Below are 72089 nucleotides of genomic sequence, written 5' to 3'. Positions count from 1 at the left end.
CTCATCTCTAAAACAGGCCATGAGAATGGAACCGTTCCCCAAAAAGGGCCTGAAAAATGGGAAGCCCCAGAAAGGGTTTGTGTTGTAATGCTGCCATCTTGTATAGGCTGTTGTGCACATTGCATGCCCCTAGAGGAGTAAGGTGACATGGAATGGCAGGTCATCAGATGCAGCACTGTGTCCTGTCCTAGCATCTGACATCAGTAATGTTAGGTTTCTGGCTGAAGCTCTGCACCACAATGCAGGGCAGGGTTTGGGGCACAAAAGGGGAAGGATGTGGTTAGACCACATGAGTTGTCTGAATAGCCTTTTATTGTGCTGTGTAATTATTAGACCTGTGGACGGTGACCAGTGGGCTTGTGCATCATGAGAGTCGGTAGGCTGAGGCATGAAAGAAGAGCTATGAGAAGCCTGAATAACTGTTATTTAGTGGATGACCTAAAATGCTTTTGGGGACCCATAGGAGAGGGGTGCCACTGTGGTATCACCTACAGAGACCGAGAGAAGATCACAAGGGAGTAGACAGTGAGCTGATGGAGGCAACCATTGATGTGTTAGAGTAGTGGGTTTGGAGAACCTTCAACAGTCAATAGGGACTTGTGGTGTTTTGTGTACACCCTGTCATTAAGGACCTGGGTGTAGTGTAATTCCATGAAAGAGTCAGTGGAGGAGCTGTGAGGAAAGTCAGCCTATGGTGTAGACAATGTGGTTTGGATTAGTAGAGACTTCAACCCTGGAGACAGTTACCACTAGGCAAAAAACAAGGATGTCAGGGTGGACTGGTGACCAATTGGTTGCAGAAGATTGGTGCTCAAAGGCCTCTAATGGGGTCTGAAGGAGTTAGTCCTGTTACCAGTTGACCAAACAGGATTTGTGAGAGTGGTTGACTAAAGAGGTGCTCTCAGGGACAAGATTTAAGAGAACCTCTCTGTGACAATGTATGACCTCCATCTTACTGGAGTCATGTATTCTACAGCCATTCAGGGGTAAGGGGTTTTGGGTGAGTTACTGGGGGCTTCAATAAATAAACATTGGACAGACAGTCCGGAGACAGGACCCCTTAGAATGTGGAGGGGGGAAGGCATGGGCTCTTCACCTTTTCATATGATTCTTCTATAAGGTTCTGGACTGATCAGCTGAGGGGAGGTTGGGGGCTGGTAATTATTCACACCCCTTGCCTGCCCTAGGCTGATCAGCCAGGAGGTTAGGGGTTGTAGTGTACAGGGAGCTTTGGATAGACCAGGACCTGATTCTGAGGCCAGGACCTGGTGCCACATGAAGAGAGTAGAAACTGGGGATCGTCTGCCATCCACTCTTGGCTGATGGGAGCTATCCTTCAAGTAACAGAGTACCCATGAAGATTGGGGATTGAATTGCTGGCGTCGGAGTACCGGGTGGTGCCCCCAGATTTATTCATTATTGTTTCAGAGTAAGACGTATGAGTTGGTGCTCAGCCGTGTTCTGTGGAGTGATCTCACATTCTCCATCCCGGTGTTCTCTCTAATACCCACTCCATGACAAACTGGATGGCAGCGACGGGATAAGAGCACAGGGAATAGAGAACAACACAGCAACAAATGGGGCCTCATCCTCCGGATACAGGAATTGGACTGCATTGAGTTTACAAGAAAAGGTCTGTGAATCAGGAATCAATTACAAAGGATTGTCCAAGGCTTAACTGATTGAGGTGCCGGAAGAAATCCATCTTCAAGAAGATACTGAAGGAAGCTACCCGAAGCGACCACAGGTAAATACCCAGAGAAGTCAGGGGGTTGTCGATTTTGGGGATAAAAGAGTAGTAATACAACATTGTCGCAAGCAGGATGCAGCTAAAAGCAATGCTCAAGCATCAAATCCGACAAACATTGGGAGGGAGCGCTGAGAGTGTCCTGTAAAGACTTGAGGCCTTTCCATGAAGCTGATGGGGACATTGAGGGATTCTTTCAGGACTTTGAACATCAATGTCAATTAACAGAAGCCCCAGAAACAGATTGGGTCAAGCACCTAGTGGGGCGTCTACAAGGTGTAGCTGCAGGAGAGTATAGAACCATCGACCCCAGGTGCAACCGAGAGTACGAGACTGTAAGGCAAATTATATTAGAGCATTACACAGTCACTCAGGAGACCTACAGAATTCAGTTCTGCTCTTTATCATGACGAAAGTTTGTTCAAAATGCATTCGCACACAAGATCAAGCAATTGTGTCTTCGGTGGCTGGAGGGAGAGGGAGCAACCACTGAGGATGAAGTCATACAAGTCATCTTAAAAGAACAGCTGTTTTCTAAATGTCCTCCTGAAAACCGGGAAGGGGTGCAAGAGAGGAAACTCGTGGCTGTAGAGAGAGCTGCTAGTTTGGCTGATGAGGTCCTCAACATCAAACCAACCATAGTGGAGAGGGCTTTCTGGATATGGGCAGAGGAGTAGCAGTGCCCAACAACCACAAGTTCGCTATCCTTCAGCCCCCAGAGTTCATCCTCAAACTCAACCCCCACCTCATCTACCTGCACAGGTGTACAAGCCTCCAGTTACGCGTGCCTTCTTCCCCAGAGTGTGGCTGAGAGGAACAGTGAAAGAGCGCAGATGTGGATGTGGGTAGCCCGGACATCTGCAAGCCAGCTGCCCAGCTCTTCGACGTTGGTATCACCCTGCACCATACTGTCTAGTATCTGGAAACATCTCCAGTGTGGGAAGACCTAATATTGCTCCCAGACTTGCTAAATGACTCTAACTAGACTGTGTCACCTCCAGGTGTGTATGGGGTCCACATCCACACATCCCCCTGATCTTTATAGTAAGCAGTTGAAGGAGGTTGTGCTGAATGGACGAAGAGTTGTTGGCTTTCGTGACTCCGGGGCACTTCTCTCCATAGCTGACCAGAGACTCTACAATGGGAACTTGAAATCCCCATTGAATTAGCTGGGGGCACACAGAGGAATATCCCAGGAGCCAGTGTGGAGATGGACTATGGTTTTGGAGCATAGCAATGCATGATCGGCGTGATGAGCGGCCTGCCGGCGGATATTCTCCTAGTGAATAATGTAGGAGATCTATAATGCCACTTTGTGGGTGCAGTAACCCAAAATCAAGCCCGAGGGGAGAAGAACCTGAAGAGCCCTTTGCCAGATGAAAGCAGCAAAGAATTAACTCCACAACTGGTGAGCGACTCTTCCACTGGGGATGATATTAGTGTCACTAAGGATAAGGCCCAGTCCAAGAAAGAGACTGATCTTACACTAGCCAGCTTCAGAGCCAGGGCGGAGGTTGGGTAGATAGGGATCGGTGTGGAGCGGATTATCTAAGAAAATGGGCTCCTGTACCAGTGAACGCTCACTTCTCCTGCACAGATCAGTACAGTATTGTCTGCAGTCCGTACAGCGAGAGATAACTTCTCCCCCACAGATTCGTACAGTATTGTATGCAGTCCGCACAGTGAGCGCTCACTTCTCCCCCACAGATCAGTACAGTATTGTCTGCAGTCCGCACAGTGAGCACTCACTTCTCCCGCACAGATCAGTACAGTATTGTCTGCAGTCCACACAGTGAGCACTCACTTCTCCTGCACAGATCAGTACAGTATTGTATGTGTAACGGACCGTTTCAGCAGACAAGGGGTTAAAATCTGTTTAGGCGATATGCCCCTTTCTGAGAGACAGGCACAGCTACTGCAGAACACCAACCTCCCGAACTGGATACAAAATAGCACTCCAAACTGGAACCTCGCGAATAGCTGCCGGCAGACGAACAGGAAAAGCGTACAGTCAGCTTACACTCCTGGCAATCAGTCTCTAACAGCATACAGGGAATCCCCCCAATAACGAGACAAGGCTCCGTCTTGAGGGTCAGCAGTGGTCTGATGTTCTGGCACACCCAGCCTGGTTTTTATTACAGTTTTGCAAATACAGAACAGATAAAACACATCCCCACAATGCATCATGGTTTCCTCCTCTCTGTCCCAGAGACAACCGAAGGCAATCCAATTATCTCTCAGGACAAAGGGAGATCACCAATACACATGTGGAGACAACAGGACAGACATCACCATTTAAACACACAATGGTACACCCCCACAGCAAACACAGACATTTAACATATCCCCAGATAGCTCAAGTCTGAGTGCATATCATTAGGTGAATGGCACTCAGACCACACGAATACAATAATATTAGCTATCTGGGTGCCCTCACATAACATACAATTTAACCGAACGCATAATAACTGTGGCGAAACCAACCTCGCCACTGGGTTTTGGAGGAGGCTGTTTAAAAGCCTCTTGCCTCAGGATTATGGCCCATAGTAACTTTAAAGGAGAAGACAGACCGGCCGCACAGCTTAAATCTGTCTGTGGAATTGTATTTTATGTTATTATGCGTTCGGTTAAATTGTATGTTATGTGAGGGCACCCAGATAGCTAATAGTATTGTATTCGTGTATTCTGAGTGCCATTCACCTAATGATATGCACTCAGACTTGAGCTATCTGGGGATATGTTAAATGTCTGTGTTTGCTGTGGGGGTGTGCCATTGTGTGTTTAAATGGTGATGTCTGTCCTGTTGTCTCCACATGTGTATTGGTGACCTCCCTTTGTCCTGAGAGATAATTGGATTGCCTTCGGTTGTGTCCGGGACATAGAGGAGGAAACCATGATGCATTGTGGGGACATGTTGTATCTGTCCTGTGTCGCAGTCTCCCTTCTGGTCCTCTAGGGGGCGTGAACGATTGGTTGCTGTATTTACATTGTATGTGTTGTAAATTACTGATTGGTTGTATTTCAAAACCCTGTGGGCGGACCTGTATTTGCAACAACTGTAATAAAAACCAGGCTGGGTGTGCCAGCACGTCAGACCACTGCTGACCCTCAAGACGGAGCCTTGTCTCGTTATTGGGTGGATTCCCTGTATGCTGTTGGAGACTGATTGCCAGGAGTGTAAGCTGACTGATACGCTTTTCCTGTTCGTCTGCTGACAGCTATTTGCGAGGTTCCAGTTTGGAGTGCTATTTTGTATCCAGTTCGGGAGGTTGGTGTTCTGCAGTAGCTGTGCCTGTCTCTCAGAAAGGGGCATATCGTCTAAACGGATTTTAACCCCTTGTCTGCTGAAACGGTCCGTTACATTGGTGGCAAGCAGCAGGATCGTTCCTACAGCCAGAAGGACAGCTACAGGAGACACAATTTCTGTGGATTCTACAATTTAAGGGCAACGCATGTCTCAGTACAGCGACCCTAAAAGCAACAGGATGGATCCAGCAGTGTTATACGAGGAGGAGGACCTGGATGGCCGAGATGCATTAAGGAAAGGCATCTGGTACCAGGCCCTGGATAATGTACAATACCAGCGGGGTGAGAGTCTCCCCAGTGAAGAGCAGCTGTTGCAGAAGCAAGTGGCCCTGCGGATGCCCTTCCTGGGAGAGCAGCCCCTGGAGGAATGGGTGAAGGAACTAGAGCACCGTGTATGGCAGGAGCTATGGCTGGAGGATGCCTACCAGGCGCTCTGGTGGTATATGGCACAGTATATACCCTGGACAGCTGAGCATGACAAGCCAGAGGGAGAGGAGTTTGATGGTCCTGGCTTGTTATGGGAGTCCTTTGCAGAGCCTGACTTTGGGAGCCCTGCACAGTGCAGACTTCAGGACATTTTCTACGAGAGGGAGGCTAGGCATGAGTGGGATGACCCCCATGAGGTAGAGAAAGACCTGGGTCACCTAGCAACCCTGGAGTGGGAACTGGAGCAGGACTACCAAGATCTCTTTCACTCCATTGGGAAGGCTCAGCAGGACAGCAAGAAGTCAGACCCAGGTCCAGCCCCTTTCAGCTGGAAGGATATTGTGGATGTTTACTGGGAAGAACCCCAGGTGGCCGGTGGAGATGGGACCGAGGTCTCTCCACCGGTCCTGCAGGGAATTGGGAGCCTAGTCTCCATTCCCCAGCGGCAGGCTGAGTTACAGGGGGCAGAGGTAGTTGTTCCTGCCCCCCAGCAGCAGCATGATTTTTTGGGAATTGGAAACCCAGTCTCCATTCCCCAGCGGCCGTGTGATGTACAGGGAATTGGGAGCCCAGTCTCCATTCCCCAGCAGCAGGCGGAGTTACAGGGGGCAGAGACAGTCGGTCCTGTCCCCCAGCAGCAGAGTGTCCTACAGGGAATAGAGAGCCCAGTCCCCTTTCCCCAGCAGCAGGACACTGTATTGGGAGCGGAGGCGGTCAGTCGCCCTCCCCAGCGGCTGGAAGTATGTATGGGAGAGGAGCTCGTTACCCCCATTCCCCAGCGGCAGCTTAACGCACCAGGGGGAGACAGTAAGGCCCACAACAGTGCAGATGGGACCGTGGTCTCTGCACTTACAGCACAGGGGGTAGGGACAGTCGGTCCTGCCCCCCAGCAACAGGGCTGTTTAGCCAAAGGGGAGACAATCGGTTTCCCCCTCCAACAACCAGACTCCAACCAGGCTTCTTCCGTGGTAGTGCTGGCACCAGGGCAGAGTCCCGCTGATCCCTGCCCACAAAGCAACCTCCACTCCAAGCCAGGGAGCAACTCAGAGACCGGGAGTACCAGCTACTAATATAACCTTGGTGGATTCACTGGACAGAGACAGCCTACTAAATTCAACAGGTCCAGTATTGGGTTGTGGGTGGACTGCCAGACTAACTCAGGTACCAACCGGCGTGAGGTCAGGTATCTGGTTAGTCTTACCTGGGGGGGGGGGGGGAGATGTGTGGCGAAACCAACCTCGCTACTGGGTTTTGGAGGGGGCTGTTTAAAAGCCTCTTGCCTCAGGATTATGGCCCATAGTAACTTTAAAGGAGAAGACAGACCGGCCGCACAGCTTAAATCTGTCTGTGGAATTGTATTTTATGTTATTATGCGTTCGGTTAAATTGTATGTTATGTGAGGGTACCCAGATAGCTAATATTATTGTATTCGTGTATTCTGAGTGCCATTCACCTAATGATATGCACTCAGACTTGAGCTGTCTGGAGATATGTTAAATGTCTGTGTTTGCTGTGGGGGTGTGCCATTGTGTGTTTAAATGGTGATGTTTGTCCTGTTGTCTCCACATGTGTATTGGTGATCTCCCTTTGTCCTGAGAGATAATTGGATTGCCTTCGGTTGTGTCCGGGACATAGAGGAGGAAACCATGATGCATCTGTCCTGTGTCGCAGTCTCCCTTCTGGTCCTCTAGGGGGCGTGAACGATTGGTTGCTGTATTTACATTGTACGTGTTGTAAATTACTGATTGGTTGTATTTCAAAACCCTGTGGGCGGACCTGTATTTGCAACAACTGTAATAAAAACCAGGCTGGGTGTGCCAGCACGTCAGATCACTGCTTGACCCTCAACACGGAGCCTTGTCTCGTTATTGGGGGGATTCCCTGTATGCTGTTGGAGACTGATTGCCAGGAGTGTAAGCTGACTGAATGCTTTTCCTGTTCGTCTGCTGACAGCTATTTGCGAGGTTCCAGTTTGGAGTGCTATTTTGTATCCAGTTCGGGAGGTTGGTGTTCTGCAGTAGCTGTGCCTGTCTCTCGGAAAGGGGCATATCGCCTAAACGGATTTTAACCCCTTGTCTGCGGAAACTGTGCCGTTACAATAACATAAAATACAATTCTACAGACAGATTTAAGCTGTGCGGCCGGTCTGTCTTCTCCTTTAAAGTTACTATGGGCCATAATCCTGAGGCAAGAGAGGTTGGTTTCGCCACACATCTCCCCCCCCCCCCCCCCAGGAAAGACAAACCAGATACCTGACCTCACGCCGGTCGGTACCTGAGTTAGTCTGGCAGCCCACCCACAACACAATATTGGACCTGTTGAATCTTAGGGCCTGGCTCTGTTCTGTATGTCCCCAGCTGTTGAGTGGGCATCTGCTACTCCTTGCTTTGTGGTTCTCCAGCTTGGAGCTGAAGGTAATTGGTGGGCAGAGGCCGACTGCGCTCTGCCCAGATGCCAGCTCTTCCGCTGGGGATGCCTGTGGGAAGTCAGTCTCTGGACAAGAGGATAGGGGAGGGCAGAGGCCAACTGCGCTCTGCCCTGATGCCAGCTCTTCTGCTGGCGTGAGGGGGGTACAAGCCAGTCCTGTAACAAGGGGGTCCGTGGAGCAGAGGCTAGCGGCTCTCTGCCCTGATGCCAGCTCTTCCGCTGGGAAGGGATCAGTGGTTATTGCAGGCTCATCCACTGCCCCCAGAACTCGGTTGGGAAGTAGCTGGGAAGGGGAGGGCTCGCTTACCTCCTCCTCCTGGTATCCCTGCGGAGATGGCTGGAGATCTGGTTGTTGGAAGGGGAAACCGACTGTCTCCTCTTTGGCTAAACAGCCCTGTTGCTGGGGGACAGGACCGACTGTCCCTACCCCCTGTGCTGTGAGTGCAGAGACCACGGTCCCATCTGCACAGTTGTGGGGCTTACTGTCTCCCCCTGGTGCGTTAAGCTGCCGCTGGGGAATGGAGACTAGGCTCCCTCTGTCCCGCAACTGTAACTTCCGATGGAGGTCCACCCAACGTGGCAGCTGACCGTCACCTTCTGCCCGGTATAGTAGGGTCTTGAACACTAGACTCCTCACGAACTTCACAGATTTCTCAGCTGGATTGGGTCCGAAGAAGTTCAGCCGCAACCACATCATACGGTCAAATTCCTCCACAGAGTATCTGTACTCCACTGCTGGTTCCATCCTGGTGCTTTTAGGGTCGCTGTACTGAGACATGCGTTGCCCTTAAGTTGTAAAATCCAAAAAAAAGGTGTCTCCTGTAGCTGACCTTCTGGCTGTAGGAACGATCCCGCTGCTTGCCACCAATGTAACGGACCGTTTCAGCAGACAAGGGGTTAAAATCCGTTTAGGCGATATGCCCCTTTCTGAGAGACAGGCACAGCTACTGCAGAACACCAACCTCCCGAACTGAATACAAAATAGCACTCCAAACTGGAACCTCGCGAATAGCTGCCGGCAGACGAACAGGAAAAGCATACAGTCAGCTTACATTCCTGGCAATCAGTCTCTAACAGCATATAGGGAATCCCCCCAATAACGAGACAAGGCTCCGTCTTGAGGGTCAGCAGTGGTCTGATGTTCTGGCACACCCAGCCTGGTTTTTATTACAGTTTTGCAAATACAGAACAGATACAACACATCCCCACAATGCATCATGGTTTCCTCCTCTCTGTCCCAGAGACAACCGAAGGCAATCCAATTATCTCTCAGGACAAAGGGAGATCGCCAATACACATGTGGAGACAACAGGACAGACATCACCATTTAAACACACAATGGCACACCCCCACAGCAAACACAGACATTTAACATATCCCCAGACAGCTCAAGTCTGAGTGCATATCATTAGGTGAATGGCACTCAGAATACACGAATACAATACTATTAGCTATCTGGGTGCCCTCACATAACATACAATTTAAGCGAACGCATAATAACATAAAATACAATTCTACAGACAGATTTAAGCCGTGCGGCCGGTCTGTCTTCTCCTTTAAAGTTACTATGGGCCATAATCGTGAGGCAAGAGGCCTTCAAACAGCCCCCTCCAAAACCCAGTGGCGAGGTTGGTTTTGCCACAGTATGCAGTCCACACAGTGAGCACTCACTTCTCCTGCACAGATTAGTATGGTATTGTCTGCAGTCCGCACAGTGAGCGCTCACTTCTCCCGCACACAGTACAGTATTGTGTGCAGACCTCATAGTGAGCGCTCACTTCTCCCGCACAGATCAGTACAGTATTGTATGCAGTCCACACAGTGAGCGCTCACTTCTCCCGCACAGATTAGTACAGTATTGTCTGCAGTCCACACAGTGAGCGCTCACTTCTCCCCCACAGATTAGTATAGTATTGTCTGCAGTCCGCACAGTGAGCGCTCACTTCTCACGCACAGATCAGTACAGTATTGTCTGCAGTCCGCACAGTGAGCGCTCACTTCTCCCGCACAGATCAGTACAGTATTGTCTGCAGTCCGCACAGTGAGCGCTCACTTCTCACGCACAGATCAGTACAGTATTGTCTGCAGTCCGCACAGTGAGCGCTCACTTCTCACGCACAGATCAGTACAGTATTGTATGCAGTCTACACAATGAGCGCTCACTTCTCACGCACAGATCAGTACAGTATTGTCTGCAGTCCGCACAGTGAGCGCTCACTTCTCCTTCACAGATTAGTATAGTATTGTCTGCAGTCCGCACAGTGAGCGCTCACTTCTCACGCACAGATCAGTACAGTATTATCTGCAGTCCGCACAGTGAGCGCTCACTTCTCACGCACAGATCAGTACAGTATTGTCTGCAGTCCGCACAGTGAGCGCTCACTTCTCACGCACAGATCAGTACAGTATTGTCTGCAGTCCGCACAGTGAGCGCTCACTTCTCACGCACAGATCAGTACAGTATTGTATGCAGTCTACACAATGAGCGCTCACTTCTTCAGCACAGATTAGTACAGTATTGTCTGCAGTCCACATAGTGAGCGCTCACTTTTCCCGCACAGATTCGTACAGTATTGTCTGCAGTCCGCACAGTGAGCACAGATCAGTACAGTATTGTCTGCAGTCCGCACAGTGAGCACTCACTTCTCCAGCACAGATTCGTACAGTATTGTCTGCAGTCCGCACAGTGAGCACTCACTTCTCCAGCACAGATTCGTACAGTATTGTCTGCAGTCCACACAGTGAGCGCTCACTTCTCCCGCACAGATTAGTACAGTATTGTCTGCAGTCCGCACAGTGAGCACTCACTTCTCCCGCACAGATTAGTACGGTATTGTCTGCAGTCTGCACAGTGAGAGCTCACTTCTCCCACACAGATTAGTACGGTATTGTCTGCAGTCCGCACAGTGAGTGCTCACTTCTCCCGCACAGATTAGTACAGTATTGTCTGCAGTCTGCACAGTGAGAGCTCACTTCTCCCACACAGATTAGTACGGTATTGTCTGCAGTCCGCACAGTGAGTGCTCACTTCTCCCGCACAGATTAGTACAGTACTGTCTGCAGTCCGCACAGTGAGCGTTCACTTCTCCCACACAGATTAGTACGGTATTGTCTGCAGTCCGCACAGTGAGTGCTCACTTCTCCCGCACAGATTAGTACAGTATTGTCTGCAGTCCGCACAGTGAGAGATCACTTGTCCCGCACAGATTAGTACGGTATTGTCTGCAGTCCGCACAGTGAACGCTCACTTCTCCCGCACACAGTACAGTATTGTCTGCAGTCCGCACAGTGAGCGCTCACTTCTCCCGCACAGATTAGTACAGTACTGTCTGCAGTCCGCACAGTGAGCGTTCACTTCTCCCGCACAGATCAGTACAGTATTGTCTGCAGTCCGGACAGTGAGAGCTCACTTCTCCCGCACAGATTAGTACAGTATTGTCTGCAGTCCGCACAGTGAGCGCTCACTTCTCCGGCACAGATCAGTACAGTATTGTCTGCAGTCCGCACAGTGAGCGTTCACTTCTCCCGCACAGATCAGTACAGTATTGTCTGCAGTCCGCACAGTGAGCGCTCACTTCTCCGGCACAGATCAGTACAGTATTGTCTGCAGTCCGCACAGTGAGCGTTCACTTCTCCCGCACAGATCAGTACAGTATTGTATGCAGTCCGCACAGTGAGCGTTCACTTCTCCCGCACAGATTAGTACGGTATTGTCTGCAGTCCGCACAGTGAGCGCTCACTTCTCCCGAACAGATTAGTACGGTATTGTCTGCAGTCCGCACAGTGAGCGTTCACTTCTCCCGCACAGATTAGTACGGTATTGTCTGCAGTCCGCACAGTGAGCGCTCACTTCTTACGCACAGATTAGTACGGTATTGTCTGCAGTCCGCACAGTGAGCGCTCACTTCTTACGCACAGATTAGTACGGTATTGTCTGCAGTCCGCACAGTGAGCGTTCACTTCTCCCGCACAGATTAGTACGGTATTGTCTGCAGTCCGCACAGTGAGCGCTCACTTCTCCCGCACAGATTAGTACAGTATTGTCTGCAGTCCGCACAGTGAGCACTCACTTCTCCCGCACAGATTAGCATGGTATTGTCTGCAGTCCGCACAGTGAGCGTTCACTTCTCCAGCACAGATTAGTACAGTATTGTCTGCAGTCCGCACAGTGAGCGCTCACTTCTCCCGCACAGATCAGTACAGTATTGTCTGCAGTCCGCACAGTGAGCGTTCACTTCTCCCGCACAGATTAGTACGGTATTGTCTGCAGTCCGCACAGTGAGCACTCACTTCTCCCGCACAGATTAGCATGGTATTGTCTGCAGTCCGCACAGTGAGCGTTCACTTCTCCCGCACAGATTAGTACAGTATTGTGTGCAGTCCGCACAGTGAGCGTTCACTTCTCCCGCACAGATCAGTACAGTATTGTGTGCAGTCCGCACAGTGAGTGCTTACTTCTCCCGCACAGATTAGTACAGTATTGTCTGCAGTCCGCACAGTGAGCGCTCACTTCTCCCGCACAGATCAGTATAGTATTGTCTGCAGTCCGCACAGTGAGCGCTCACTTCTCCCGCACAGATTAGTACAGTATTGTCTGCAGTCCGCACAGTCAGCGCTCACTTCTCCCGCACAGATTAGTACAGTATTGTCTGCAGTCCGCACAGTGAGCACTCACTTCTCCCGCACAGATCAGTACAGTATTGTGTGCAGTCCGCACAGTGAGCGCTCACTTCTCCCGCACAGATCAGTACAGTATTGTATGCAGTCCGCACAGTGAGCGTTCACTTCTCCCGCACAGATCAGTACAGTATTGTCTGCAGTCCGCACAGTGAGCGTTCACTTCTCCCGCACAGATTAGTACGGTATTGTCTGCAGTCCGCACAGTGAGCGCTCACTTCTCCCGCACAGATTAGTACAGTATTGTCTGCAGTCCGCACAGTGAGCGCTCACTTCTCCCGCACAGATTAGTACAGTATTGTCTGCAGTCTACACAGTGAACGCTCACTTCTCCCGCACAGATTAGTATCAAGGCCGATTTATTGGCCTGAATTTGTGGGAGGGGCGCCCTGCCCTATATCTGCTGCTCACCTCTCACTACAGGGGACGGACGGCAGCAGTGTTCCTGTTCCAGCCGGCGGCGTCAGCAGCTCCTAGGCAACAGTGCGTCACTTCCGGTCAGCGCTTCCCCCTGCAGTCCGGCGTCCTGTTCCTCCTCGGGCGGCGGGTAAGTGGCCGCTGCCTCAGCGCAGCATCAGCTCGGTTGTCCGGTCGGTGGGGTCGGTCCCTTTAAGGTATGAAAGGGACATCCCCACACCGGAACGACAGTCTGGCAGCACGCCCCGCTCCCACGTGACTTGCAGCAGGTAGCGGGAGGCAGCGGGACTCCGTTCGCATATGCGCAGGAACTCGGGTTGAGTTTTATCTGTCTGCTAGGGGGGAGTCTTGTAAGGGGCTTAGGAGGAGGGGGGGGGGGAGATTGAGACGGCATGGGCAACATATCAATGAGGCTGGATGCTCCACATGCACGTGTAGGAGAGGTTCAGTCACATATTTGTGTGATGGGCTGATTAACTGGTTACATCAGTCTGGGCTATCCAAGAAGTGCATGTGTCATTCAGCCTGGCTGGGTTTAACCTTATCTGACGACCGTAGTTTTGCACATCACCTTTAATGTTACATGTGGGGGGCAAAGTCTGGCACGGGCCGCCGTGCTGTTAGTTAGGTAGGGGGATTGATTCCATACAGTATGTCTGTGGTAAATTATTGGGGGGGGGGGGGGTAGTGCTCCCAGTTACATGCACTCCTAGACTTACGTCAGTAGGGGCGCGTCAGACCCTTCACATTGCATGGCATTTTATTTCATTGTTTTGGTTCAGTTTGGCAGGATTTCTAATTTGCCTGTTTTCATGCACTTGTCGCAATTTGCATATGTTACTACATAGATAGCTGCCTTTTTCGCATAGGCCCGTTCAGCCGACTGCGGCGACACCCCACGGTGATGTTTATGCACGTGGTTCAGATCACTGATGTCTATGCTTTTCCTTTAGGTCTGGCTCTCGTTTTAATTGCTTATCGTCACTGTAAGGTCGTCCAGGTATGGTTTATTGTCAAAGAGACACAGAATAAGACCGGCACTCGGGTATCGTTGAAGAAAAACTGCTTTATTCAAGCATTAAGCAGTACAAGCAGAGAACAAATGGATAAACAGCGACACGTGTTTCGGCTCTATGAGCCTTTGTCAAGCCTAATGTGTCTATGTAAACTAGAAATTTAAATAGTGCGCCGTACCTGACGCAGAGAACGTGATGAGGTCACGTCACCATAACTACCAGTATCAACAAATCCTTCTGTGCAGGAATTCTAATCATTACTGCACCGGATCGAAATTAAAAGGTATGCAACAATGTCATGACAATGTTGCAGGTAATTGACCAATACTCCAATATCTATTATAATTGTAACCCCTTTATGTGGGCATTCTAAATATATATGTACGTGTCTAAAGAAAAATTGCAATATAATGACATTGTTGCAACCATGTTCACATAGTTAGTATAACTCTAGTATTATACACATATGAATAACAAAATTAAATATATCGATCCAATAAAGAAGGGAACAACAGGAAAAACAAGTAAGCTGTCAGTATGAGACTGCTGAAATGAATGTATACATCAAAACTCATATTAAATGAGATTGCAATTAAACAATAAACGCTGGCTGTAATCTTGAGTTTCTTCCATTTTCAATATTCTATTATTTTTTCTGAGACTATAGAAGAAAATGATCATGAAGAAAATATTTATGTATATAAATTTCACAAGAATGCATTTAAATCATATTCTCGATTGAGACCTCTAGGTTCAATAGTCTGTAAAGTATGTATCCAAAAACTCTCACGTTTTTTAAGCATGAGAATTCTATTGCCACCTCTACGTGCTGGCAACACTTGCTCAATAATTTGGAATCTCAATTGAGATACATTGTGGGAACATCTGTCAAAATGAAGGGGAACTGGCAACAGTAAATTCTTTTTCCTTATTGTGGATTTGTGATTACTAAATCTATCCTTCATTCTGACAGATGTCTCCCCAATGTATATCAGACCACATGGGCACTTTAGTAGATACACAACAAAATTGCTGTCACAAGTAAAGAAACCTCTTACAGGAAACTGCTTCCCAGTGTGTGGATGAGAAAAAGTTTCACCTCTAATCACAGCTGAGCAATGCACACAATGCAAACAGGGAAAAGTTCCCTTTTTTGGAGTAGTTAAGAAAAGTTGACGTGGCAATTTATTCATAACGGGATGGTATTTAACTATAAAAATACCATCCCGTTATGAATAAATTTCGTCATATCATCAATAAGCATTGGGGAATTATGCGTGCTGCCTATCCCGATATTGTTGAATTTGGTGAAGCCCCTATGATCTGTTATAAGAGAACGAAAAATATTCGTGATACCATTGTAAAAGCAGACATAGGAAGCTCCACTATGCCACGTCAACTTTTCTTAACTACTCCAAAAAAGGGAACTTTTCCCTGTTTGCATTGTGTGCATTGCTCAGCTGTGATTAGAGGTGAAACTTTTTCTCATCCACACACTGGGAAGCAGTTTCCTGTAAGAGGTTTCTTTACTTGTGACAGCAATTTTGTTGTGTATCTACTAAAGTGCCCATGTGGTCTGATATACATTGGGGAGACATCTGTCAGAATGAAGGATAGATTTAGTAATCACAAATCCACAATAAGGAAAAAGAATTTACTGTTGCCAGTTCCCCTTCACTTTGACAGATGTTCCCACAATGTATCTCAATTGAGATTCCAAATTATTGAGCAAGTGTTGCCAGCACGTAGAGGTGGCAATAGAATTCTCATGCTTAAAAAACGTGAGAGTTTTTGGATACATACTTTACAGACTATTGAACCCAGAGGTCTCAATCGAGAATATGATTTAAATGCATTCTTGTGAAATTTATATACATAAATATTTTCTTCATGATCATTTTCTTCTATAGTCTCAGAAAAAATAATAGAATATTGAAAATGGAAGAAACTCAAGATTACAGCCAGCGTTTATTGTTTAATTGCAATCTCATTAAATATGAGTTTTGATGTATACATTCATTTCAGCAGTCTCATACTGACAGCTTACTTGTTTTTCCTGTTGTTCCCTTCTTTATTGGATCGATATATTTAATTTTGTTATTCATATGTGGATAATGTTAGAGTTATACTAACTATGTGAACATGGTTGCAACAATGTCATTATATTGCAATTTTTCTTTAGACACGTACATATATATTTAGAATGCCCACATAAAGGGGTTAAACTTATAATAGATATTGGAGTATTGGTCAATTACCGGCAACATTGTCATGACATTGTTGCATACCTTTTAATTTCGATCCGGTGCAGTAATGATTAGAATTCCTGCACAGAAGGATTTGTTGATACTGGTAGTTATGGTGACGTGACCTCATCACGTTCTCTGCGTCAGGTACGGCGCACTATTTAAATTTCTAGTTTACATAGACACATTAGGCTTGACAAAGGCTCATAGAGCCGAAACACGTGTCGCTGTTTATCCATTTGTTCTCTGCTTGTACTGCTTAATGCTTGAATAAAGCAGTTTTTCTTCAACGATACCCGAGTGCCGGTCTTATTCTGTGATTCAAGTGGGCTGTCTTTCCCTGACTCGTGCACCGGGACCCACAGAGACGAGGAGTGCCGTCCGTACTTCACTACATTGTATTGTCAAAGAGAGTCATGGTTAGGCAAGTCCCCGAGTCATACTGGTGCTGCATGAGTGGTGAAAAAAAAAAAAAAAAAAAAAAAAAAAAAAAAAAAAGGAACATAAATCCGCCATTCTCCGCCATTACAGTTTCACGCATAGCTCCGCCACTAGAGTCTCTCACGCGTGGCTCCGCCACTAGAGTCTCTCACGCGTGGCTCCGCCACTAGAGTCTCTCACGCGTGGCTCCGCCACTAGAGTCTCTCACGCGTGGCTCCGCCACTAGAGTCTCTCACGCGTGGCTCCGCCACTAGAGTCTCTCACGCGTGGCTCCGCCACTAGAGTCTCTCACGCGTGGCTCCGCCACTAGAGTCTCTCACGCGTGGCTCCGCCACTAGAGTCTCTCACGCGTGGCTCCGCCACTAGAGTCTCTCACGCGTGGCTCCGCCATTAGAGTCTCTCACGCGTGGCTCCGCCATTAGGGTCTCTCACGCGTGGCTCCGCCATTAGAGTCTCTCACAGAGAAAAACAAAGGCAAAAAAATAAATAAATAAAAAAATAAAACAAGAAACTGTTTCGTCACTGGTAGGGTCACCATGTAGGTGGAACTGCAATCGTTGTTAGGCATGCTAAATTTTGCGATGCGCGTTATTCCTCAAGGTAGGTCTTTTGTAGCTAGGTTGTTACCACTCCTATCAGAAGCTCCCTGTCAGGATAGTCCAGTGTTCCGGGACAGTCAGGCGCAAGCAGATTTGAGCATGTGGGACCACTTGTTGAGTCATTGGAATGGCGTGTCTATGTTTGTGCCGGCAGTCTCGCACAACTCCCCCGTTATATTCTCCAGCAGCAGGGTGGACACTGGTTTCGCTGCATTTTTGGCTCCCATTGGCTGAATGGGGCGTGGCCAGGGGAGATGTTCGAGGCCACAGGAATTCCCCAGTCAACGAAGGCAAGGGATTTGGATCCCGTGGTGGCGGCAGCCTAGGTTTGGGGTGACCAGTGGACAGGCCGCATCGGGTTCTTTACCTCTGATAGCTCCTCCACCATGACTATCCTGGTCAGTGGCAAATCCAGGTCTCAACTGGCCATGTCCTTGATGAGGCGTCTGGTACAGTTGTCGCTCGTGCACAATTTCCTGTTCTGTGGCTCCCTCGCACATGATGCGCAGATAGTAGCGGTTGACGCCCTAGCTTAGCAGAATTACTTTGTTTTCTCAGGTGTAGGAATGGTCAGGGGCACTGGCCGATCGCGGCACTAACACCCCTCTGTTACCCTTCGGGGCAGCAGCCTTGTCCACCCCCCAATTCATAGCGCATGTGCGGATACTGGCGGTCAATTTGGGTTTAGACCCCCTCACTGTGTCAGGACATTCATTCAGGATAGGGGCAGCATCGGCCGCTTCCAGGAATCCAGTCCCGGCACACTTTATCCGTAAGTTGAGCCAGTGGCGCTCGTCTTGTTACGGCCGATATGTTCCAAACCCTGTTAGTCAAATTTCATGTGCCTTTCAGAGTTGGGCGTGGTAATATGGCAATATACAGGTCTTGTGTTTCATGCTGGGTTTTTGGCCTCTTTCAGGTGTACTCTCGACGGAAGCGGTTATGGCACAACTCAGACCGCTTAGTTCTGTTGTGGGTGAATGAAGGGGTAGGTTCTTTCACGCATAGCCCCGACCACAAGTACAGTATTGTCTGCAGTCCGCACAGTGAGCACTCACTGCTCCTGCACAGATCAGTACAGTATTGTCTGCAGTCCAAACAGTAAGCGCTCACTTCTCCCGCACAGATCAGTACAGTATTGTGTGCAGTCCGCACAGTGAGCGCTCACTGCTCCTGCACAGATCAGTACAGTATTGTCTGCAGTCCAAACAGTGAGAGCTCACTTCTCCCGCACAGATCAGTACAGTATTGTCTGCAGTCCACACAGTGAGCGCTCACTTCTCACGCACAGATCAGTACAGTATTGTGTGCAGTCCGCACAGTGAGCACTCACTGCTCCTGCACAGATCAGTACAGTACTGTCTGCAGTCCAAACAGTAAGCGCTCACTTCTCACGCACAGATCAGTACAGTATTGTGTGCAGTCCGCACAGTGAGCACTCACTGCTCCTGCACAGATCAGTACAGTACTGTCTGCAGTCCAAACAGTAAGCGCTCACTTCTCCCGCACAGATCAGTACAGTATTGTGTGCAGTCCGCACAGTGAGCGCTCACTTCTCCCGCACAGATTCGTACAGTATTGTCTGCAGTCCGCACAGTGAGCGCTCACTTCTCCCGCACAGATTAGTACAGTATTGTCTGCAGTCCGCACAGTGAGCACTCACTGCTCCTGCACAGATCAGTACAGTATTGTCTGCAGTCCAAACAGTAAGCGCTCACTTCTCCCGCACAGATCAGTACAGTATTGTGTGCAGTCCGCACAGTGAGCGCTCACTTCTCCTGCACAGATTAGTACAGTATTGTCTGCAGTCCAAACAGTGAGAGCTCACTTCTCCCGCACAGATCAGTACAGTATTGTCTGCAGTCCGCACAGTGAGCACTCACTGCTCCTGCACAGATCAGTACAGTACTGTCTGCAGTCCAAACAGTAAGCGCTCACTTCTCCCGCACAGATCAGTACAGTATTGTGTGCAGTCCGCACAGTGAGCGCTCACTTCTCCCGCACAGATCAGTACAGTATTGTCTGCAGTCCGCACAGTGAGCGCTCACTTCTCCCGCACAGATTAGTACAGTATTGTCTGCAGTCCGCACAGTGAACGCTCACTTCTTCAGCACAGATTAGTACAGTATTGTCTGCAGTCCACACAGTGAGCGTTCACTTCTCCCGCACAGATCAGTATGGTATTGTATGCAGTCCGCATAGTGAACGCTCACTTCTCCCGCACAGATCAGTATGGTATTGTATGCAGTCCGCATAGTGAACGCTCACTTCTCCCACACAGATCAGTACAGTATTGTCTGCAGTCCACACAGTGAGCGCTCACTTCTCCCGCACACAATACAGTATTGTCTGTAGTCCGCACAGTGAGCGTTCACTTCTCGCGCACAGATTAGTACAGTATTGTCTGCAGTCCACACAGTGAGCGCTCACTTCTTCCGCACAGATTAGTACAGTATTGTCTGCAGTCCGCATAGTGAACGCTCACTTCTTCCGCACAGATTAGTACAGTATTGTCTGCAGTCCACACAGTGAGCGCTCACTTCTTCCGCACAGATTAGTACAGTATTGTCTGCAGTCCGCATAGTGAACGCTCACTTCTTCCGCACAGATTCGTACAGTATTGTCTGCAGTCCGCACAGTGAGCGCTCACTTCTTCAGCACAGATCAGTACAGTATTGTCTGCAGTCCGCACAGTGAGCGCTCACTGCTCCTGCACAGATCAGTACAGTATTGTCTGCAGTCCGCACAATGAGCGCTCACTTCTCCCGCACAGATTCGTACAGTATTGTGTGCAGTCCGCATAGTGAACGCTCACTTCTCCCGCACACAGTACAGTATTGTCTGCAGTCCGCACAGTGAGCGCTCACTTCTCACGCACAGATCAGTACAGTATTGTCTGCAGTCTACACAGTGAGCACTCACTTCTCCAGCACAGATTCATACAGTATTGTCTGCAGTCCGCACAGTGAGCACTCACTTCTCACGCACAGATCAGTACAGTATTGTCTGCAGTCCGCACAGTGAGCACTCACTTCTCCCGCACAGATTAGTACAGTATTGTCTGCAGTCCGCACAGTAAGCGCTCACTTCTCCCACACAGATTAGTACAGTATTGTCTGCAGTCCGCACAATGAGCACTCACTTCTCCCACACAGATTAGTACAGTATTGTCTGCAGTCCGCACAGTAAGCGCTCACTTCTCCCACACAGATTAGTACAGTATTGTCTGCAGTCCGCACAGTAAGCGCTCACTTCTCCCGCACAGATTAGTACAGTATTGTCTGCAGTCCACACAGTGAGCGCTCACTTCTCCCGCACAGATTAGTACAGTATTGTCTGCAGTCCGCACAGTGAGAGATCACTTGTCCCGCACAGATTAGTATGGTATTGTCTGCAGTCCGCACAGTGAGCGCTCACTTCTCCGGCACAGATTAGTACAGTATTGTCTGCAGTCCGCACAGTGAGCGCTTACTTCTCCCACACAGATCAGTACAGTATTGTCTGCAGTCCGCACAGTGAACACTCACTTCTCCCGCACAGATCAGTACAGTATTGTCTGCAGTCCGCACAGTGAGCGCTCACTTCTTCAGCACAGATCAGTACAGTATTGTCTGCAGTCCGCACAGTGAGCGCTCACTTCTCCCGCACAGATTAGTATGGTATTGTCTGCAGTCCGCACAGTGAGCGCTCACTTCTCGCGCACAGATTCGTACAGTATTTTCTGCAGTCCACACAGTGAGCGCTCACTTCTCTAGTACAGATTAGTATGGTATTGTCTGCAGTCCGCATAGTGAACGCTCACTTCTCCCGCACACAGTACAGTATTGTCTGTAGTCCGCACAGTGAGCGCTCACTTCTCCCGCACAGATTAGTATGGTATTGTCTGCAGTCCGCATAGTGAACGCTCACTTCTCCCGCACACAGTACAGTATTGTCTGTAGTCCGCACAGTGAGCGCTCACTTCTCGCGCACAGATTCGTACAGTATTGTCTGCAGTCCACACAGTGAGAGCTCACTTCTTACGCACAGATTAGTACAGTATTGTCTGCAGTCCGCACAGTGAACGCTCACTTCTTCAGCACAGATTAGTACAGTATTGTATGCAGTCTGCACAGTGAGCGCTCACTTATCCCACACAGATCAGTACAGTATTGTCTGCAGTCCGCACAGTGAACGCTCACTTCTTCAGCACAGATCAGTACAGTATTGTCTGCAGTCCGCACAGTGAGCGCTCACTTCTCCCGCACAGATTAGTATGGTATTGTCTGCAGTCCGCACAGTGAGCGCTCACTTCTCGCGCACAGATTCGTACAGTATTTTCTGCAGTCCACACAGTGAGCGCTCACTTCTCTAGTACAGATTAGTATGGTATTGTCTGCAGTCCGCATAGTGAACGCTCACTTCTCCCGCACACAGTACAGTATTGTCTGTAGTCCGCACAGTGAGCGCTCACTTCTCCCGCACAGATTAGTATGGTATTGTCTGCAGTCCGCACAGTGAGCGCTCACTTCTCGCGCACAGATTCGTACAGTATTTTCTGCAGTCCACACAGTGAGCGCTCACTTCTCTAGTACAGATTAGTATGGTATTGTCTGCAGTCTGCACAGTGAGCGCTCACTTATCCCACACAGATCAGTACAGTATTGTGTGCAGTCTGCACAGTGAGCACTCACTTCTCGCGCACAGATTCGTACAGTATTGTCTGCAGTCCGCACAGTGAGCGCTCACTTCTTCCGCACAGATTAGTACAGTATTGTTTGCAGTCTACACAGTGAACGCTCACTTCTCCCGCACAGATTCGTATGGTATTGTCTGCAGTCCGCATAGTGAACGCTCACTTCTCCCGCACACAGTACAGTATTGTCTGTAGTCCGCACAGTGAGCGCTCACTTCTCGCGCAGATTCGTACAGTATTGTCTGCAGTCCACACAGTGAGCGCTCACTTCTCTAGTACAGATTAGTATGGTATTGTCTGCAGTCCGCATAGTGAACGCTCACTTCTCCCGCACACAGTACAGTATTGTCTGTAGTCCACACAGTGAGCGCTCACTTCTCGCGCACAGATTCGTACAGTATTGTCTGCAGTCTACACAATGAGCGTTCACTTCTTACGCACAGATTAGTATAGTATTGTCTGCAGTCCACACAGTGAGAGCTCACTTCTCACGCACAGATCAGTACAGTATTGTCTGCAGTCCGCACAGTGAGCACTCACTTCTCCTGCACAGATCAGTACAGTATTGTCTGCAGTCCGCACAGTGAGCGCTCATTTCTCCTGCACAGATCAGTACAGTATTGTCTGCAGTCCGCACAGTGAGCACTCACTTCTCCTGCACAGATCAGTACAGTATTGTCTGCAGTCCGGACAGTGAGAGCTCACTTCTCCCACACAGATTAGTACAGTATTGTCTGCAGTCCGCACAGTGAGCACTCACTTCTCCCACACAGATTAGTACAGTATTGTCTGCAGTCCGCACAATGAGCGCTCACTTCTCCCACACAGATCAGTACAGTATGGTCTGCAGTCCGCACAGTGAGCACTCACTTCTCACGCACAGATCAGTACACTATTGTCTGCAGTCCACACAGTGAGCGCTCACTTCTCCCACACAGATTAGTACGGTATTGTCTGCAGTCCGCACAATGAGCACTCACTTCTCACGCACAGATCAGTACACTATTGTATGCAGTCCCCACACAGTGAACGCTCACTTCTCCCGCACAGATCAGTACAGTATTGTCTGCAGTCCGCACAGTGAGCGCTCACTTTTCCCGCACAGATCAGTACAGTATTGTCTGCAGTCCGCACAGTGAGCGCTCACTTCTCCCGCACAGATCAGTACAGTATTGTCTGCAGTCCGCACAGTGAGCGCTCACTTCTCCCACACAGATTAGTACAGTATTGTAAGCAGTCCGCACAGTGAGCGCTCACTTCTCCCCCACAGATTAGTACAGTATTGTAAGCAGTCCGCACAGTGAGCGCTCACTTCTCCAACACAGATTAGTACAGTATTGTAAGCAGTCCGCACAGTGAGCGCTCACTTCTCCCGCACAGATTAGTTCAGTATTGTTTGCAGTCCGCACAGCGAGCGCTCACTTCTCCCGCACAGATCAGTATAGTATTGTCTGCAGTCCGCACAGTGAGCGCTCACTTCTCCCACACAGATTAGTACAGTATTGTCTGCAGTCCGCACAGTGAGCGCTCACTTCTCCCGCACAGATCAGTACAGTATTGTGTGCAGTCTGCACAGTGAGCACTCACTTCTCCTGCACAGATCAGTACAGTATTGTCTGCAGTCCGGACAGTGAGTGCTCACTTCTCCCACACAGATCAGTACAGTATTGTCTGCAGTCCGCACAATGAGCGCTCACTTCTCCCACACAGATTAGTATGGTATTGTCTGCAGTCCGCACAGTGAGCACTCACTTCTCATGCACAGATCAGTACAGTATTGTCTGCAGTCCGCACAGTGAGCGCTCACTTCTCCCGCACAGATTAGTACAGTATTGTCTGCAGTCCGCACAGTGAGCGCTCACTTCTCCCGCACAGATTAGTATGGTATTGTCTGCAGTCTGCACAGTGAGCGCTTACTTCTCCCACACAGATTCGTACAGTATTGTCTGCAGTCCGCACAGTCAGCGCTCACTTCTCCCGCACAGATTAGTACAGTATTGTCTGCAGTCCGCACAGTCAGCGCTCACTTCTCCCGCACAGATTAGTACAGTATTGTCTGCAGTCCGCACAGTGAGAGCTCACTTCTCCCGCACAGATTAGTACAGTATTGTCTGCAGTCCGCACAGTAAGCGCTCACTTCTCCCGCACAGATTAGTACAGTATTGTCTGCAGTACGCACAGTAAGCACTCACTTCTCGCGCACAGATTAGTACAGTATTGTCTGCAGTCCGCACAGTAAGCACTCACTTCTCCCGCACAGATTAGTACAGTATTGTCTGCAGTCCGCACAGTGAGCGCTCACTTCTCCCGCACAGATTAGTATAGTATTGTCTGCAGTCCGCACAGTAAGCGCTCACTTCTCCCGCACAGATTAGTATGGTATTGTCTGCAGTCCGCACAGTGAGCGCTCACTTCTCCCGCACAGATTAGTACAGTATTGTCTGCAGTCCGCACAGTAAGCGATCACTTCTTTTTTCCTAGGAAGAGCCAACAACACCCTGTGTGCTATGGAAGATTCTCAAGATAGTCTTCCTATTGATGAGTTGTGTGAGAACAGTTGGACTGTGATGAGGAGGTTCTGGTTGAGGACCTCATGTTTGAACTGCCAAGCCATGTTGGTGGTGGTAATAGTGGCACCTGTAGCCATGGTGGTTGTGGTAGGGGCACTGGTAGCCACAGTGATGGCACACAAAATACAGAGGAGAGAATCAGGAAAGTTGCAAGGAGCCCATTAGAAAAGTGGCAGGGCTGATGACAATCATGAAGGTGATGATAACGGTGTGTTGGGCAGGACATGGGAACCAAATCAGTGTGGTGAGAGGTGGGTGATAAAAAAACAGAGCCAATATATGCCAAACATCTAAAAAAAAACTGCCAAGGGCAGATCTGCTTCTATTACAGTTGGCTCGGGAACAGGTGATGCCACTGTTGCTGTCAGATCTAAGGTAGGCTCGGACAGTGGTGGCTCTGTGTGGGTATCTCCTGTATAAGAAATTTTCTCCACAGTGATTATAAACAAAACCATTGCAGTGTGCAAATTTGGTAGGAAAAAAAAACAGCAGGCAGGTAAAGATAAGATCCAGTGTGTGACCATCTCTGGGGGTGGGAATGGAAGACCACTACGAGAGGCCGAAGGAGGAAAAGAGTGCCAGAAGCTTAGAGGCAGCTGAGTGGCAAGTGTCGATGGGGATGTTAAAGTCACCCATAATGATAGTAGAGATGTCAGCAGAAAGAAAGTGTAGTAGCCAGGTGTTGATGTGGCCAAGAAAGATGGTGGCTGGGCTTGGAGGATGGTAGATGACAGCTACTTGGATGTTGGAGGGAGAGTAGATACAGACAGAGTGTACTTCAAATGAAGGGAGCATAATGGAGGGTGGCAGTGGAGTTGGGCTGCAGGAGAAGTTGTCTGATAAGAGAAGACCGACTCCTCCACCATGTTTGCTGCCAGGGTAGGAGGTGTGCGTAAAATGAAATCCGCTATAAGAGAGTTTAGCAGGGGAGGCAGTGTCAGAGGGTGTCAGCCATGTTTCTGTAAAACCAAGTAAGTTTGTGAGAGATGAAAAGGTCATGAATGAATGAAAGTTTGTTGCAGATAGTGCGAGCGTTCTATAATGCTCCTGCAAGAGGAGGTCGTGTGTGTTTGGAGAGAGAAGCTTTTAGGCTAAGAAACAGATCTGAAGAGGAGGTGAGATGGGTGGGTAAGATGGAGGGAGAGATAAATTGTTCTTTGCTGGGTGCAGGGGTTTGGGGGTATTTTAAGGAGTGGAGGAGAATAGGGCTGAAGATTGTGAGAAGCAGAAACATTATTTACATTGATTATATCTTTAGTTACCTTTGGTTCCTTTCTCGTATAATTCGATATGTGCACTTAAAGCGTCACACTTAAAAGATGTTGCTTTTAAAAGACCAAGTTTTGTAAGACCAAGTGACTTAAATTTATGCCACTTAAGTTCAATCAGGTGTGAACGAGAGGGGAGGAAGCTACATTTGACCTAATCAAAGGAGGACCAGGTACACAGGTGACAGTCAATAAACCCTTCTGCCTCTTAACAAATTAGGCTTATCTCACTGCTGCGCAGGGAGATCAAGCCTGGCGTGTGAGATGTAAGGGAATGATCCCAACTATAACTGAGCCTCCAGTAAATATTCACCAAGGAAGATGATATTTTGCCTCAATTTATTTTTCATATACACAAAATCAGGTTAAATAGGTGTTAATTACAAATGTAAATATTAAGCTCCACCGAGGCAGCATTTCAGGCACAAATGTAGGCAATATGGCTGTCCAACATAAGGTGGCATCACCTGCGTACGTGGAAAAAGTGAAGTGGCAAGCAATCGAGCAAAACTGTCCTCCTTCTCCTAGTCATCATTCTGGTTGGCAGGCCACCTCCACACTGTTGAGGAGGAAGACAAGATCATCAGCTGCTACCTCTCCTCCGCTCTATCTCCAGTCATCTATAACAGAATGTGGAGCAGGAAACAATACGAGCCCAGAAACGCGTTTAGGCTAGTATCACACTTGCGTCAAAGAAATCTGCAAGGCTGTTCTAGTAGAGATGCCCATCAGAAATTCTGGACCCAACTAACTATAATGGGATGCAGAGCGGATCCGGCAGCTGCCCGACATACTGTATATGTTGGGATTCAGACAGCAATTCTTGTACGGCTAGATCCTGGTGATATGCTGGGGAGGGTCGGTATCCCCGCTGCATTCCATTATAGTCAATCGAGTCCAGTGGGCATGCGCCACTATATGGCTATGCTAGATCTGGAGAACTCCGGCAAGCTATCCCTGTCAGAGATTTCTTTGACGCATATGTGAAAGCAGCCTTAAGCTATTTTCACACTCGCGTTTTGTGTGGCTCCGTCTTGTATCTGCACAGACGGATCCGCACTAATAATGCAAACGCTTGTATCCATTAATAACGGATTTGTTTGCATTATTCATAAAAAAAAAAAAGTCGAAGTCAAAACAGATCTGTCTTGACTTACATTTAAATTCAATGGGGGACAGATCTGTTTTCAATTGCACTATATTGTGTCAATGAAAACGGATCTGTCCCCATTGACTTACATTGTAAGTCTAGACGGATCCGCATAGTCAGACGGTCACCAAACGCGTTTTAGTGACGGTCTAATAAACGCAACGGAGACCAAACGCAGCCAAATTGATGCATTCTGAACGGATCCTTAACCATTCAGAATGCATTGGGGCTGAACTGATCCGTTTTGGGCCGCTTGTGAGAGCCCTGAAACGGATCTCACAAGCAGACCCAGAAACGCCAGTGTGAAAGCAGCCATATGTGGAAACTGAACTCGCACCAGGAGGTATGGTCACTGAAAATGGCTTCTCTGTGTGTGAATTCTCTGATGTTTAACAAGATCTGATTTTGAGGTACAACATTTGTCACATTCTGAACATGAATACGGCTTCTCCCCTGTGTGAACTCTCAGATGTTTAAAAAGACTTGATTTGAGAGCAAAATATTTCCCACATTCTGAACATGAAAACGGCTTTTCTCCCGTGTGAAGTCTCTGATGTTTAAGAAGAGCTGATTTCACAGTAAAACAATTCCCACATTCTGAACATAAAAATGGCCTCTCCCCTGTGTGAATTCTCTGATGGTTTACAAGATCTGATTTCCTAGTAAAACATTTCCCACATTCTGAACAGGAATATGGCTTCTCTCCTGTGTGAATTCTCTGATGTTTAGCACGATCTGATTTCCGAGTAAAACATTTGCCACATTCTGAACATGAAAATGGCCTCTCTCCTATGTGAATTCTCTGATGTTCAACAAGAGATAATTTAAGAGTGAAGCCTTTCCCACATTCTGGACATGAATATGGTCTCTCTCCTGTGTGAAGTCTCTGATGTATAACAAGATGTGATTTCAGAGAAAAACATTTTTTACATTCTGAACATGAGAATGGCTTCTCTCCTGTGTGAGTTCTCTCATGTTTAACAAGCTGTGATTTTGACGTAAAACATTTGCCACATACTGAACATGGAAATCGTTTCACTCTTATGACAATTCTTTCATCTTCAGCAAGAGTGGAGTTCAGATTAACACATTTTCCACATTCTGAACATAAAAATCGTTTCCCTCCTGTGTGAATTCTCTGATGTATAACAAGATGTGACTTTGAAGTAAAACATTTGTCACATTCTGAACATAAATACTGCTTCTCCACCAGGTGACTTATTTGATGTCCAGCACATCTCTGCTTCTCATTCTGTGACGAATCGGACAGTAGGACCCATTTAATAGGATCAGATGATATGTTATGACTGTGAAGGACTGAGGGTCTATCTGGGACAATAACACGTTCTTCACATGTATCTTGTGTGACACCACAATCATCTGCTTTTATGTCTGAAGGCATCAGATGTCTCTCCGAGCTCCTGGAACATTCATCTGTCAAGAATAATACAATGTTAAAATGATAAAATTACACGGTATGCAGCAAAATGCAATTATTAAAGGGGACTTTTAGGGGGATCTGCAGGAGCAGACTAACTGAAGAGGATTCAGTAAAACTTGTATTCATATGAATCTCTACTCTATCTACACTTAGGAGTCCAGGGGGTGGTCTTATCAGTGACCAAGCCTTCCCTCTATGATGGGGCATACAGAGAAGACTATCCGAAGCTGATAGGACCACCCAATGGACTCCTACGTATAGAATAGAGATTTCTATGAATAAAACACAAGTTACACTGAATCTTTTCCCACAAAACAACATATTAATCTGCTCAGCATCTCCTGCCCTATAACAGGATGATGGTAGATCAGACACCGTGTTCAACATGACAGGTTCCTTATAACTGAATAAGCCATTGTTGGTCAGATCACAACCTAACAGTAAACCACCGGGCAAGGACCAGAAAGTCATGATGTTAAAGTGTTTGTGCAGAGGCAGAGCAGGATAGTTACCTACCCAAATGCCCTATGCCTGGAAAGTATTATGCAGGCATCCTATTCTAATTAGCTGGACATATGACAATCCCATCCTGTAAATATGTCCATCTACCTTCAATAGCTGAAAATGCTCGCTTGGACGTCAATTATCTCTCCAGAATCCCCCATACATACAGGCTCGGGTAAGTGTGTATATGTTTTCAATGCAGAGAGTGAAAGGCTGTTAGCAGGAAGTCTGTTAGTGTGTGGCTGAGACCACGTGTGGCTGAGGCCTCCTGTTACGGAGGAGGGAATGAACTAGGCCAGGAGAATTGAGCAGTTTCCAAAGAAGGGGCCTTAAAAAAGGGAAGCCTCAGAACGGGTTTGTGTCATGATGTATAAGCTGCTGTGTACACTGTTATGTGGTTTGCACTGCACTGTGTGTGCACCTAGACGACTCGGGTGACATGGAGTGGCAGGTTATCAAATGCACCACTATGTGCTTTCCTAGCAGCCGACCTCAGTAATGGCTTCTGGCTGTCAGTTAATAGGAGGTCCCAAAATCAATGTGGTTCTAGTAAAGGCTTGACACTTCTGAACCAGTGTGTATTCTGGGGCTGAAGCTCTGCACCACAATGCAGGGCTTGGTTTTGGGCACCAAAGGGGAAGGGTGTGGTTAGACCATGTGGGTGACCTGAAGAACCTGTTGTTGGGTTATGTAACTTTTAGCCCTGGACTTGTCTATCATGTGGGTATTTGCGGATGGGGGCCAGTGGACTTGTGCGAGTCTTTAGAGTGTGTAGGCTGAAGGATGGGAGAAGAGTTATGAGACGCCAGTGAAAATGTCATGCAGTGGGTCTCCTACGATTCTTTTGGTGACCCATGGGAGAGAGGTACCACTGTGGTATCGTCTAGGGAGGCCTGGGGAAGATCAGGGAGTAGACAGTATAGGAAGGGACTGACAATGCTTTAGAGTAGTGGGTTTGGAGGATCTTCAGTCATCAGAAGGGACAGCTTGTGGTGTTTTGTTGATAAAGACATGTGGGTTGAGTGTACTGTCAATGTCAATCCTTGGAAGAGTCATGGGGGGAGGTCTGTGAGAAAACTCAGTCTTTGGGGGGTCAATGAGATTTGTGTTACTAGTCTTCAAACCTAGAGAAAGTTATCTGGGGATAGTAGGGGATATGTGGGTGGTGATCAGTGGGTATCAGAATGTCGGTTGCTGTGAGGCCTATAATGCCTGAAGGAGCTGTTCCTGTAAGGCCTCTTTCATGTGACGGACTCGGTCCGGATGCGTTCAGGGTGCGTTCAGTGAAACTCGCACCATTTTGCAAGCAAGTTCAGTCAGTTTTCTCTGCAATTGCGTTCAGTTGTTCAGTTTTTCCTGCGCGGGTGCAGTGCGTTTTGATGCATTTTTCATGCATGTGATAAAAAACTGAAGGTTTACAAACAACATCTCCTAGCAACCATCAGTGAAAAACACTTCGTACCCGCACTCGCTTGCGGATGCAATGCTTTTTTCACTGAAGCCCCATTCACTTCTATGGGGTCATATAGAATATAGAACATGGTGCGTTTTACAGCGCAGAACTGATGCGTGAAAAACAACGCTCATGTAGACAGACCCGTTGAAATGAATGGTTCAGGATTCAGTGCGGGTGCTATGCGTTCACGTCACGCGCTGCACCGGTGAGAAAAACTCGCTTGTATGAAAGGGAACTAAAGCAGTTCACTGAACAGCAGTTGGGATAATGGTTGACTAAAGAGGAGCTCTAAGATACAAGAAGTAGGAGTGCCTCTCCCCCTGTAAAAATAAAGGTTGAGCGTTGACTATTGTGTCTGTCTGTGTGAAATCGCCGTGGTCAGTGTGAAGATCGCGTTGACCAGTCCAGACTGCAGAAACGGAGTTCTGGAAGATTCAAGTGTTTGTGCCACAAGTTGTCCATTTTTCTAATGGGCGCCCTCTAAAGAGTATGTGCAGCCCACCGTGAACTGTAACAGGTAAAAGTGTCAATATTAATAGTCTGTTCATAACCCCATCTGTACTCCTCAAAGGGGTTCTCCGGAGTTGAACCTGGACATCACCTCATCTTCACTCATTGACCATGTATGAGTGAAGCATTTCTTGCTCCAATGCTCCCCAAGGTCTGTGCGGTTTACTTCCTCACTATTCTAGGCAGAGGCTTCCGCCTAGCAGTGATCCTGGCACAAATGGGGGTCTTACAGCGCTGCCCTAGGCTCTAAAACAGCTTAGGGCAGCGCTATGGACGGCCCATTTGTGCCGGTGATGTCACTGGGATCAATGCTAGGCAGAAGCCTCCGTCTAGCAGACCCATAGTGAAGCCCAGTACGTCACTGGCAGCAAAGTACAAGCCCTTGCCCTGCGCGATGCAGGGTAGGACAGGGGAGAGCATCGGAGCAAGAAATGCTCCGATACTCATTTAACATGTATGAGTGGAGTAAAGTTGAGGTGATTAAGGAATGCACATCTGTCAGCATCTCAAGATGTCCTCTATGACAAACATTCTATTGGTCCTAAACTAACCAGGGGCCAGAAGTATTGGTTAAAGGCTTTATTACTAGGGCCCGTACTTGGCATCAGATAACATTCACAGTCCAAGTGGAGGTAAGTACCTGCACATCCCGACCAGGGATGAAACATCAAGCAGCAGTGTCTGTAGTGTGCCTGCCACGAGGGCCTGGGAGAAACATGGCAATGGCTGAGCTTCAATGTAGGGTTGCACCGGGTATCGAATTATCGATACCCAATCAATACTTTTGTAACGTATCAATTCGATACCGGATTTGACTTTTACTGATACTGGGCTGCACTACTGCACCGCCTAGTATCACAGAACATGGCAGGTACTGCTCTCAGCGAGCGCCATGTTCCTTCAACAGCACAGGGGAGAAGGAAGCAGTGTCTCCCTCCCCCTGAGCCGCTGCCACCAATGAGATGAGAGAGGGGCGGAGGGACTCTGGCCACTGCGCCACCAATGAGAGGAGAGAGGGGCGGAGGAGGGGAGGGACTGTGGCCACTGAGCCAACAATAAGAGGAGAGTGGGGCAGGACTGTTGCCACTGCGGCACCAATGAGAGGAGAGAGAGGGGCAGAGGAGGGGAGGGACTGTGGCCACTGCGCCACCAGTGAAAATAACTAAACATTTAATACAGATACAGGAGGCAGGTGCCGCACCCGAGGTGTTAACTGCCGCTGATCGCAGCTCCCCGTCATAGAGGTCGGGTGCCAGCTATGTGATTCTGCCGCTGACACCCACCTGTATCTGTATTAACTGTATCTTAATTGGTGGCGCAGTGCGCCCTCCACCCACACCCCAGTATTAAAGTTAGGATCCCCTCTGCCCTCTTTATTCATTTGTGGCGGTGGCAGCTTCTGATCGGAGCCCCAGCTGTGTAATTGCGGGACTCCGATCGGTTACCATGGCAGCCAGGACGCTACTGAAGCCGTCCATGGTCAGCTCCCTGCTGCTGTGTGTACAGATCACAGGGAAGCAGGGAGTATGAGATCCTAGTCACCACAATAGAGGGGTTCAAAGGAGTCCCAGGCTATGAGCTGTGCGCTGCGATTGGCCAGCGCTGCAGCAAGGGACAACCCTAATACAAAAACTCCGCCCAGTACAACAGAGGGAGCTGCAGACACCGGAGCCTATACCGGGCGAACGGAGCGGCGCCCAGACATACTAGTAAGTGCAGAGGGACCCCTTGGCGCCGCTCTGCCCACTGATATAGTTCGTTTTTAAACTAGTGAAAGGTCCTCTTTAAAATATAAAAAAAAAAGTCTCCTATGCGGTGAACGCCTTAATAGAGAATAAATAAATGCGAGATTCGCCATTTTTTTGTCATCTTGTCCCCCCAAAAAATAGGATTGGACTGTTGTACTATGGGCTGGACGTTCCATAAAATGTGGAATGCATGCGGCTTTTTTGGCGTTTTATTTTTTTTGCGCGGTATCGAGTATCACAATACTTTTTTATGGTATCGAAATTAAATCTAAATTTTGGTATCGTGACAGCCCTACTTCAAAGGAAATATCATCCATCAGAACTGATACTTGGAGTGACCTCCATCGGTAGTTATGATCAGGAAGAACAGCCCTCATATACAGGGAGTGCAGAATTAGTAGGCAAGTTGTATTTTTGAGGATTAATTTTATTATTGAACAACAACCATGTTCTCAATGAACCCAAAAAACTCATTAATATCAAAGCTGAATATTTTTGGAAGTAGTTTTTAGTTTGTTTTTAGTTTTAGCTATTTTAGGGGGATATCTGTGTGTGCAGGTGACTATTACTGTGCATAATTATTAGGCAACTTAACAAAAAACAAATATATACCCATTTCAATTATTTCTTTTTACCAGTGAAACCAATATAACATCTCAACATTCACAAATATACATTTCTGACATTCAAAAACAAAACAAAAACAAATCAGTGACCAATATAGCCACCTTTCTTTGCAAGGACACTCAAAAGCCGCCATCCATGGATTCTGTCAGTGTTTTGATTTGTTCACCATCAACATTGCGTGCAGCAGCAACCACAGCCTCCCAGACACTGTTCAGAGAGGTGGACTGTTTTCCCTCCTTGTAAATCTCACATTTGATGATGGACCACAGGTTCTCAATGGGGTTCAGATCAGGTGAACAAGGAGGCCATGTCATTAGATTTTCTTCTTTTATACCCTTTCTTGCCAGCCACGCTGTGGAGTACTTGGACGCGTGTGATGGAGCATTGTCCTGCATGAAAATCATGGTTTTTCTTGAAGGATGCAGACTTCTTCCTGTACCACTGCTTGTAGAAGGTGTCTTCCAGAAACTGGCAGTAGGACTGGGAGTTGAGCTTGACTCCATCCTCAACCCGAAAAGGCCCCACAAGCTCATCTTTGATGATACCAGCCCAAACCAGTACTCCACCTCCACCTTGCTGGCGTCTGAGTCGGACTGGAGCTCTCTGCCCTTTACCAATCCAACCACGGGCCCATCCATCTGGCCCATCAAGATTAACTCTCATTTCATCAGTCCATAAAACCTTTGAAAAATCAGTCTTGAGATATTTCTTGGCCCAGTCTTGACGTTTCAGCTTGTGTGTCTTGTTCAGTGGTGGTCGTCTTTCAGCCTTTCTTACCTTGGCCATGTCTCTGAGTATTGCACACCTTGTGCTTTTGGGCACTCCAGTGATGTTGCAGCTCTGAAATATGGGCAAACTGGTGGCAAGTGGCATCTTGGCAGCTGCACGCTTGACTTTTCTCCGTTCATGGGCAGTTATTTTGCACCTTGGTTTTTCCACACGCTTCTTGCGACCCTGTTGACTATTTTGAATGAAACGCTTGATTGTTCGATGATCGCGCTTCAGAAGCTTTGCAATTTTAAGAGTGCTGCATCCCTCTGCAAGATATCTCACTATTTGTGACTTTTCTGAGCCTGTCAAGTCCTTCTTTTGACCCATTTTGCCAAAGGAAAGGATGTGCCTAATAATTATGCACACCTGATATAGGGTGTTGATGTCATTAGACCACACCCCTTCTCATTACAGAGATGCACATCACCTAATATGCTTAATTGGTAGTAGGCTTTCGAGCCTATACAGCTTGGAGTAAGACAACATGCATAAAGAGGATGATGTGGTCAAAATACTCATTTGCCTAATAATTCTGCACTCCCTGTATATACTGAATCCACAGCCACATGCTCAGGGGAACTATCCGGAATTGGCAACTGACTAAATTGATGGCTCGATTACCGGGTCAGATATGCCCTGGTAGGTGAATGTACACCCAGGTGACTGCAGGTAATATTATATTTCTAGGACATATGACCATTTCTGGGTATATAACTGGGTAAGGCCTCCTGACAGTGACATCACCAGCCAGTGGACAGGAGGGAAAAAGAATGGGTTTAAACTGCCAGGAAAAGAAGGGTCAGTGGTTGGGCATCCGTATCTCGAGTGCAGAGACTGGCCGTGTTCTCAGCTGCCCCCACAGCCCCGATATCTCTGCTGGACATCAGGAAGCTTTCATTCTGTCCTTTCATCCCTTTTATTTTCACACAATGTTGAATGAATAGTAACTGGATGGAGCTTTTCACCTTTTTATCTGACAATTACTTTTTGTATCGCCAGAAATCACGCAAGACTTCGGTGAATTAATTTCGGTATTCCTAGCTGCGTCTTTAAAAACATTTTAAAAAAGGAATCTGAAGTTCACAGCATGTTTGATACCAAACCCAACTTCGGATTATTATTTTAAAATGTTTGTAAAGACGCAGATATGAATACAGTAGTAATTCACCGAAGTCTCGTGCAACACAAATTTTGCCTACGCGCAGACCATACATTTTAACGCTGTGCAGAGAGAGCATTAAAATTGAAGTTTACGAAAAAATCTACTTCGGATCTATGATCCGAAGCTCGTTTCGCTCCAGACTAAACGTCACCGCAACCAACAATCCTTTGTACCTTCCTAAATAAACTGTAACCATCAAGTGGAACCATTTTGTGTTTGTAACTATAACAAATTTTGCTAGTGTCGTTTAAAAAAAGAAAAGTTATTTTCAGACAGGAGCAAATCAATTCTAGACAAATCAAATTCGTTAGAATTTTCAAAAAATCATGCTTTGGCTAGGTTCACATCTGCGTTTTCCTTTCTGGTTTTGACATCCGGCAGAGGATCTCAAAACCGGAGGAAAAAGCTTCAGTTTTGTTCTCATTCATTGTAAATCTTGGAAAAAAAATGTACAAAATGGAACAGAGAGCACCGGAATACATTCAGTTCTGGTTTGTTGCGTTCCTGCGTTCCCATACCACTGAAAGCAGCGTTTTTGTGTGTATCATGGGAAACTGAACATGCCGGATCCGGCACCTAAAACCCTGTAAGTCAAGGTACACAAAAAAACGGTTCATTTTCGACATACACTACTCACAAAAAAATTGGGATATTTGTCTTGTGGGTGAAATTTCAGGATAAACCTAAAATGCCCTCTAACCTTTACAGGAGAACTTAATGTGACCTTCTCTAACCTTCTGAATGCACATGTCCAACTGTTCAGTGTGTCAGTACTTTCTGCACAACTTGCTGTTCTCTAACAAGGAGCTTAACGGCAAAATTCACATTCGGAGTTTGATCCATGAATTGCCCAATAAATTTCCTGGTCCAATTAGAATTGGTATTAAACAGTCCTCCTCATCATGCTGTTCACATTTTGACATCATGAGACCAAGACGACACCTAACAATTGATCAAAAGTACCTCGCCATTGTGAGGCTTCAAGATGGATGTTCTCAGATGAAAGTGGCCACTGAGCTTCATAGAGAGTCATCAGTAGGTTGTATCAGAGATACAGAGACTGGAAGAGTCACAGAAAGGCAGAGAAGAGGACATCCTTTGGCCACATCCCACACTGATGGCCGCTTCATTATGAATAAGGCCCTGTGGAACAGGATGATGAATGCCATCCAACTTCAGGCACATTTAAGGGAAGTGAGAGGCACCCAAGAGTCTTGTCAGACCATTGGAAACCATTTACATCAGCTTGGTCTGCGTGCTAGACGACCTGCAAGGCACAGGCGTCATCATCTTGTATGGGACTGGGAGCATCTACGCTGGATGAGGGAGCAGTGAGCCTCAGTGCTGTTCAATGATGAAAGTCGATTTACGCAGAAATGATGGCCGCTGACGATGTTGGAGACGTTAAGGAGAGCGCTCTGCATCAGCCACTGGTGTCACCAGATGAGGCTTTGGTGGTGGCGGTGTTACAGTGTGGGCAGGTGTGTCTAGTCCAGGAATCAGCAACCTTCGGCACTCCAGCTGCTGTGAAACTACAACTCCCAGCATGCAAACATGCTTCACTGTTCTTCTAACTCCCATAGATGTCAATGAAGCATTCTGGGATTTGTAGTTTCTGAACAGCTGGAGTGCCGAAGGTTGCTGATCCCTGGTCTAGTCAATACAGAACTGCCCTACAATGTGTGAATGGTCCAGTGGCAAGCCCATACTACCTGAAGAAAATCATTAATCCAGTAATTGTGCCTCTGCAGGAAGAACACAGGCCTAATGTCATCTTCATGGAGGACAATGCTCCAGCTCATCGAGGTCACATCATTGGGGAACGGCTACTACAGACTGGGGGACCTAACATGGAGTGGCCTGCACTTTTTCCAGACATTGAAAACCTATGGGATCAGCTGAGTCTGTAACGGATCTCCTAGCACCCCGACCGGGTACCTCCGTCGATAGATACTCCTAGTGCTTTCCAAGGACACCAAGCACTCCACTTGACACCGTACGCACTGCAGACCCCACGAACCGCCGCAGCTTGGTTGGGGTCTCACCGTCCTCCACCCACGCTGGACCTACGACAAGGCTCCAGGCTCCAGTGGGTGAACCTCTCCTACAGCCAGAGAGCAGGAACAGCTCTTACAAGAGCTAGTAGTTATGCCAGGGGAGTATAGCAAATCTTCAGCGTATAGCAATCCCCCAGTTTTGATCAGTTATCCAAACACCAGTCTCAACATGATGAAGGATAAAACAGGAACACTTTATTGAGGGCTACCCGCCCGTATTTATGCAGGTCCCCATCTGGTGGACACGCCCCCAGGGGACCAGAATGGAGACTGCGACACACTGAACAGATACAACACATCCCCACAATGCATCATGGTTTCCTCCTCTCTGTCCCGGAGACAACCGAGGAGTAATCAAATTATCTCTCAGGACAAAGGGAAATCGCCAATACACATGTGGGGACAACAGGACAGAAATCACCATTTAAACACACAATGGCACACCCTCCCAGCAACCAGACATTTAACATATTCCCAGATAGCTCAAGTCTGAGTGCATATCATTAGGTGAATGGCACTCAGACCACACGAATACAATTAAACTAGCCATCTGGGTACCCTCACATAACAAAATACAATTCCAAAGACAGATTTAAGCTGTGCGGCCGGCCTGTCTTCTTTAAAGTTAGTATGGGCCATAATCCTGAGGCAGGAGGCTGGCAAACAGCACCCTCCAAAACACTGTGGCGAGGTTGGTTTCGTCACAGAGTCGTCGTGTAAAGGCTCGTAACTGTGTACACCAGCACCTCAATGACTGAGGGCCTCCCTTCAAGAAGAGTGGGATGCCATGTCTCAGCAGACAATAAGGCGACGTGTGAACAGCAGGAGACGTCCTTGTCAAGCTGGAATTGATACTCAAGGCCACAGGACAAGTTCCTGAGACACGGACATTTTTTGTGGGAGTATACCCTTCAGAGGCAATTTTTGTTTATACCATTTTACTAATTTTTGCCTAAAAATCGTATTTTCAATTGATCTTTATTAGAAATATTGACTATTCTGTCACAGAGGGTTAGCGTTTTTCTAGCTGTGCGATTGGTACTTTACCTTTCACTTTGTGCTGGTCATCTAATAAACCTTATCTCTAAACTATTGAGAGGTCATAAATACTTATTTAAGCCACATTCTTATAAGTAAGATAAGGACTGAGCTATAATAAGTGTGGAGGAGGTCAGAGAGCAGAGATAAGGAGCCTGTCAGCTCCACAACTGACAGAAAATCCACAGGCAGGTAGTAGAGCATCTCAGCTCTGGACAGAGAATAGAATTCCATATTTAAAAAAAAAAACACCAATTGAAAAAAATTATTTTTAGCTCAAAATAAGTACAATGCAATAAGAAAAAAATTGCCCCAAAGGTGTGCATAGCCTTTACATCTGCAGTACTCCATGTTTTTATGTGCAGGAGACAGCAAACAGCCTTTACACTACTACTACTATTACCCATGGATAGCCGCACATCTCCTGCTGCTCCCAAAAAAGGGGGAATGTTTTTACAGTTTTTTGGGGTCATACAATAGCCCTTGCTTCTTCATTTTCTGCCCAACGTGTTATGAACTCCTTCCAGACATTCACTGTATATGGCCTTTAAAGATAGCACCTACTGGGGAGATGATTTCTCCTATAATGTGAAAGCATGACCACCAATGCTGGATTACAGAGTGGTTGTAAACATGGAAACGAGCTGATAGAAAAATGAATTAAGCCAACAAAGGAGGCAATATGGATAATAACAATACATTAGTAACTGCCTGGTATTAAGTGTATCCACATTATAAATGGCATCTGCTGAAGTGAGACAAACCCTATAACCGATCACAACATCTGAGTGGTCTTTTCCAAGGAGAAATCCAGTCAGTTTTATCTCATAGGGAACGCTGTAAAAATAAATGTTATATCACTGTAATCGTACTGACCCGGAGAATGATGGGAACAGGTCAGTTATATTTCATAGGGAACGCTGTAAAAACAAAACCCATAAAACTATATAAATGTGGTATCGCTGTAATCGTACTGACCGGAGAATGAAGGGAACAGGTCAGTTTTATCTCATAGGGAACGCTGTAAAAACAAAACCCATAAACTGTATAAATGTGGTATCACTGTAATCGTACTGACCCGGAGAATGAAGAGAACAGGTCAGTTTTATCTCATAGGGAACGCTGTAAATACAAAACCCATAAACTGTATAAATGTGGTATCACTGTAATCGTACTGACCGGAGAATGAAGGGAACAGGTCAGTTTTATCTCATAGGGAACGCTGTAAACACAAAACCCATAAAACTATATAAATGTGGTATCACTGTAATCGTACTGACCCGGAGAATGAAGAGAACAGGTCAGTTTTATCTCATAGGGAACGCTGTAAATACAAAACCCATAAAACTATATAAATGTGGTATCACTGTAATCGTACTGACCCGGAGAATGAAGGGAACAGGTCAGTTTTATCTCATAGGGAACATTGTAAAAACAAAACCCATAAACTATATAAATGTGGTATCTCTGTAATCGTACTGATCCGGAGAATGAAGGGAACAGGACAGTTTTATCTCATAGGGAACGCTGTAAAAACACAACCCATGAAACTATATAAATGTGGTATCACTGTAATCGTACTGACCCGGAGAATGAAGAGAACAGGTCAGTTTTATCTCATAGGGAACGCTGTAAATACCACATTTATATAGTTTTATGGGTTTTGTATTTACAGCGTTCCCTATGAGATAAAACTGACCTGTTCTCTTCATTCTCCGGTCAGTACAATTACAGTGATACCACATTTATATAGTTTTATGGGTTTTGTATCACTGTAATCGTACTGACCGGAGAATGAAGGGAACAGGTCAGTTTTATCTCATAGGGAACGCTGTAAATACAAAACCCATAAAACTATATAAATGTGGTATCGCTGTAATCGTACTGACCCGGAGAATGAAGGGAACAGGTCAGTTTTATCTCATAGGGAACATTGTAAAAACAAAACCCATAAAACTATATAAATGTGGTATCCCTGTAATCGTACTGACCCGGAGAATGAAGAGAACAGGTCAGTTTTATCTCATAGGGAACGCTGTAAAAACACAACCCATGAAACTATATAAATGTGGTATCACTGTAATCGTACTGACCCGGAGAATGAAGGGAACAGGTCAGATTTATCTCCTAGGGAACGCTGTAAAAACAAAACCCATAAAACTATATAAATGTGGTATCGCTGTAATCGTACTGACCCGGAGAATGAAGGGAACAGGTCAGTTTTATCTCATAGGGAACGCTGTAAAAACACAACCCGTGAAACTATATAAATGTGGTATCACTGTAATCGTACTGACCCGGAGAATGATGGGAACAGGTCAGATTTATCTCATAGGGAACGCTGTAAAAACAAAACCCATAAAACTATATAAATGTGGTATCGCTGTAATCGTACTGACCCGGAGAATGAAGAGAACAGGTCAGTTTTATCTCATAAGGAACGCTGTAAATACAAAACCCATAAAACTATATAAATGTGGTATCACTGTAATCGTACTGACCCATAAAACAATACATACCAAATCCAAATTATTATGCAAATTAGATTTAAGGATCATAAAGATGTAATTTTTTGTTTTCAATTAAAATCATGGATGGTATTGTGTCTCGGGCTCTTTGATCACTGAAATCAATCTCAGACGTCTGTGATAATTAGTTTGCCAGGTGAGCCCGATTAAAGTAAAACTACTTAAGAAGGACGTTCCACATTATTAAGCAGGTCACAAGTTTATATGGTTAACAATATTAGAAAGAAAAAGCGTCTGTCTGCTGCCAAAAAGTGTCACATCGTGCAACGCCTTGGACAAGGTATGAAAATATTAGACATTTCAAGAAAATTTTAAGGGAACCAGTCACCTCCCAAATGCATGTAAACCCGCCAGTAGTACCTCAGAGTAGCCCGCAGTGTGATACTAATCCTATTTTTTTATCCTGCAGTCCAATGCTGCATACGGTCAGAAAACGATCTTTTATGCTCCATCCGTGCTATTTTGCATGTCAGCTTCAAGTCAAGGTAACCGCGCCCCTTCTTGTCTTGAGTGACATGGGATTGCGCAGTAAAACAGAGGGCACTGTGCATGCGCTTGACTTGGGGAAGCGAAGCTGAACTGCTGGCTGTCACTCAAAGGCAAGAGGGGGCACAGTTACCATGACTTGAAGCAAGGAGGCCGCTACCCCCTCGACTTCAAGCCGACATGCAAAATAGCACGGACAGAGGATAAAAAAAATCGTATGCAGCATCGGACTGCAGGATGAAAAGTATGATTAGTATCACACTGCGGGCTACTGTGAGGTACTGCTGGCGGGTTTACATGCATCTGGAAGGTGACAGGTTCCCTTTAAGCATGATCCTCGTACTGTGAAGAGATTTGTGGCTGATTCAGAGCACAGACGGGTTAGTGCAGATAAAGGCATAATAAGGAAGGTTTCTGCCAGTCCTATTCATCAGATTAGGGCATCGTTCACACTATCGATACAGCCGGAGTACACAGAGCCGTGGACATCAGATACAGCCGGAGTACACAGAGCCGTGGACATCAGATACAGCCGGAGTACACAGAGCCGTGGACATCATATACAGCCGGAGTACACAGAGCCGTGGACATCAGATACAGCCAGAGTACACAAAGTCGTGGTAATCAGATACAGCCTGAGCACACAGAGCCGTGGTAATCAGATACAGCCTAAGCACACAGAGCCGTGGTAATCAGATACAGCCAGAGCACACAGAGCCGTGGACATCAGATACAGCCGGAGCACACAGAGCCGTGGACATCAGATACAGCCGGAGCACACAGAGCCGTGGACATCAGATACAGCCGGAGTACACAGAGCCGTGGACATCAGATACAGCCGGAGTACACAGAGCCGTGGACATCAGATACAGCCAGAGTACACAGAGCCGTGGACATCAGATACAGCCAGAGTAAACAGCCGTTGTAATCAGATACAGACTGAGCACACAGAGCCGTGGACATCAGATACAGCCGGAGTACACAGAGCCGTGGACATCAGATACAGCCGGAGTACACAGAGCCGTGGACATCAGATACAGCTGGAGTACACAGAGCTGTGGACATCAGATACAGCCAGAGTACACAGAGCCATGGACCTCAGATACAGCTGGAGTACACAGAGCCACGGTCATCAGATACAGCTGGAGTACACATAGCTGCGGACATCAGATACAGTTGGAGTACACAGAGCTGCGGTCATCAGATAAAGCTGGAGCACACAGAGCCGTGGTAAATCAGATAATGCCGGAGAACACAGAGCCACGGACTTCAGATACAGCTGGAGTACACATAAGCTGCGGACATCAGATACAGCTGGAGTACACAGAACCGCGGACATCAGATACAGCCGGAGCACACAGAGCCACGGACATCAGATACAGCCAGAGCACACAGAGCCATGGACCTCAAATACAGCTGGAGTACACATAGCTGCGGACATCAGACACAGCTGGAGTACACAGAGCCGCGGACATAAGATACAGGGAACACTTATCAGCCGTTCCTATACGCTCCATAACCCAGTGTTGATACTTCTCATCCGGAACAAGATGTCTCTTCATAAATTTGTCTCATCTCTGCCATGCCGAGCACCAGAAACTAAAGTCTACGTCAGGCAGGGGCTGATATAAACTTCAGCTATAACTTACACAGAAACTGGCATAAGTTATAGTAAATCTGGTGGGCCACACAAAACCTGCTCCCGCACACCCCCGCCCCCTTATATCGCCACTTGGAAAAGTGAAGAGAAGGTTACAAAATAGTAAATTATGGTGCACATACGGCGTGTGGCATGATTTGTGGCTTGGTTTATTCATCACATTCCGAGCGGCTCAGAAGTTACAGACGTGCGGTTAGTATTTGGTAGCATAACTTGGGTCAGATATTTTGGCTCGCCTTCCACAAGCATCTCACAATCAGTAGCTAGAGTTTCATCCCGCTCCTCCAGACAGAACTGTGTAACTGGCTCAGGTGTGTAGCCTCCTTGCTCACCTTTTTCAGTTCTGCCCAGAAATATCCTTTGGGACTGAGGTCAGGGCCTTGTGATGGCCGCCTCATTGCCCTCACTTTGTTGTCCTCCAGCCATTTTGCCAAAGCTCTGCAAGGATGTTTGGGGTCACCATTCATTTGGTAGACCCATCTGGGAATAACCCACAGGAAGCGCATTTTACTTTCACAAGACCAGAGGACATTTCTCCAGAAAGTAAGATAGTCACCCCATATGCTGTTGCAGACTATAACCCGTGGTTTTGGAGCAGTGGCTTCTTCCTTGCCGAGCAGCCTTTAGGTCATGTCAGTCTAGGACACGTTTTACTGTCGACATCTTTTGGACTGTTTCCTCCATTTGGATCATACCGTGAGAAAAATACAAAATCAATACATGAAGGCAAAGTCTGTTCACCCCTAGAAAACAGACCGTGTCTCCTTCCTGAACAGTATGATGGCTGCGTGGCTCCATGGTGTGTCACTGACCACGGGGAAAGCTCCTTTTACCCAGCTATTCTAACTATTATTGATGACGTACAGCCTCACACTGGCCCCGTCCAGCTGCCCATTAGGAGTTACCTACGTCCTACTGACTCCCAGCGATGCTGCAGAATCCTCCTCTCCTCTGGTTCCTCTAGGCCAAGAAAAAGGCCATCTTCACCCAAAGTCCTAAAAATATATTTTCTTTACCTTCAGCTTCCACGTGCCTCACACCTTGGTGCTGCGGTGTCACAACCAGACAGCTAAGAAGCTCTGACAGAGGCCTTTCAGAACCTCCTCCTTGAGTTTTCTTTGTTGTGGTATTCAGTTCCTCATCTCGTTAGCCTCTCTCAGCTGTCATGTAGTTGGACTGATTGCTTCACTTTAAATTCCTCCCCATAATGCTTTACTGGGCGGCTTATACTTCTTCCTGGAGTGTGTGTGCATGCTGATCCTATTTCCCAGTCTGCTACTAAGTTAAGTGCTGTACATTTATCTGTTATTTTCTGTTTGCTGGATCCCAGGTGACCCTGACTCCCTCCGTGTCTGGTGTAGGGAGCCGGTGGTCGTGTCCCCTCACTATTGTAGGGTGTTCAGGTGTTATATAGTCGAGGTACGTGGATATGCAACCATCCACCTTTGGGATTTTCGCATAGGCTGAGCAGTCAGGTAGAGTGCCAGGTCTTCTGCAAGGGTCTCCCTTTTGGTTCCTTAGCTTTGGATCCAGTGAGTCATATATGCATGTTGCATTGTCTTGTTTCCTGTACACCGTCCGTGACATTATAAGCCGCCAAAACAGCCGCAAGCATGGATCCGGTTTCACTTTGGCTGAACGCTTCCAGGGTCTTTCATTGGAGGTAGCTGATCTCCGTAAGACTTTTGCTCAGCTTCAAGTGACCGGTTCAGCTTGCGTTCATGGAGTTTGTTCTGAGCCTAAGATCTCGCTCCCGGATACGTTCTCCGGGGTAGTGAGAATTTTGTGCGTTTTAGAGAGGCTTGCAAACTCCATTTTCGCCTTCTTCCCCATTCCTCTGGTGATGCGGAACGGAGGGTGGGGATCATTATATCGCTGCTCAGGGGTAACGCTCAGTCTTGGGCCTTTTCGCTGCTGGAGGGGGCACGGCCTCTCCGTTCAGTGGATGAATTCTTTTTAGCCCTGGGTCAGATATATGAGGATCCGGATCGTATTGCTCTGGCTGAGTCTAGACTACGTCTATTATGCCAGGGTAAACAATCCGCAGAGATATACTGCTCAGAATTTTGGAGATGGGCAGCTGATACTGGTTGGAATGATGCTGCATTCCGAAGTCAATTTTGCCATGGTCTTTCAGAGGGATTGAAAGATGCATTTGCCTTTCATGAGAGGCCTATTTCCTTGGACTCTGCTATGTCTCAGGCTGTTCGTATTGACAGGCGTCTTAGAGAGAGAGGAGAGATCTCTCCTTCCTGTCATACTCAGTCCCAGGACAGTGCAGCGGTCTCATTCTGTGCGCAGGGGTCTCGTCGCTGTCAGCCCCTTCTGAGCAGCAGCCCATGCAGCTGGGGTTGATTGCTTCTGACAATAGAAGATTCAGCTCGCATGGGAGGGTTTGTTTTTGTTGTGGAGGTATAAATCATTTGGCAAATGTTTGTCCCTCTAGGAGATTCAGGCAGTTTTCTGGGAGTAATAAAGAAACAAACAGGCAGGGTTGAGGCGGAAATTGAAGGTTTTCCGTTTGCTTGTAGTTCCCGTTTTGTCCTGCCTGCTAGGGTGGCGCTAGAGAGCAAGAGCATTTTTTGTGAGATTTTTGTGGATAGTGGAGCAGCTGTCAATCTCATTGATAATCAATTTGCAATAACTCATGGTTTCCAGGTGTGCACTTTGGGAAAGGGTATTCCTGTTTTTGCTATTGATTCCGCTCCACTTTCTCAGAAATCATTAAAGGGCATAGTTCACAATATCCGTTTAATTGTGAGTGATGCTCATGTTGAGGATGTGTCATGTTTCGTCCTTAGCGGTTTGCCTACTCCTCTAGTGTTGGGGCTACCCTGGCTCACTAAACATAACCCCACCATTGATTGGCAAGCGAGGCAAATAAATGGTTGGAGTGACTTTTGCAGAGAGAATTGCCTCACGACATCTGTTTCTGAGGTTTCTACTAAGACTGTACCATCTTTTCTCTCTGAATTTTCGGATGTCTTCTCAGAGTGGAGTTCAGGACTTGCCCCCGCACAGGGAGTACGATTGCCCTATTAATCTCATCCCAGGCGCCAAGCTGCCTAAATCTCGTTTATACAATCTTTCCCAACCTTAGAGGATTGCTATGCGTGCTTATATCTCTGAGAAAAGGACACATACGACCCTCGAAGTCACCTGTTGCCGCTGGTTTTTTCTTTGTTAAGAAAAAAGATGGTTCTTTAAGACCTTGTCTGGATTTCAGGGAGCTGAACAGTATCACTATTCGTGACCCTTATCCGCTTCCTCTGATCCCGGACCTGTTTAACCAGGTTGTTGGGGCTAAAGTCTTTTCCAAATTAGATCTAAGAGGGGCATACAACCTGGTCAGGGTCAGAGAAGGAGACGAATGGAAGACGGCCTTCAATACCCCTGAGGGCCATTTTGAGAATTTGGTTATGCCTTTTGGTTTGATGAATGCCCCAGCCGTTTTTCAGCATTTCGTGAACAGCATTTTTTATCATTTGATGGGAAAATTTGTATTAGTGTATTTGGATGACATTTAGATTTTTTCTCCTGATTTCAAAACTCATAAGGAACATTTACGTCAGGTCTTGCTCATCCTGCGGGAGAATAAATTATATGCGAAACTGGAAAAATGTGTGTTTGCGGTTCCAGAAATTCAATTTCTGGGGTTTCTTCTCTCCGCTTCTGGTTTTCGCATGGACCCCGAGAAGGTCCGCGCTGTGCTTGAGTGGGAGCTTCCTGAGTATCAGAAGGCGCTGATGCGTTTTTTGGGCTTTGCCAATTATTACAGGAAGTTTATTTTGAATTATTCCTCTATTGTTAAACCACTCACTGATATGACCAGAAAGGGGGTAGATTTTTCTTCTTGGTCAGTAGAGGCGCGTAAGGCCTTTTCTAATATCAAGGAGAGTTTTGCTTCCGCTCCCATCTTGGTGCAACCTGATATTTCTTTACCCTTCATAGTTGAGGTTGATGCTTCTGAGGTGGGTGTGGGGGCGGTCTTGTCTCAGGGTTCCTCTCCTGCCAAATGGCGACCGTGTGCCTTTTTCTCGAAAAAACTCTCCTCCGCAGACAGAAATTACGATGTGGGAGATAGGAAATTGTTGGCCATCAAGTTGGCTTTTGAGGAATGGCGCCATTGGCTAGAGGGAGCCAGACACCCTATTACCGTATTTACTGACCATAAAAATCTGGCCTACTTGGAGTCAGCCAAGCGTCTGAACCAGAGATAGGCCAGATGGTCTTTGTTCTTTTCTAGGTTTAATTTTGTTGTCACGTTCCGCCCTGGAGTTAAGAATGTGAAGGCAGATGCCCTGTCACGTTGTTTTCCGGGAGGCAGGAATTTTGAAGACCCGGGTCCCATTTTGGCTGAAGGTGTGGTGGTCTCTGCTCTTTTGTCTGAATTGGAGGCAGAGGTGCAGGCAGCCCAGTCAGAGGCTCCTGATCTTTGTCCTCCTGGGAGGTTGTTTGTGCCTCTCGCTTTAAGACACAAGATTTTTAAGGAACACCACGATACGGTCCTTGCTGGGCACCCGGGGGCAAGAGCCACACTGGATCTCATCGCTCAGAGATTCTGGTGGCCTGCGCTTCGTAAGTCGGTTGAGGGTTTTGTGGCAGCCTGCGAGACTTGGGCTCGTGCCAAAGTCCCTCATTCACGGCCATCAGGTCCTCTCCTTCCCTTACCCATTCCTTCCCGTCCTTGGACACATCTGTCCATGGACTTCATAACGGACCTGCCTCGTACCTCGGGGAAGACTGTGATTCTGGTGGTGGTGGACCGTTTTAGCAAAATGGTGCATTTCATCCCTTTTCCTGGTTTGCTCAATGCTAAGACGCTGGCGCAGGCATTTATTGATCACATTGTCAAATTGCATGGTATTCCTTCAGACATAGTCTCTGATAGGGGCACGCAGTTTGTTTCCAGATTCTGGAAGGCTTTCTGTTCTCGCTTGGGGGTTCGGTTGTCATTCTCTTCTGCTTTCCACCCGCAGTCGAATGGCCAGACAGAGCGCGTCAATCAGAATCTGGAGACATATCTGCGCTGTTTTGTGGCGGAGAATCAAGAGGATTGGTGTTCTTTTTTGTCCCTTGCTGAGTTTGCTTTAAATAACCGTCGTCAGGAGTCCTCTGATAAGTCACCATTTTTTAGTGCATATGGGTTTCATCCGCAGTTTGGGACTTTCTCGGGAGAGGGGTCTTCTGGTTTACCTGATGAGGACAGATTCTCCTCGTCTTTGTCATCTATTTGGCAAAAGATTCAGGATAATCTAAAGAGCATGAGTGAGAGATATAAGCGTGTGGCAGATAAGAGACGTGTGCTTGGTCCGGACCTGAATGTTGGTGATCTGGTGTGGTTGTCTACCAAGAGTATCAAATTGAAGGTTCCCTCCTGGAAGTTGGGTCCTAGGTTTATTGGGCCTTACAAAATCCTGTCTGTCATCAATCCTGTTGCCTACCGTCTTGATCTTCCTCAGACTTGGAAGATCCATAATGTTTTTCATAAGTCCTTATTGAAACCTTATGTTCAACCCATTGTACCCTCGCCTTTGCCTCCTCCTCCTGGTTATGGTTGATGGGAATCTTGAATTTCAGGTCTCTAGGATTGTGGATTCTCGTCTTGTCCGTGGTTCTCTTCAGTACCTTGTTCATTGGGAGGGTTATGGTCCTGAGGAGAGGATGTGGGTCCCAGTGATGGACATTAAGGCCTCTCGTCTCATCAGGGCTTTCCATAGGTCCCATCCTGAGAAGGTGGGTTCTGAGTGTCCGGAGTCCACTCGTAGAGGGAGGGGTACTGTCACAACCAGACAGCTGAGAAGCTCTGACAGAGGCCTTTCAGAACCTCCTCCTTGAGTTTTCTTTGTTGTGGTATTCAGTTCCTCATCTCGTTAGCCTCTCTCAGCTGTCATGTAGTTGGACTGATTGCTTCCCTTTAAATTCCTCCCCATAATGCTTTACTGGGCGGCTTATACTTCTTCCTGGAGTGTGTGTGCATGCTGATCCTATTTCCCAGTCTGCTACTAAGTTAAGTGCTGTACATTTATCTGTTATTTTCTGTTTGCTGGATCCCAGGTGACCTTGACTCCCTCCGTGTCTGGTGTAGGGAGCCGGTGGTCGTGTCCCCTCACTATTGTAGGGTGTTCAGGTGTTATATAGTCGAGGTATGTGGATATGCAACCATCCACCTTTGGGATTTTTGCATAGGCTGAGCAGCCAGGGAAAGTGCCAGCTCTTGTGCAGGGGTCTCCCTTTTGGTTCCTTAGCTTTGGATCCAGTGAGTCATATATGCATGTTGCATTGTCTTGTTTCCTGTACACCGTCCGTGACATGCTGCCAATCTGCACTTCTACAGGGTAGGCTATGGAAAGAATCAGTCTCCTTCTCCCTCTGGCAGCAGATACTTCTTACTCCTGCAGAAGGAGTCTTGTCAGTCACACTTCTATGTACTGCGGAGGCCCTGTACTGCAGCTGCCTGTACAGTAAGTGTGAGGAACTTACCTAGCCATAATCATGTAGTGCCATCGCTCTGGTCTGTGCAGTGGTGCAGGGGAGATCATGAGTGGCACGTGCACCAATCACACAGCTGTTTCCAGAAGGTTGCCATACCGACCAGCAAAGCTCTGGCTGATTGGCCTATCAGAGAGAAGGGAAGCCGGGCCAATCAGGGCTCTCGCTCAGCATCCAATCAGAAGGCAGGGAGGGACATTTAAATCAGGTTGTGCCCTTGCCTGTGATATCGTGTCCTGACTCCTGTGCTACTGAGCTCCTACATTAGAACTCCTGTTCAGCTGACCTTGGCTTGTTTCTGGATTACCCCTTAATCTTAATTCAGTTTCTACTGATTCTTCTAGTAAACTGTCCTTGGCTTGTCTTCGGGTTAACCATTTGTCAGCTGATCTGGCCGATTCTGTCTCTCCTGGCTTTGACCCAGCTTGCTGATTACTTTTCTGTTCTAGTAGGTCTTCTACTAGCAGCGAGTGAATGAGTAGAAGATGTGTCTTCTCTGCTTGACACAGTGGCTAGCAGGGTGGATAAAAATCAATGATTTTTTAAAAATATTTATATAAAATGCTTTTTGAGGAAAATATATTACCATCCAAAGGTTATTTCATCATGAAATAAAGATTTGTTTTTTAATTATGTAGAATAAGGCTGTACGGGACTCCCATATTGTTGAATGGATTAGGCAGTGGCTGAGGGACAGACAACAGAGGGTTGTAGTCAATGGAGTATATTCAGACCAGGGTCTTGTTACCAGTGGGGTACCTCAGGGATCTGTTCTGGGACCCATATTGTTTAATATCTTTATCAGCGACATTGCAGAAGGCCTCGATGGTAAGGTGGGTCTTTTTGCTGATGACACAAAGATCTGTAACAGGGTTGATGTTCCTGGAGGGATACACCAAATGGAAAAGGACTTAGGAAAACTAGAGGAATGGTCAAAAATCTGGCAACTAAAATGTAATGTTGATAAGTGCAAGATAATGCACCTGGGGCGTAAAAACCCAAGAGCAGAATATACAATCAGTGATACAGTCCTAACCTCAGTGTCTGAGGAAAGGGGTTTAGGGGTCATTATTTCAGAAGACTTAAAGGTAGGCAGACCATGTCCTAGAGCAGCAGGAGATGCTAGCAGAATGCTGGGTGTATAGGGAGAGGCATTACCAGTAGACAGAGGGGGGCGCTCATGCCGCTCTACAGAGCACTAGTGAGACCTCATCTGGAGTATTGTGCGCAGTACTGGAGACCATATCTCCAGAAGGATATAGATACTCTAGAGAGAGTTCAGAGAAGAGCTACTAAACTGGGCCATGGATTGCAGGATAAAACTTACCAGGAAAGATTAAAGGACCGTAACATGTAGAGCTTGGAAGAAAGACGAGACGGAGGGGAGATGAGAGAGACGGCTAAATACATAAAGGGAATCAACAAGGGAAAAGAGGAGAGAAGATTTACAAGAAGAAAAACTGCTACAAGAGGACATAGTGTTACATTAGAGGGGCAAAGGGTTAACAGTAATATCAGGAAGTATTACTTTACTGAGAGAGTAGTGGATGCATGGAATAGCCTTCCTGCAGAAGTGGCAGCTGCAAATACAGTGGAGGAGGTTTTTTTTTTTTTTTTTAAGCTTTATAAATCTTCTATTTATTTCCATGTTATTTCATTTAGCAGCATTGTCTTTCCTGGAAGGTTCACTTTGATATTTAGCATATTTTTGTGGCTTTTCCATGTATATTCTTTCAGGGCAAGGTTATCAAAATTTCATGACATAATTAGTTGCTAAAACCTAGTAAATTACCCCTGATGACTGTTCAAGAGCTTTTTCTTAGTAGCCAAATATCAAATGCTGCTACCTCTGGATGCAGCATTTTTTTTTTCTTTTTTTTTCCTTTTTTTTTTTATTGGGAAAACTACAAAACATTTACAGTAAAGAAAACAGTTTTTACAATCTCTCAGTTCCTAGTGACCCAACTATTTATAAATAGATGTGATTATAAATATATTCAGCTAATCTTTTCATAGCATTTAGAAAACCCTCCCCCCCCCTCCCCCCCCAATTTGTGGTGCGTCAAAGTAGGACCCCTGTACATAATACAACCTGACCTCAGCTAGTCAGACCTCCAACCATTCCATATCCTACTCCACTGATATTCAATTTCCCTCCGTCTGTATATTATTTTCTCGTAGTTCTTTACCTTATCAATTAATTTTGACCATGTATTTATATCTGGAATGGATCGGGCAAACCAGGTCCGACTAATCAGAACTCTAGCCAGCATCAGTATTCTACTCAGGAAGATCTTTTGGTACTTATGATTTTTTAGTTTGGAAAAATCATTAAGAACAAATACTTGTGGTTCAAAGGGAATTCTAATTTTTAGTTTACACACAATATAATTATTGATACCATTCCAATAATTTATAAGTTTTGGACAGGTCCATATCATATGGAAAAAATCCGCTCCCACAGTATCACATTTGGGACAATTGGACGTAGCTCTTAACCCACATTTATTCATCCAAAGGGGAGTGATATATAATCTATGACAAATATAGAATTGTATTAGAACATGGTTAAAGTTCTGGGACAATAAAGATAAATTCCCAAAAATATTCTCCCACCCTTCTCCCTGTAAATTCGGACAGTCCACCTCCCACGCTCTTTGTCCTGGTGAATGTATATCACTAAACCGTGCCTTAACTAATAACTTATATATATTTGAAATTTTTATTCTAGAAAGTGTGCCCCCCACCCAATCATTCAGAAAGGATAAATTATCTATATCCAACAGCCGCTTATCATCCAGACTGGATAGTACAGATCTCAGTTGAAAGTACCTGAACCATGAAAGATTTTTTATATTATGTGCCATTTCTATATAAGGTTTAATTTCTCTATTTTTAACTACCTGTGAAATATATAAAATTTTGTTCTTCTGCCAAAATTTGTCGGCTGCAATTTCATTCAGCCTTTGTAAATATAAATTGTGCCAAAGAGGCGTAAATGTGAGTGAACCCTTAACCTTCAACCATGTCCTAATTGTAGCCCACACTCTAAGGAGTAATTTTATAGTCTCTCTATAGCCTTGCTCATAACTCTTCAATAAACCAGATTCCAACAAAGTAAAGATGTTATTGTGAGCATAGCTAGCTACCAACTTCCCCAACAATGCACTGTTCTCTATTTCATAGCACTTCAATAACTGGGCTGCAATAAAATACCCCTTAAAATAGGGGAGATTTAAACCCCCGCAATCCACTGATTTATACAAATATTCCAACTTAATTCGCACTCGCTTTCTTCCCCATATTAGGTCATTTATTATTCTTTCCATAAGTTTAAAATATTTGTCTTGTATCCAAATAGGTGTATTCCTGAGCACATAAAGAAATTGTGGTAATATCACCATTTTAACCAGGGAAACTCGATCAGCTCTAGATAGGGGAAGTTTCAACCAGATCCCTATTATAGCTCTAATCTTTACCTGATGGGGATCAAATTAAGTTCTACAAAGTTTTCAACCCTAGATGATATAGTCAAACCCAAATATTGAAAAGTATCAACAATATCCAACTGAGTAACAGGGACCTCTTTCTGTGGCAGGGGGTCTATCGGGAGCAGACTAGTCTTGGCCCAGTTTATAAGAAGACCAGACACCTCACCAAATACTTTAACCATTTGAATAATCCTAGGGAGAGTAGTTTCCGTATGGTCTATAAAAAACAGAACATCATCTGCGTATAATGAGATGCGATCTTGTATTCCTAGCGTACCAATCCTTTGACCTGATCGTCGTGCCTGATGGCCATCGCAAGGGGTTCAATATATATATCGAATAGTAAGGGAGATAATGGGCAACCCTGACGGGTGCCTCTGTTTAACTCAATACTACTACTCAAAATTCCATTAAGACTCAATTTAGCCCTTGGAGATCCATACAATACCCTAAGAGTGCGTATAAACCTTTCTCCAAAGCCCATCCTAGCAAGAACCTTCCAAAGGAAACGCCACTCCACCCTGTCAAAGGCCTTAGAGGCATCCAATGACAGGATGGAGCGGGCGGTCCCCCCAGGGGCCTGGATATTTGAAAAGAGCCGATGTAAATTATGATGTGTGCCCTTATTTTTAATAAAACCACTCTGATCCGGATGGATTATGGAGGAGACGACCCCAGAAAGCCTTGTAGCAAGGACCCTCGCCAAAAGCTTTACATCTGCATTAAGCAGTGAAATTGGTCTATAGGATTCTAAATCTAGAGGGTCCTTGCCTTTTTTTGGAATGAGTATCACTGTAGCCTCCATCATTGAATCTGGCAGCATCCCATCCTCCATTGATTTGGCAAAAACCTCCAATAGTCTAGGAAGAATACAATCCCCGTATTTACTATAGAATTCATATGGAAGCCCGTCTGAACCAGGAGTAGAATTAGCTGAACATAATTTAATAGCTCCCTCAAGTTCATGAAGTGAGACCTCCAGTTCTAATGCCTTCTTTTGCATCTCAGTGATAGATGAAAAGTTGATCCTATCTAGATAGAGATCTATCTTATCATCTGTAATATTAGAATCAGCCTTATACAAATCTAGAAAATAATCAACAAAGGCCTTCTCCACCGGACCCTGTCCAGAAACTATCCTACCATCCCTCATTCGAACCTTGTCTAAATATTTTTTGGGTTGTTGATTGGAGATTACTCGGGAGAGGAGTCTACCGGGTCGCCCAGACTCTGAAAAGTATTTTTGCCCTTTAAAAAAGAGATTCTGTTGAGCTTTATCCAGTAGAAAATTAGCATATATTTGTGTGGCTTTTTGCATATTTTCCCTATTATTCTCCGTCTTATTTATATGGAAGGATTCTGTCGCTGACACTACATGTTTTTCTAGATTTTTCTGTGTTTTTCCATATTCCCTTCTAAGATTCGTGATATTGCTAACCATCAATCCCCTCATGTACGCCTTAAAGGTATCCCATACCACTTGAATTTTTGCTGAGCCGTAGTTAATATCCCAGAATCGGCCTATATCATTTCGAATTATTTCATGTGTCTTTATAACTGATAACCAGTAGGGGTTTAGTCTAAAGGGAGGTCTTAGTGTATATCTTTCCGGAGACAAGCATAATTCTAGTACTAACGGGGAATGGTCGGATATTGACCTTGTTTCATATTTCATTCGTTTTATCAATTTCACATATTTACTATTTATCAATACAAGGTCTATTCTGGACAACGATTTACCTGCTTTACTAAAGCATGAAAAAACCCTTTTCCCCTGTCCCAGATATTCCCAAGCGTCCTCAAATCCAGCCTCCAGGCAAAACCGTGCGAGGGGAGACCCCTGGACCGGACTGTCACTCTTAGCACTCATAGAGACCCTATCACGTAGAGGATCGATGACACAGTTAAAATCGCCAATAATCAGTGTTGGACATTCTGGCCATTTATCCATAAATAATAAAAGAGAATTAAGAACCAAAAAAGAAAATGGCGGAGGGATATAGACAAAAGCCAAAATACATAACTCTCCCCCTAACCTGCAATATAAAAAAATAAATCTCCCCTGTTGGTCGACAGAGGATGCCTCACAAACGAAGTCAATAAGTCTGTGTATCAACACCGTAACACCTCTCGAGTAGTTGGAGAGGGTAGAATGATACCTATGCACAGCCCATCCCCTGTCGACCATTCTAGTGGTCTCCTCAGTGAGATGGGTCTCTAACAGGCATACTATTGCTGGTAAATGGGCCTGAGTCAGGTCGAAAACCGCTTGTCTCTTACCTCTTTCCCCCAAACCCCGTACATTCCAAGCAAAAATTCTGATCATCGTCATCAACAATGATTAAATAGGGGACCAGGAGAGAGGGAAAGAGGAAAAAACAAGAAGAAAAAAAATTAGTAAACCAAAAAAAGGGGAACCACATCCACTTTGACGCACCACAACCCAACCCCCCCCCCCTCACCCCCCTCCCACAAACAATCCACCACATATGGTAGTAGATTTCTTTCCTAAGACCAACCCCCGACCCTCCCCCCACTCAGCCACCCCCACACCGCCAATAAGAAGCAAAGAAAACTACATTTAGGGGTATAAGCCCCTTATAATACTAATTATTCCCGCCAGATCATAACCCAGTTATATCATCGATTGTTTCGATCAAGCCAATCCGCGGCTTCTTCTGCGGTGTCAAAAAAAAGGGTTTTATCATCAAAAACAATCCGCAATTTGGCCGGGAATATAAGAGAATATTTAATATCCCTTTCTCTTAGCTTCTTTTTAACAGTCATAAATGTGCGTCTCTCTTCTTGTATTTCTTTCGAAAAATCAGGAAAAAAGGCCAGTCTAATCCCATTGTACACAACCGGTGAGGATTCCCTCGCCCTTCTCAGGAGGACATCTCTGTCCCCTGTAGTCAGTATCTTAGCCAGGATTGTCCGAGGTTGTCTCCCTGGAATTGGTTTTCCTCCTGGGACCCGATGAGCTCTTTCAATCATGAAAAGAGAAGAAAATGACTCTTTACCAAAGTTCTCAAGAATTAATTTCTGTATGAATTGGGTTGGATTTTTCTCTTCCACACCCTCTGGAATCCCTATTATTCTCACGTTGTATCTTCGTGACCTATCCTCCAGGTCCACTACCTTTTTCTTCAAGAGATTATATTCCACTTTAAGTGTAGAAAGTTCCGTATTTATTTTTTTGGATTCATTCTGTATAAGGGTGACGGAGTTTTCAAGGGTGTTAACTCTGTCTCGCATTTTGGACAAATCATCTTTTATTGATCCCACATCAACTTGAATAAATCCAAGTTGGGTTGTGACCGCCTGTATTAAATCCCCGTTCTGTTTAACCGCTAGGAGTATTTCTTCCAGCGGGGAGGAGTTATCATTAGGGATTGCTTCCCCCATTATGCCGTCTTCCTCTTCAGGGTATCTAATGCCTTTTTGTATTTCTGGCTCAGTTACCTCTGGTTCATAATTAATTTTTGCAAAAAAATCCTTTTGTCCGCCCCTCGTATTGACCCTTGGAGACTTCAGAAACTGATCCAGTTTTGTTGGTTCAGCAGTTTGGACCCGTGTTTTCTGACTTGATAGATCAGTCGAACGCCTAGGGGCTTTTGGGACCATATCTTATTTCTCTTTATTCTACTATATTTATTTTTTAATTTTTATTTTCTTTTGCTGTCTTTTTTTTTTTTTTAAATATCTTTATTTGGTTTTTTTCTTTTTGTTTTTCCCCTTATTCCGCTTATTCCGCCTCCTCCTCTCCTTTGGGTATATATCTTTTCTTCTTTGCTCTCCTTTTCTTTTTTTTTTTTTTGTTCCTTTTATTTTTCTTTTCTTTTACCTTGTCCCCCTTCCCCCTTTTTTTTTTTTTAATATAGTGTCTTCTTAGTTCTGTTTTTCTTCTCCTTTTTTTTTTTTTTGTCTCCTCCCCCTTTTTTTTTTTTTTTTTTGTGTCCACTCTTCTTTATACTCTTTCTCCTCTTTTTTTTTCCCCCCTTTTCTTCTCCACTTTATACTTTAAACTCTATAGTTTCAGTTTGTTATACTCATATGCAACTTGGCAATCTCCAGTCAAGATTAACTGGGATCAGCAGACATGGAAGATTAGTCACTATAACATCAAAAAAGGAGGCATAACGAAACGGAGAAAGAAGCTTATCGTCTTCTCCTACAAACCATCAGGTATGGGGAACACAGAGGTTACTCACTGACACCAAAGGGGGGGGTAGCAGATTTACAGGAACCGGAGGCACATTCCACAAGGGTAAGGGAGAAGAAGCTCCAGACAGCAGACTGCACACACCGACACGGAGGGCAAGACAGGAGGCAGGAACAGCAGGAGCAGCAAAATCGGGAACGGCAGGATCGGGAAAGAGCCGGAGGCAGCCCCCACATCCGAACCCAGCAAACGATATCTGCAGCGTGAGGATAACGAAACCAGGGGTCACCAGCGCTAATCGGATGGTCAGACGGTCACAGAGAGGGTGCAGGGAGGATTCAACACGAAGACGCCAACATAATCAAAGCAGCGAGGTAGCGGCGTGGTAGCTGAGCAGCAGGGAAAGCCGGGGGCGCGACGTCCACTACGTCGTCACGTCATCACGTCATCACCCTGGATGCAGCAGTGGAGGAGGTTAAGCCTGCATGGGATAGGCATAAGGCTATCCTTCATATAAGATAGGGCCGGGGGCTATCCATAGTATTCAGTATATGGGGCAGACTAGATGGGCCACATGGTTCTTATCTGCCGACACATTCTATGTTTCTATATGTGTAATTTTTTTGGTAAATAAATTCCATTAATCCATTCACAATGTCCTGCTCTTCCAGAGGATTTTGTAAGATTATTGGGCAGTTTCTCTGCCTACAAGATATTATCACAGATGCTTGGTTTACTTTTGCAGTTCTCAAAACTGAATTTGACTCAGCAGAGATCACAGGCCTCGTCTTCACAGCAAAAATGTTATAACATGAACAGAGTTGAGAAAAATACCTTAATCTTAACTTCTACAAACCTATGAATGCAGAATCAACCGAATCAAACTGATAGGAAAAGCTGTTATTCTAAAAATCTTCATCTACTTGAATATTATCAGTTATACCAGAAGAATTAGTCTTTATGTAGAAAACTAGGATTTAAATCGAGCCTTACTGACTAGTGATTTAAATCAAATCCAGCCTGGTGGTTATCGCTCACCTGGGTGGCTGTCTGTAGGGATGTCCCCCTTGCACTGGTCATCAGGCCTCATATTGGACTCTGCAGCACGGATATTGTTCTCATCTTTATGAACTTTCAGTAGCTGTGAAACAAATTATGTAAAAGTCACAGAACACGGAGGTCAACCTTTAAAAACATCCTGACCCTGAGCTGAGCGATCACATAAGCCCTGTGACCTGATCCCGCTCCCTTTTTCCCATTCCAGCTGCTCGGTGAGAGGTGAACAGGCCGACTAGCAGAGCCTCCCCAGGACACCTCGTACTCCTCTACAGGTCCTGAGCGGTCCATGCTTGGCTGTGGTTCTGTCAGCGACTGCAGAGGTGCAGGGGGTTTTGGCATTGGTGGTCCATGTGGTATGTAGAACCTGCTCGGGTAATAATCTGCAGTGCAGATACAAAACAAGTCAAAGGTGCGGCTTTTATTTCGCCAGCGTGTAACAGGGATACAAATGGATGAATCCACCTGCAATGAGCATGCTGCCGTCCCTGCCAGCTTTACTCGCTTCCCTTGTAGACTGGAAGCTCTGGCGGCTCTCTCCGCTCTGTACCAGTCTGCCAATAGTTTGCTTGGTGTAAATAAGGTATTAGGTTTGTGTAACCGCTCTCGATGTACAGCACCATGGAATTAATGCCGTAATGAAACCCCTTTACAGTTACCGCTCCGCTGCTGCGGTTCATCGCTGACACTGATACGGTAGCGGTACCGCCCATGTTGAACACCAGTAATGTACCTGCTAGTGATATACCACCTCATATGTATATTTAGGGTATGCCAAACTGACGTGCCGATTGATGCACCCTATGCCGCCAGGACACGTCAGTGAGGTATTGAGTAATATGTGAGTGAAAAGCCCTGCATGTCCATGCTATGTATGACACGTACACTGGGAGTGGTGACATCACAGGAGGCCTATAAAACAGGGATGATGCCCTTGTCAGTCATATAGCTTTATACCGGATGTCACATACACTGACGAGCTAAAGGGTAACAATGCTTAGAACTTCTGACTTTCAGGCTCCATATCTCACCATCCACTACAGCTTCAGACGTGAGACTCCCATCATTTTATAGACAGTCGTCTCAGCTATCTCATACATACATTGGACTTGTAGCTATTCAGCATATGGTTAGTTCTGCAGATTCTTCTCATGTTACTGCATTGTTACTGTTCTGCTCCTGGTGGTGGAACAATCTCTTTCTTCTTGTAAACTACAAATTGCACCCTGTCCTCACATAGCTCAGTGCCTTATAAGGTTGATTCCCAAGTGAAAGGTCACTGGTTCGAACCCAGGAGCCACCATGAAGAAGATTTCCCAAGAAAAGAGAAACAGCATCATCCAGCTCATTGCTAGCGGTATCTCAGCCAAGAAAACCACCTGCATCATGTGAGGCCATGAGAGTTGGAAGAATATGGAATGAAGTCCGTCTATCCATTCCAAAGCCAAGAGGTGGACGTCCAGGCAAAATATCGGAGTCGACAAGTGAGCTCATCACAAGGTCTATCAGTTCTGGTAGTGGAGGCGGCTCGTATGCTTCATTATAGTAAGATCACTGATGTCCATGCAAGCACCGTGTGATGTGCATTACACAAGTCTGGAAAAAGGTGTGAAGAAGTATGAAAAAGGTGAAGAAGCCTCGATGGGAACCTTATGGGTTCAAAGGGGTCTGGAAGAAACAAGGGATAAGTGGCTAACGGATTGAGAAATTGAAGGAACTGTCAAGTCGGGAGGAGAAAACCTGATGATATGGGGTTGTTTAACAGCCAAATGGTTCCATGACAATGAAGTAGAGGAGCTGGATCAGCCACCACAGACCAGACCTGAACCCAATCCAACACTTAGAGTTGAAGAAAAAGCTGTATTCATAGCCAAGTGAGGCGACCAGTGTGCACCAACATTGGGAACGTGTGGAAGAGATCACGGAACAGATTTTGGTCGAGACATGCTTGAATCTGATGGAGAGCATGCCCAGAAAGATGGATCTACAAAATACTAAAAAAAAAAAAAATTTGAATTTTAGGAGCAAAACAGTAACAATGCAGTTACATGAGAAGAATCTGAGAACTAATCTTATGCTAAATAGCTGCAAGTCCAATGTATGTATGAGATGGCTGAGATGACTGTCTATAAAATGATGGGAGTCTCCCGTCCGAAGCTGTAATGGATGGTGAGATATGGGGCCTGAAAGTCAGAAGTTCTAAACATTATTACCCTTTTGCTAAAAAATGACATATGGTCATCAGGTTCAACCAAGGGATGTTATTGGGCTCTGTCAATATGGCGCTGTTGTAAGATGCACTGTATTACACTGCAAAATGTCGACCAGTAAGTGGTTAGTGGCCATACACACTGCAACCTTGGGCGGAGTCAGAGATCAGTGTAAGGGTTAACCCTATGGCATCCCCATGCTATGTAGCAGATTAATGAGGCCATGATTACCTTGTAGTGGAAACAAACTGATGAGAGAGCGTTTTGAGATATGTCACAGCCACTGGAATACAGAGGACCGGTCACACACTACGTAGTAGTTAGCTAGCAAGTAGAGGTAAGTGGAGCTCTTCACTTCTTCAGGGCTTACTTAGGGGCGGTGAAGCAGTAACACCTGCAGCAGTAGACGAGTGTTCATTAGGGGCAGACGACTTCCACTTCCTAGCATCTGGTGAGTGTTCAGTGGACCTGTGGTAACCAGGCCAGGAGGAACAGTCCAGTCAGCTTGGGAAATGGCATGGTTTCTGTTGAAAGGAGGCGTGACCTAAGATTCACCATTTTGGGCTAAAACTGCACCACAGCTCTACCGTAAAATTCTGTCTGAATGTGTAACCAATAGTTGGCATAGAGTTAGACAGAAGTGCCTGTCCTGCACCAGATTCATCATCCAGTCTGAGCCTTTGTGCTGCAGGTCTATACAGCCAGGCTTAGTAAATCTTCCCCTGTGCGCTTCCCAAGCCTGTCTCCTCTAACCAAGCCTGTGCCCTCAAAGAGAGACTGTTGTACCCACTGAGCCCACACCCTCTTCTGAGAGCTACCAACATCTGCTGCAAATGTGCCACTGATTCCTTTCATCAGCCTTGAGTGGGGAGCGACTTACACCACTCACAAGCCACAAAGATCATGGGTAAGGTCTGACCCCTTACAAGACTCCCTCAGGACTCGCAGAATCAGTCTAGGGAATCTGTGTGTGGTCCTCCTGCCTCGATATGGACAATAGAAGGACACACCAAAGGGTAGGAATCTGAGAACAATTGTAGGATAAAGGGTAATGAGGACTTTTACTACTGCTCGGTCAACAGTGCTGATAACGTTCACTGGCAGGCATAACTGACAGCAATCTGTAGGGTAGGACCTGATCATAATAGCGGGAAAAACTCAGCAAGACAACCAAAACCAACATGCCAGGAGTCGTTATCGGAGCCAAGCTGCACATCTTCTAGAGGCCGGATGAAGGGATGGCAGCTCAGTGACCACATCAGATGCATGCCACACGTGTACTCATCATGGACAGACATGATCTTCTACAGATCACAGGGAATATTTCTGATACTTTCTCTCCATACCTGATGATCCTGAGGAAGGCGAGGACTAGGACGACTCTCTGGGGTTCTTCTCTTACTAAAAATAACTGTAGGAGACACTAAATGAAATCATCCTTCAAATACAAATAATACAGAAAGATGTGCACTTAGCCATATCCATTACCTGGAGATGTGAGGGGCTGGTCCTCCTCCATCATGGCCTCCTTGTACAGATCCCCGTGTCCTTCTATAAACTCCCACTCCTCCATGGAGAAATAGACAGTGACATCCTGACACCTTATAGGAACCTGACAACACAATGACACCGTCATCACCCAGACCCCTCCAGTGCTGTTACTGGAGAATTTCCCAGCATTCCCAGCAGTGTCACCTCTCCAGTCAGCAGCTCCATCATCTTGTGGGTGAGTTCTAGGATCTTCTGCTCATGTATCAGGGGGTGAGGGGGAGGCTCTGTGATGGGGCGTAGGGTTCTACCACAAGATTCAACCAAAGGGGTCTGACAGTGCTCACTGGATGTCTTCTTCACAACTGTATAATCCTATGTATGAGGAGACAATAATAAATATCACTACATACATGCACAGAACCTCTCCAGTCTCATCTAATGATGTAATGTGACATCATCAGAACCTCTCCTCTCCAGTCTCATCATCTGGTATTACTATAATGATGTAATGTGACATCATCAGAACCTCTCTCCTCTCCGGTCACATCATCTGTTATTACCATAGACAATGATGTAATGTGACATCATCAGAACCTCTCACCTCTCCAGTCTCATCACCTGTTATTACTATAGATAATGGTGTAATGTGACATCATCAGAACCTCTCACCTCTCCAGTCACATCATCTGTTATTACTATAGATAATGATGTAATGTGACATCATCAGAACCTCTCTCCTCTCCGGTCACATCATCTGTTATTACCATAGACAATGATGTAATGTGACATCATCAGAACCTCTCCTCTCCGGTCACATCATCTGTTATTACCATAGACAATGATGTAATGTGACATCATCAGAACCTCTCACCTCTCCAGTCTCATCACCTGTTATTACTATAGATAATGGTGTAATGTGACATCATCAGAACCTCTCACCTCTCCAGTCACATCATCTGTTATTACTATAGACAATGATGTAATGTGACATCATCAGAACCTCTCCTCTCCAGTCACATCATCTGGTATTACTATAGATAATGATGTAATGTGACATCATCAGAACCTCTCCTCTCCAGTCACATCATCTGGTATTACTATAGATAATGATGTAATGTGACATCATCAGAACCTCTTCTCTCCAGTCACATCATCTGTTATTACTATAGATAATGATGTAATGTGCTATCATCAGAACCTCTTCTCTCCAATCTCATCACCTGTTATTACTATAGACAATGATGTAATGTGACTGGAGAGGAGAGAGGTTCTGATGATGGCACATTACATCATTATGAAACCAAAGTTGAGTTGTTTGGAAGAAACACACAACACTATGTGTGGAGAAAAAGAGGCACAGCACACCAACCTCAAAACCTCATCCCAACTGTGAGGTATGGTGGTGGGGGCATCATGGTTTGGGGCTGCTCTGCTGCGTCAGGCCCTGGACGGATTGCTATCATCGAAGCAAAAATGAATTCCCAAGTTTATCAAGACATTTTGCAGGAGAACTTAAGGCCATCTGTCCACCAGCTGAAGCTGAACAGAAGATGAGTGCTGCAACAGGACAACGACCCAAAGCATAGAAGTAAATCAACAGCAGAATGGCTTAAACAGAAGAAAATCCGCCTTCTGGAGTGGCCCAGTCAGAGTCCTGACCTCAACCCGATGGAGATGCTGCGGCAGGACCTCAAGAAAGCGATTCCCACCAGACATCCCAAGAATATCGCTGAACTGAAACCGTTCTGTGAAGAGGAACGGTCAAGAATTACTCCTGACCGTTGTGCGCGTCTGATCTGCAACTACAGGGAATGTTTGGTGGAAGTTATTGCTGCCAAAGGAGGTTCAACCAGTTATTAAATCCAAGGGTTCACATACTTTTTCCACCTGCCCTGTGAATGTTTACATGGTGTGTCCAATAAAAACATGGTAACATTTAACTCTTTGTGTGTTATTAGGTTAAGCCGACTGTGATTGTCTATTGTTGTGACTTAGATGAAGATCAGATCACATTTTATGACCAATTTGTGCAGAAATCCATATAATTCCAAAGGGTTCACATACTTTTTCTTGCAACTGTATATGAGTACGGAACGCTAAACTCCTCAATCATCAGGCAACATGTTGAAGAGTAAATCAAGAACTCATTTATTGAAGACAAACTCAGAGTCTATATACAGTTCAAGAAGTCTAACAACATAACTCAATCAAACATGAACAGCAGACAGACCCCCCCAGTGTCTTAATGAAAGAATAGGGAGAGAGGAGACACATGTGATGGGATTATCTCCTGAGTGCATCATAGGGTGATCTACTCCTCTACACCGGAGTCGGCTACTTCTTAATCCTATCACTAACACAATAGAACAAAGGGACAAATAAACTAACGCAATCAGTGGGACTCTCAGTGCAGAGTTAACCCTTTTTGTGTTGTGGGATTCACACCCTGCACCTTTAATGGGCAATAGGAAAGATGTGGCATATAGCTCCACACATAAAGCAGGGCTAATAGTTCCTTGTAACCCCAAGAGGTCTGAGGGGGTCTCCATAGTTCTGGGTCCATAGTCCGTAGGAAGGAGGCTAGCCCTCAGCCCCAGTGACTGTTCAGCCCGTCACAGTGACATCATCAGAATCTCTCCAGTCACATCCTCTGTTATTACCAAAGATAATGATGTAATGTGACATCATCAGAACCTCTCACCTCTCCAGTGAGCCAGAAGATGATCTCTAGGGTGAGATCTAACATTCTCTCCTCCATCTTGTTGGCTGTATCCATCAGGGATATAACCTTCTGCAGCAGATATGGACCACGGGTCCTGTGTACTAGGAACCTGTTTGGAGAGAAGTGGACATGTGAGGAGATATTGCCGTCCTGAGCTTCTATTCTCTCGTGGTATGGACTGGGAGAAGAGTTTTCCGGCAGTTCCTCAAGTTTGTGAGAAGTCGAACCGTCACCAACCTATCCCGGGACCATCGATATCAGGAGTCTGGAGAATCCTCTCAGGTGTTTCTTTCCAGGGACTCTAAACCTGCTGTAAAATCGTTTGTTTTACTAAATCCAGATAATGGAGCGCCTTCCACCCGGCTTTAGCTTTTCTCTTCTCCTGTTATTGGAGACGTCAAATATTCAACTTCATTCGCGGAGTTCACCAGGAGACAAAACTACATTTCCCACTTCACCGCCGGTTACATCCCATCCCCCAACACATTCACAAACTGCCCCTAGATTGTTCATAACCCTTTACCTCCTACCTTGCTTACAACCTGCCCCTCTGCCCCTAGCTCGCTGACAACCTGCCCCTCTGCCCCTAGCTCGCTGACAATCTGCCCCTCTGCTCCCTAGCTCACTGACAACCTGCCCCCTCTCCGCCTAGCTCGCTGACAACCTGCCCCTCTGCCCCCTAGCTCACTAACAACCTGCCCCTCTGCTCCCTAGCTCGCTGACAACCTGCCCCTCTGCCCCCTAGCTCACTGACAACCTGCCCCTCTGCCCCCTAGCTCGCTGACAACCTGCCCCTCTGCTCCCTAGCTCACTGACAACCTGCCCCCTCTCCGCCTAGCTCGCTGACAACCTGCCCCTCTGCCCCCTAGCTCGTTAACAACCTGCCCCTCTGCTCCTTAGCTCGCTGACAACCTGCCCCTCTGCCCCTAGCTCGCTGACAACCTGCCCCTCTGCCCCTAGCTCGCTGACAACCTGCCCCTCTGCTCCCTAGCTCACTGACAACCTGCCCCTCTGCTCCCTAGCTCACTGACAACCTGCCCCCTCTCCGCCTAGCTCGCTGACAACCTGCCCCTCTGCCCCTAGCTCGCTGACAACCTGCCCCTCTGCCCCTAGCTCGCTGACAACCTGCCCCTCTGCCCCTAGCTCGCTGACAACCTGCCCCTCTGCCCCTAGCTCGCTGACAACCTGCCCCTCTGCCCCTAGCTCGCTGACAACCTGCCCCTCTGCCCCTAGCTCGCTGACAACCTGCCCCTAGCTCGCTGACAACCTGCCCCTCTGCCCCTAGCTCGCTGACAACCTGCCCCTAGCTCGCTGACAACCTACCCCTCTGCCCCTAGCTCGCTGACAACCTGCCCCTCTGCCCCTAGCTCGCTGACAACCTGCCCCTCTGCCCCTAGCTCGCTGACAACCTGCCCCTCTGCCCCTAGCTCGCTGACAACCTGCCCCTCTGCCCCTAGCTCGCTGACAACCTGCCCCTCTGCCCCTAGCTCGCTGACAACCTGCCCCTCTGCCCCTAGCTCGCTGACAATCTGCCCCTCTGCTCCCTAGCTCACTGACAACCTGCCCCCTCTCCGCCTAGCTCGCTGACAACCTGCCCCTCTGCCCCCTAGCTCACTAACAACCTGCCCCTCTGCTCCCTAGCTCGCTGACAACCTGCCCCTCTGCCCCCTAGCTCACTGACAACCTGCCCCTCTGCCCCCTAGCTCACTGACAACCTGCCCCTCTGCCCCCTAGCTCACTGACAACCTGCCCCTCTGCTCCCTAGCTTGCTGACAATCTGCCCCTAGCTCGCTCACTTGTTCCAACCTGTACATGGTAGGAGAGATCAGTTGACGCCTCAGCGGGGGCAGGTTCATGTGACCGCTACTGGAATCGGGGACTTTATCATAAGGTGAGTATGTTACAAACCCTACGATAGACGTTAAAGGGGAGCTCCTCTAAGGCAGCTATTTAGTACTCACCTACTCCACCCCCACTGCCTCCACTGTAATCGTACTGACCCGAGAGTGAAGAGAACAGATCAGATTTATCTCATAGGGAACACTGTAAATACAAAACCCATAAAACTATATAAATGTGGTATCACTGTAATCGTACTGACCTGGAGAATGAAGAGAACAGATCAGATTTATCTCATAGGGAACGCTGTAAATACAAAACCCATAAAACTATATAAATGTGGTATCGCTGTAATCGTACTGACCCGAGAGTGAAGGGAACAGGTCAGTTTTATCTCATAGGGAACGCTGTAAAAACAAAACCCATAAAACTATATAAATGTGGTATCACTGTAATCGTACTGACCGGAGAATGAAGAGAACAGGTCAGTTTTTTCTCATAGGGAACACTGTAAATACAAAACCCATAAAACTATATAAATGTGGTATCACTGTAATCGTACTGACCCGGAGAATGAAGAGAGCAGGTCAGTTTTATCTCATAGGGAACACTGTAAAAACAAAACCCATAAAACTATATAAATGTGGTATCACTGTAATCGTACTGACCCGAGAATGAAGGGAACAGGTCAGTTTTATCTCATAGGGAACACTGTAAATACAAAACCCATAAAACTATATAAATGTGGTATCACTGTAATCGTACTGACCCAGAGAATGAAGAGAACAGGTCAGTTTTATCTCATAGGGAACGCTGTAAAAACAAAACCCATAAAACTATATAAATGTGGCATCACTGTAACCGTACTGACCGGAGAATGAAGAGAACAGGTCAGTTTTATCTCATAGGGAACGCTGTAAACAAAACCCATTAAACTATATAAATGTGGTATCTCTGTAATCGTACTGACCCGGAGAATGAAGAGAACAGGTCAGTTTTATCTCATAGGGAACGCTGTAAACAAAACCCATTAAACTATATAAATGTGGTATCTCTGTAATCGTACTGACCCGGAGAGTGAAGAGAACAGGTCAGTTTTATCTCATAGGGAACGCTGTAAAAACAAAACCTATAAACTATATAAATGTGGTATCTCTGTAATCGTACTGACCCGGAGAGTGAAGAGAACAGGTCAGTTTTATCTCATAGGGAACGCTGTAAAAACAAAACCTATAAACTATATAAATGTGGTATCACTGTAATAGTACTGACCCAGAGAATGAAGGGAACAGGTCAGTTTTATCTCATAGGGAACGCTGTAAATACAAAACCCATAAAACTATATAAATGTGGTAGCTCTGTAATCGTACTGACCGGAGAATGAAGAGAACAGGTCAGTTTTATCTCATAGGGAACGCTGTAAATACAAAACCCATAAAACTATATAAATGTGGTATCACTGTAATAGTACTGACCCAGAGAATGAAGGGAACAGGTCAGTTTTATCTCATAGGGAACGCTGTAAAAACAAAACCCATAAAACTATATAAATGTGGTATCACTGTAATCGTACTGACCCGGAGAATGAAGAGAACAGGTCAGTTTTATCTCATAGGGAACGCTGTAAAAACAAAACCCATAAAACTATATAAATGTGGTATCACTGTAATCGTACTGACCCAGAGAATGAAGGGAACAGGTCAGTTTTATCTCATAGGGAACGCTGTAAACAAAACCCATTAAACTATATAAATGTGGTATCTCTGTAATCGTACTGACCCGGAGAATGAAGGGAACAGGTTAGTTTTATCTCATAGGGAACGCTGTAAACACAAAACCCATAAAACGATATAAATGTGGTATCACTGTAATCGTACTGACCCGGAGAGTGAAGAGAACAGGTCAGTTTTATCTCATAGGGAAAGCTGTAAAAACTAAACCCATAAAACTATATAAATGTGGTATCACTGTAATCGTACTGACCGGAGAATGAAGGGAACAGGTCAGTTTTCTCTCATAGGGAACGCTGTAAAAACTAAACCCATAAAACTATATAAATGTGGTATCACTGTAATCGTACTGACCCGGAGAATAAGGGGAACAGGTCAGTCTCATATACCAGGTAGTATACATTAAACAGAGAAATAATACCACAGTGGACTGCAGACACCAGGCGGTATACGGTATACACAGGGCACTGCAGACACCAGGCGGTATACTGTATACACAGGGCACTGCAGACACCAGGCGGTATAATGTATACACAGGGCACTGCAGACACCAGGCGGTATACTGTATACACAGGGCACTCCAGACACCAGGCGGTATACTGTATACACAGGGCACTCCAGACACCAGGCGGTATACGGTTTACAAAGGGCACTGCAGACACTATAGGCGGTATACACAGGGCACTGCAGACACCAGGCGGTATACGGTATACACAGTGCACTGCAGACACCAGGCAGTATACGGTATACACAGTGCATTGTAGACACCAGACAGTATACACAGGGCACTGCAAACACCAGGCAGTATACGGTATACACAGTGCACTGCAGACACCAGGCAGTATACGGTATACACAGTGCATTGTAGACACCAGACAGTATACGGTATACACAGAGCACTGGAAACACCAGGTAGTATACGGTATACACAGAGCACTGCAGACACCGGGCGGTATACCGTATACACAGTGCACTACAGACACCGGGCGGTATACCGTATACACAGTGCACTGCAGACACCAGGCAGTATACGGTATATACTTTGCACTGCAGACACCAGGCAGTATACGGTATATACAGTGCACTGCAGACACCAGGCAGTATACGGTATATACAGTGCACTGCAGACACCAGGCAGTATACGGTATATACAGTGCACTGCAGACACCAGGCAGTATACGGTATACACAGGGCACTGCAGACACCAGGCAGTATACACAGGGCACTGCAGACACCAGGCAGTATATGGTATAAACAGGGCAATGCAGACACCAGGCAGTATACAGAGGGCACTGCAGACACCAGGCGGCATAAGGTATACACAGGACACTGCAGACACCAGGCGGTATACACAGTGCACTGCAGACACCAGGCGGTATACACAGTGCACTGCAGACACCAGGCGGCATACACAGGGAACTGCAGACACCAGGCGGTATACACAGGGCACTGCAGACACTATAGGCGGTATACACAGGGCACTGCAGACACTATAGGCGGTATACACAGGGCACTGCAGACACTATAGGCGGTATACGGTATACACAGGGCACTGCAGACACCAGGCGGTATGCGGTATACACAGGGCACTGCAGACACTATAGGCGGTATACACAGGGCACTGCAGACACTATAGGCGGTATACACAGGGCACTGCAGACACTATAGGCGGTATACGGTATACACAGGGCACTGCAGACACCAGGCGGTATACGGTATACACAGGGCACTGCAGACACCAGGCGGTATACACAGGGCACTGCAGACACCAGGCGGTATACGGTATACACAGGGCACTGCAGACACCAGGCAGCATACGGTATACACAGGGCACTGCAGACACCAGGCGGTATACTGTATACACAGGGCACTGCAGACACCAGGCGGTATACTGTATACACAGGGCACTGCAGACACTATAGGCGGTATACACAGGGCACTGCAGTCACCAGGCGGTATACGGTATACACAGGGCACTGCAGATACCAGGCGGTATACGGTATACACAGGGCACTCCAGACACCAGGCGGTATACGGTATACACAGGGCACTGCAGACACCAGGCTGTATACGGTATACACAGGGCACTGCAGACACCAGGCGGTATACTGTATACACAGGGCAGTGCAGACACCAGGCGGTATACGGTATACACAGGGCACTGCAGACACTATAGGCGGTATACACAGGGCACTGCAGACACCAGGCGGTATACACAGGGCACTGCAGACACCAGGAGGTATGCGGTTTACACAGGGCACTGCAGACACTATAGGCGGTATACGGTATACACAGGGCACTGCAGTCACCAGGCGGTATACGGTATACACAGGGCACTGCAGATACCAGGCGGTATACGGTATACACAGGGCACTCCAGACACCAGGCGGTATACGGTATACACAGGGCACTGCAGACACCAGGCTGTATACGGTATACACAGGGCACTGCAGACACCAGGCTGTATACGGTATACACAGGGCACTGCAGACACCAGGCGGTATACGGTATACACAGGGCACTCCAGACACCAGGCGGTATACGGTATACACAGGGCACTGCAGACACTATAGGCGGTATACTGTATACACAGGGCACTGCAGACACCAGGCGGTATACGGTATACACAGGGCACTGCAGACACCAGGCGGTATACGGTATACACAGGGCACTGCAGACACTATAGGCGGTATAGGGTATTGAGAGGTAATAGAAGAAGTCAGAGGCCAAGAAGTAACCAGCCTCAAAAAGAAGATGTAGAAAATGCAACTGCTTCTATGGTCCAGCCCTGCAGGGGTTAATGAAACCTGTGCCGCCGGTGACCACTCACCACCTCCTCCAGCAGAAGCTAGAGAAGACTTCTTCCCGGTGGGTATGACGTCACAGGAAGAGGCGGGCACTCCGGGTGTAATGGGCGGGGCCTCTCTGAACAAGGAAGAAGGTGCATAGTGTGAAACGCACGGTCACCATGGTGACTGAGGCTGCCAATGTCACATGACCAGGTGACGTATGCTGGAGGGATGAGCGATGTTATTTACATGGGACTGTATGCAGAAGGGATAAGCGATGTTATTTACATGGGACTGTATGCAGGAGGGATGAGCGATGTTATTTACATGGGACTGTATGCTGCAGAGATGAGCGATGTTATTTACGTGGGACTGTATGCAGGAGGGATGAGCGATGTTATTTTCATGGGACTGTATGCAGGAGGGATGAGCGATGTTATTTTCATGGGACTGTATGCTGGAGGGATGAGTGATGTTATTTACATGGGACTGTATGCAGGAGGGATGAGTGATGTTATTTACATGGGACTGTATGCAGGAGGGATGAGTGATGTTATTTACATGGGACTGTATGCTGGAGGGATGAGCGATGTTATTTACATGGGACTGTATGCTGGAGGGATGAGCGATGTTATTTACATGGGACTGTATGCAGGAGGGATGAGCGATGTTATTTACATGGGACTGTATGCTGCAGAGATGAGCGATGTTATTTACATGGGACTGTATGCAGGAGGGATGAGCGATGTTATTTACATGGGACTGTATGCAGAAGGGATGAGCGATGTTATTTACATGGGACTGTATGCAGGAGGGATCATTGATGTTATTTACATGGGACTGTATGCAGGAGGGATGAGTGATGTTATTTACATGGGACTGTATGCAGAAGGGATAAGCGATGTTATTTACATGGGACTGTATGCAGGAGGGATGAGTGATGTTATTTACATGGGACTGTATGCAGGAGGGATGAGTGATGTTATTTACATGGGACTGTATGCAGGAGGGATGAGCGATGATATTTACATGGGACTGTATGCAGAAGGGATAAGCGATGTTATTTACATGGGACTGTATGCAGGAGGGATCAGCGATGTTATTTACATGGGACTGTATGCAGGAGGGATGAGTGATGTTATTTACATGGGACT

At 46.5% G+C, this 72089-nt stretch overlaps 1 protein-coding gene across 1 annotated transcript; it reads right to left on the bottom strand.

Moving 5' to 3' along the window:
* Positions 1-27083: 27083 nt before the first annotated feature.
* Positions 27084-71018, bottom strand: LOC122924900 (gastrula zinc finger protein XlCGF57.1-like). Its single transcript, XM_044276439.1, has 7 exons — positions 70977-71018; positions 64557-64686; positions 62060-62227; positions 61853-61976; positions 61711-61775; positions 58137-58239; positions 27084-28399 (listed from the first exon to the last, which is right to left on the bottom strand). The coding sequence occupies exons 2-7, from the start codon at positions 64629-64631 to the stop codon at positions 27315-27317; spliced, it is 1620 nt and encodes a 539-aa protein (XP_044132374.1). The 5' UTR covers positions 64632-64686; positions 70977-71018; the 3' UTR covers positions 27084-27314.
* Between the last annotated feature and the right edge of the window lie 1071 nt (positions 71019-72089).

This window comes from Bufo gargarizans, chromosome 1 (genome assembly GCF_014858855.1).
Source record: "Bufo gargarizans isolate SCDJY-AF-19 chromosome 1, ASM1485885v1, whole genome shotgun sequence".
Classification (NCBI taxonomy): Eukaryota; Metazoa; Chordata; class Amphibia; order Anura; family Bufonidae; genus Bufo; species Bufo gargarizans.
This window is presented reverse-complemented; position numbering and strand designations above follow the sequence as displayed.

What these genes read in the sequence shown, in the direction of transcription:
- LOC122924900 (XM_044276439.1), bottom strand. Translation starts at nt 64,631, where the DNA reads ATGGATACAGCCAACAAGATGGAGGAGAGAATGTTAGATCTCACCCTA. An exon ending in GCCTTCCTCAGGATCATCAG is followed by an intron (nt 58,240 to 61,710) that starts GTATGGAGAGAA and finishes TTTGTTTCACAG; the next exon opens with CTACTGAAAGTTCATAAAGA. An exon ending in CCCTACAGACAGCCACCCAG is followed by an intron (nt 28,400 to 58,136) that starts GTGAGCGATAAC and finishes TATTCTTGACAG; the next exon opens with ATGAATGTTCCAGGAGCTCG.